This window comes from Scyliorhinus torazame, chromosome 15, assembly GCF_047496885.1.
Source record: "Scyliorhinus torazame isolate Kashiwa2021f chromosome 15, sScyTor2.1, whole genome shotgun sequence".
Lineage (NCBI taxonomy): Eukaryota > Metazoa > Chordata > Chondrichthyes > Carcharhiniformes > Scyliorhinidae > Scyliorhinus > Scyliorhinus torazame.
Genome location: NC_092721.1, coordinates 70229935 through 70302023, shown reverse-complemented (window position 1 = coordinate 70302023; position 72089 = coordinate 70229935).

Sequence of the window (72089 nt, the reverse complement as noted above, 5' to 3'; positions counted from 1 at the left end):
AAAGTGGCAATACAAGTGGATAAGGTGGTGACAAAGGCAAATGGCATGCTTGCCTTCATCGGCCAGGGCATTGAGTACAATAGTTGGCAGGTCATGCTACGGTTGTATAAAACTTTAGTTAGGCCACATTTGGAATATTGCGTGCAGTTCTGGTCGTCACACTACCAGTGGATGCTTTGGAGAGATTGCAAAGAAGGTTTACCAAGATATTGCCTGGTTTGGAGGATGTTAGCTATGAGGAGAGGTTGAATAAACTCGGATTGTTTTCGTTGGAAAGATGGAGGTTGAGGGCAGTCCTGACTGAGGTCTCCAAATTTCTGAGATATAGGCAGGGTGAATTGTCAGAAGCTTTTTCCCAGGGTGGTAGACTTGATTACAAGGGGGCACAGGTTCAAGGTGAGAGGGGGAAAGTTTAGGTAAGATGTGCGGGGAACGTTTTTCACCCAGAGAGTGGTGGGTGTCTGGAGCGCTTTGCCAGTGGAAGTGGTGGATTCAGGCACGATATCAACTTTTAAGATGAATCTTCAGAAACACATGAACGTGTGGGTAATGGATGGATACAGATCATTTGGACAATAAATGGTAGGTCTGAATAAGGAATCTGGATTGGTGCAGACTTGGTGGGCTGCAGGACCTGCTCCTGTACTGTAATGTTCTTTGTTCTTTGTATAGGTAAGGAATGATTGGATAATAAGCCACAAGTACTTTTCTTTCAAACACAAAATGTTCTAGATTCTGGATTTATGGATTAGAAACAGAAAATTACAATTATACTCAGCAGGTCAAGCATTATGGACAGAATTTTCCTTTCCCATGGGCATCACGGTGAGCGGGGCTGGACAATTCAGGATGTGGTGAAAAGTCACTTTTGTGCCAGGATGAAAATGGATTGCAATTTTCCACTCCGAGTTCCATGGCGGGTCAGGTTGCCTGCTGCACCAGATCAGGAAAGTAATTTGCATGCCTTTGCACCTCATGAAAGTTCATCCAAAACCCAACTCATTGGAAACCCAACTCATTGGAATTATGCACCCTCTGCCCCTCTACCCACAACACAAAATCAAATGGCCAGCAGCTAATTAGACTGGCATGGATTCCAAACAGACATACCAGACGTTCACTTGGCAAAATGCGTGGCTTCAATGTTTGGGAACGTAGCGCTTGTCTACCTTTCACTGTGATGCATTTGTGGCTGCTCAGGGAAGATCAATGAGAATGGAGGGAGATAGGGGCATTTTAAGGCACATGCATGACTGGGGGAGTAGTGACTGGACAACTTGCTTGAAATGGGGCAGGAGGGGGCTTAGTGTGATGAAACAGAAGGAAGGGGATGCCCTGAACTCGGGAGGGAAATGGTGGTCAGAGAGACATGAATGTGTGGGTGGTATCTGACTTGGGTGCAGGATGGAACGGGTGGTCAACCTTGTACTCCAGAAGATCTCATCACAGTTCTGATTGCTGCCTGTATCTTTTAAACCGGAGTGCCTTCACAGATCAGACTAGGAGTTTTTAAAATTGCCTGGTGGAGAGAGAGAGAGAGAGAGAGAGCAGAGATGGAGCGCCTTCCAGCTGCTTCCAGGCTGAATCTCTTCACAGAACTCAGGAAAAATGGAGCTCTTCATATGACCTGCCTTTCTTCCGGAAGATTCTGACTGGCTCCACCAATCGCAAGCAACAACAAGAGATGGCTTAGAATTGCAGATTCTACAATTGGCTGCTTGCCAAGACGACCAAACTGACGGCACGGGCTCGGCCACAGAATCTAAAGGGGAAGTCCTAGATAGTCCATTAGACCAGGGGTGCTTTTGGTTTGTCCATAGAATCATAGAATTTACAGTGCAGAAGGAGGCCATTCGGCCCATCGAAAGAGCACCCTACTTAAGCCCATGCCTCCACCCTATCCCCGTAACCCAGTAACCCCACCTAAAGTCCAAAGTCTGTAGTTTAAGCAAAAGTCTCAGTGCGGCGGCAGCCAGCAAGAACTGTGGATTAAAGGCAGTCAGCAGGACAGGGCTTAAGAAGGAAATATCAGACAACGGGTTTACAATCGTATCATAATAATTGTTAAATACGATTTCCCTTTCACCAAACCATGCTGACTTGTTCCAATTACCTAGAGTTACTCTAACTGTACAGCTATAACCTCCTAAATGATTGATTCTAATACCTTCCCCACAACGGAGTCAAGGTAACTGGTCGATAGTTTTCTGGTGTCTGCCTCCCCATTTCTTGAATAGAGCGGTTATATTTGCTACTTTCCAGTGTGATGGAACCTTACCAGAGTCATAGTCATAGAGATCTACAGTACAGAAAAGGCCATTTGGCCCAACACGTCTGCACCAATCAAAAACAACCACTTAAGTATTCTAACCCCACTTTCCAGCACTTGAGGCATCTCAAGTGTATTTCTAAATACTTCATAAATGTTATGAGGGTCTCTGCTTCCACCATCGAGTAAATTCTCTTGAATTTAGGAAAATTAAATGCTTCTACTAACCCATTAACCATCCGTTTTAAGACCCTAGGATGGAAAACATCAGAACTCAGAGAATTGTCAGCCCACATCTCCATCAGCTTGCTCAGTACAGATTGAAATTTCAACAAGTTTCTCTCTCCCTTTCATTGCTTGATTTACAGCTATTACTGGAATGTTTTTATATCCTCTATAGCGAGGACAGAAACTAAATATTTGTTCATTTCATCCGCATTTCCTTATCATCTACAATTAACTCCCCATTCTCACTTTCTGGAGGACCAATGCTCATGTTACGTTTTTCCTTTTTTAATACATGTAGAGACTCTTGCTATCCATTTTTACATTTCAAGCCAGCTTCCTCTCATACTTTTCTTTCTCCTGTTTAATCTTGTAGTCATTTTCTGCCATTCTTTATATTCTGCCAAATCATGTTTGCAGTGTTGTATGCTTTTTCCTTCAGCGTCCTTTCAGTAAACATTTAAAAGGATGCAATAAATGAAGGTTTTTTTTAAAGCCAGGAGATAAAACAATAACATTCATAAACCTTGAACTAGGTTACCAATTTTAATATGTTCATAGGACATGTAGAACAGACTTTTAGAGAAATAAGCTTTATCGACCTCAACTGGTATCAATGGGAGTCTTCACAGAATCACAGAAAAATACACTGCAGAAAAGGCCCTTCGGCCCATCGAGTCTGTACTGCCGCATGAAAGGCTCCGGATCTGTCAATCCTAATCCCATTTGCCTGCACTTGGCCCATAGCCTCGAATGTTAAGCTATGCCAAGTGCTCAGCCAGGTACCTTTTAAAGGGTGTGAGGCAACCCACCTCTACCATCCTCCCACGCAGTGTGTTCCAGGCTGCCACCACCATCTAGGTAAAAAAGGTTTTCCTCAAATCCCCCCTGAACCTCTCGCCCATCACCTTGAACTTGTGTTCCCTCGTAACTTACCCTTCAACTAAGGGGAACAGCTGTTCCCTATTCACCCTGTCTATGCCCCTCATAATCTTGTACACCTCGATCAGGTCGCCCCCTCAGCCTTCTCTGCTCCAGCAAAAACAACCCAAGCCTATCCAACCTCTCTTCATAACTAAAATGTCCCATCTCAGGCAACATCTTGCTGAAGTGCCTCTGCACCGCTCCAGTGTAATCACATCCTTCCTATAATATGGCGACCGGAACTGCAAACAGTAGTCCAACTATAGCCTTATCAATGTTCTCTATGATTCCAACATGACGTCCTTGCTTTTGTAATCTATGCCACGATTGATAAAGGCATACCATAGCATATTCCTTTTTTTTACCACCCTATTAACCTGCCGTTCTGCCTTCAGAGATCTATTTGCAAAGATATCTTTGTTCCTCAGGACTTCCCAGTGTGGGGCCATTCATTGAATATTTCCTTGTAAAACACCTCACACTTTTCAGGATTAAATTCCATCTGCCACGTTTCTGCCCATTTGATCATTGCATCTATATCTTCCTCTAACCCTCAGTCTCACTGTTAACCATCCAGCCTATCTTAAATCATAGATCATAGAATTTACAGTGCAGAAGGAGGCCATTCAGCCCATCATGTCTGCACCAGCCCTTGGAAAGAGCACCCTACCGAAGCCTATTCCTCCACCTTATCTCCGTAACCCCATCTCACCTTTTTTGGACACTCAGGGCAATTTAGCATAGTCACCTAACCTGCACATCTTTGGACTTTGGGAGGAGCACAGACAGTGACCGAAGCTGGGAATCGAATCTGGGACCCTGGAGTTGTGAAGCAACTGTGCTAACCACTATGCTACCGTGCTGCCCATGTGTCATCCGCAAACGTACTGATCCTACCCCCCATTTAATCATCTAAGTCTTTTATATAAATGACGAATAATAGGGTACCTACACAGATCTCTGTGGTACGCCACTGGGCACTGGCTTCCAGTCACTAAAGCAGCCATCTGTCATTGCCCTCTGTTTCCGACAGCTCATCTGGCTTTGAATCCACCTTATCAAGTTCCCCTGTGTCCCATGTGTATTTGTTTCTTGATATGTTTTCCATTTTGGACTTTATCAAATGCTTTGCTGAAATTCATGTAACCTACATCAACTACACTACCCTCATCTACACACTTAGTCACGTGCTCAAAAGATTCAATCAAATTTGTTAGGCATGACATCCCTCTGACAAAGCCATGCTGACTATTCCTAATCAAACCTTGCCTCTCCAAGTGTAGATAGATTCTCTCCTTCAGAATTTTCTCCATTAGTTTCCCCACCACTGACACGAGACTCGCTGTCCTGTAGTTCCCTGGGTTCCTGAAGTTCATAGAAAAAGTCATATTGGCTCTTTGATCTTTATTTCAAGGGAGGTCATATTAAGTTCAGTTTGGAAGGACAAAGGAACTTTATTTAAATATAGCCACATCATGAAATCAAGTTAAAGATCCACCATGACCTAATTGAATGGCAAAAGAGACTCAAGGGGCTGAATGTCCTATCACTGAGCCAATGCTTCAATATAAACTATGCCATTCCTGAGCGCACCTGATTCTGACATTGGAGAAACAAAGCGGAAACTATCTCAGGGTGTAGTTCAGTGGCCCCATTGTGCCCAGTGTGGATCAGGGCACAATGGATGAATCGCACTCAAGCTCCAATTCCGGCTCTGCGCTGATCGGGAGTCACCTGTCTTGCTCTGCCCGGTGTGATCTGGATCTCCACCTCACTGGGTGAGATCCAGATCTGATTTAAATGCCCAAACACCGGATTTACCCGGCGCCTGGGACTCACCAGATGCGCTGGGAGACCTTGCCAGGGCACAGTTTGGTACTGGCCTGTACAAACATGGCTATTGGAGACCCCTGGGTGGACATGGACAGGGCAGGGAGGCATCCAGGGAGTGCCCCTGGTGCCACAGTGCCAGGGTGGATGAGGGCCAAGCCAGATTGCCAGGGGCACTGCCAATGTGCCAGGCTGGCAGTGCAGGGTTGTCCAGGTGCCAGGTTGGCACTGCCAGGGGTCAGGCCCAGGGGGAGTAGCCTTGCCAGTTAGAGAGAGTGGGGGGTGTTGCTGGGGTGTCTCTCCATGGTTGTAGAGGTGAGGGGGACAACAAAGGAGCAGGGGAGGGGCTGTAACAAGAGGGGAGGGGGAAAGACTGGTGCAGCCTTCCAAATTGTCACCCCAATCTGCAAGGAGCCTTTCCAATTCGCCAGCAGGAAAAACCTCGAAGTGCCAGAAAACCCTCTGAAGAAAACGGCAAAATGCCATTGATAGCAGGCTGTTTCTCGGCACTGCAGCCACCGAGAAACCCCACTAATCATGCCATTCAGTGGGCTTTAACTTGAGTCTGCTGAATCGCGCTCTAAATTGTTCAGCCTAGCATCCTTTATGATGAAGAGTGCAGCAATTTATCACAAAAGAAAACAATAATTTCAATGCCAAGTGGACCAAAGTTAAGCAGAGATTTTCTTCACTGTAGCTGTCAAATTTACCACAGAATCCTCCTGCATAGACTGCATTGTATTGAGTGTATTTTTTTCAATAAACCCAAGGTTCAGCAAATAATTGAAATAGTAGTGAAAGCGGGCTGAGACTAGCTTTTCATGAGTATAATACAAAACCAAAATGTACTTAAGGCTGTACAAACCAACTTGTACATGAAAAGAGGCAGGGCAGGTCACAGTGGTACGATTCAACTGTGACCTTGGATTTTTTTTTATTGCAAAGGATGGTACTAACGATTTGGAATGAGGATATTTCTAAACATTCTTCTGCCAAGATGAAATAAGTTGAAGTTTGCACAGACATACACAAAAATAAATAGGGAAAATAGTTTTGTAGCAGTCCAGTCAACCTTGGCATGGCTCTTCCATAATCCCAGTCTGAATAATAATTCATGTTTGCCTCTAATCATGGCATGCTCATAGGCTTCGGATGGAATACAATGATTTTGTAAATTCGCTAAGCTGAGTTGTTCAGGTTGCACAGTTCATAGGTTTAAGGCTTTTTACTTACTTCCATTTGTGTTTTATTGTTGCTTTACTGAAAACAATTTGAGAAGTAGAAAGGGTCGAGAGCTTCAAGTTCTTAGGTGCCCAGATCACCAACAACCTGTCCTGGTGCCCCCATGTCGACACTATAGTTAAGAAAGCCCACCAATGACTCTACTTTCTCAGAAGACTAAGGAAAATTGGCATGTCACCTACGACTCTCACCAACTTCTACAGATGCACCATAGAAAGCATTCTTTCTGGTTGTGTCACAGCTTGGTATTGGTCCTGCTCTGCCCAAGACCGCAGGAAATTACAAAAGGTTGTGAATGTAGCCCAATCCATCACGCAAACCAGCCTCCCATCCATTGACTCTGTCTACAATTCCCGCTGCCTCAGAAAGGCAGCCAGCATAATTAAGGACCCCACGCACCCCGGACATAGTCTCTTAGATACCAAAAGTCTGAGGTCACGTACCAACCGACTCAAGAACAGCTTCTTCCCTACTGCCATCAGACTTTTGACTGGACCTACCTCGTATTAAGTTGATCTTTTCTCTACACCTTGCTATAACTGTAACATTATAATCTGAAGTCTCTCCTTCCTTCCCTATGTACGGTATGCATTGTTTGTACAGCATGCAAGAAACAATACTTTTCATTGTATACATGTGACAATAATAAATCAAATCAAATCAAAGTTTATGAAAACTGCCCAGTACTGAATATAATGTTGAAGGCTTACTCTAGAAATTTGAACATATAATCCAGACTGATATTTCAGTGCAAAACTGAGGGAGTGTTGCACTGTTGAAGGTGACACTTTCAGATGAATTGTTAGATTGAGGCACGACCTGCCCTCTCAGTTAGACATAAAATAGTCTGAAACAGAAAAGGGGATTTTCCGCAGTTTCCTACTTAACATTTATCTTTCAACCAATGTTAGTCAAGCAGATTATGTGAGCATTACCTCACTGCTGTGTGTGCAACCTCACTGTGAGGAAAATGGCTGCCATGTTTCCTGGCATTACAGAAGTGACTAAAGTTCAAAAGCAATTAAACTAGGAAATAAATTGCTATTCCTTCCTTGCCATTGGGTCATGCGAACATACAAACTAGGAGCAGGAGTAGACCACTGAGCCCCTCAAGCCTGCTCCACTATTCAATAAGCTCATGGCTGATCTGATTGCCACCTCCATTAACATTCCTGCCTACACCCGGTAACCTTTTGCCCTGTTGTAATTACCACGAGACCCAGAGGTGCTGTATTTCTTTACTGTGAGCTGGAAATAAACTATGTTTGACTTACCTTTTGGACACTCCTCTTTGACTACAATATTGGCGACGAGGATAAAATAGAACTAAGGTGGGGCTGCTGGGCACTCAGACCAGAGCTGCATCTCATCACAGAGGACCAAGGTTCATGCTATTTCAAAAATGTTGCTCTTTGGGAGACTGAACATTTTTGATGCAGGTATAGAAGGCTGGGCTCAGTATGTGGAGCATATGCATTATTTTTTCAGGGCGAATGCTATTACTGGGCAGGGCCACCAGAAACACGGTGACACACTGGTTAGGACTACTGCCTCACAACGCCAGAAACCTGGGTTCAATTCCAGCCATGGCAGCCTCTCTATGTCGAGTTTACACATTCACCTGTGCCTGTATGGGTTTCCTCTGGGTGCTCCAGTTTCCTCCCACATTCCAAAGATGTGTGGGCTAGGTGGATTGGCCATGCTAAATTGTCCCTTAATGTCCAAAGATGTGCAGGTTAGTTGGGGTTGTGGGGAATAGGGCGGGGGAGTGGCCCTGTGTTCGATGCTCTTTCAGAGGGTTGGTGCAGACAAATGGGTTAAATGGCCTCCTTCTGCACTGTGGAATTCTATGGTTCTATGGTAAGGTGATTCTCTTGACTGCTTGTGGGGCCCTCACTTTCAGTGTCATAAAGAGCTTAACCTAACCTGCGGCCCCAGACTCCAAGACATTTGATAAATTTGTGGCCCCCATGGCAGACCACTCTGACCCCATGCATCAGTCATTATCCAATAATATCGGTTCGATACAGTCAAGAGAACCTGGGGGAGTGGGTTACTGTGTTTCTGGCACACTTACACGAAATGGTAGAGCACTGCGACTATGCAACATCCATATCAGAGATGCTAAGGGACCGCCTTCTGTGCGGAGTTAATAACATGGTGACCCAGCGGAAATTGCTGGCTGAACCCACTTTAAACCTGAAAAGGCCATCAAGATCTCCCTCTCACGGGAAACAGAGCGGAGAAAAGAGTCCAGGAGTTTCATGGTACTTCAGAGATGAAAGTGAATCATGTAAATGTCCCCCCATTGAGGTGAGCGAAGCCTTCTAGGAACAGAATCTCTGGATCCAATCTTTGCTATCGGGGCCAGGACTGTTGGCCGAGAGACGCTGCAGCCAGGCAGGACGTCTCCCCTGAACCACTGGAGGATGGTTCACAGAGGTGCTGCGCCGGTTGCCGGAGAAGGGACCAGGAACGCTGGGTCAGCCAACAAACAAGTCGCCCCAGTCAAGGGATGCGCCTGCCTAGAGCCAGGACCTTCCACCTAGGGCAGCCTGACGAAGATGAGTGTATGCAGTTGAGTTGCATCGCAGCACCACGGGTTGCCCCCCATTAAAGTCACCATGCAGGTGAATGGTCATCCGCTTGTAATGGAACTGGACACAGAGTCTGCAGTCTCAGTGATAGGATGGCAGATGTTCGAAAAGGTCAGGAGGGGAATCTAGCATTTGAATTTGAGCGGCACTGAGGCGTGGCTTGCAATGTACACAGGATAACCGTTAGCTATCACAGGTACAATAATGGCCCCAGTTACCTACAGACAATAGTCCGTCTGGTTGCCCTTGGTATGGACAGCCTGAGCCTGTTGGGCTGTGATTGGCTGCAGAGGCTCCATTTCGACTTGCAACAGATTTTCAGGATGTGCACTGGGGTTTTGAGGAAGTACCCTGAGGTTTTCCAGGAGGCTCTGGGTAAGGTCAAAGATGCCGTGACAAAGATTCACATAATCCCGACGAGACCCACGGGCAACCCAGTCTATCTCCCCATGGGGTTGTGGAATACGAACTACTCGTTAAGGGGCAGAGGCCCAACACAGGGGTTTGATAACTCCCTGAGATAAGAGCTGGTCCAGAACGGAGCCGGCATTTCTGGATGGGCCCGACTGGGACTTGGAGAGCTGTCAGTTGTTGTAGTTCCTTACTGTGAGTAGGAAATAAACTACTTTTGGCTTAACCTTTTGGGACTCCTTTTTAACTGCAGTACACCCCCTTGTTAATCAAGAATCTATTTTGCGCTGCCTTAAAAATATTCAAAGGCCTTTGTTTCAAAATTCTAATCAAAATTCTGAAATTTCCTATCTAAAAACATTGTGGGAAATACCGAACAGACTGAAATGGTTCAAGAAGATGTTCACGAAACCAAACTACATTTGAACATCGAAAGGTTACAAAAAATGCTATATACATTGAAGTGCATTGTTTTATTTCCTTTTCCTTTATAGACACATCAGGTATTTGTACCTGAACTCTGGCAATTTTATGCAATACTTTCATTTCTTTTAAATGCTGACTAATTTTATTGCCTACGGATACTTGCCCTTGTGAAGCCACCTTTTTGAATTGCAATCCGCGTGATGAATATATTGCCACAGCGCTTTTGGGTGGGTGGGTGGGGGGGCGGGGGCGGGGGTGCTGTTGGTTGAGGATCTTGATCCAGTGATGATGAAGAAATGGTAGTATATTCCGAAGTCAGGCTTGAATCTGGTTTGAAGGGAACTTTGAGATGGTGGTGTTCCCATAGAAACAGAAAATAGGCACAAGTGGAGGCTATTTGCCCCTTCGAGCCTGCTCTGCCATTCATTACGATCATGGCTGATCATCCAACTCAATAGCCTAATCCCGCTTTCCCTCATATCCTTTGACCCCTTTCATCCTAAGTGCTAAGTGCTATATCTAACTTGCTCTCACGGGAGTCCCGGAGTCATGCTTTCCTTGTCCTTTTAGCCAGCAGAGTTCATAGATTTGGAAGGTGCTGTTGAAGAAACATTGGTGAGTTGTTACATTGCATCCTGTAGATGCTACATACTGCAGGCATGGTGAGGCAGCGGTTAAGGAAGTGAATGTTAAATGTTTGAATGGAGAATTAATCATTGTCCTGGTAGGTCCCAAACTTTTTGAATGCTTTTAGAGCTGTCGCATCCAGGCCAGTGAAGAGTATTCCATCATTTTCCTGACTTGCACCTTATAGATGGTGCAAAGTATTTGGAGAATCAGGAGTTGAGTCATTCACTACAGAATATTCAGCCTCTGACTTGATCTGATTTATGAGCTAAGAGTGCGAAAAGCTAAGAGTAAAGAAACAATTATAAAAAGAGACACCAGGCCCAACTGCAGAGTTTTTATCTGATTTGCCACAGCTGTATAAACAATCAGACTCAGTAAAGTGATTGAACAATTTGTTGCAGTTTGACACCAGGGGCTAGGGACTCATTCTCACCATGATAACAAGGTTGCTGCAAACTAAATGGCTGAGGATAAGAAACCAGCTACAAAATCAGCTTCCAAGAAGGGAGTCAAGAAAGTTGGAGGGAAGCCATCAGAAAAAGGGAGGAAGAAGCAGCAAAAGGAGAGTTAGTCCATCGACATCTACAAAGTGATGAAGTAAGTTCACCGTGACGGCGGCGTCTCCTTCTAGGCCATGGCCGGGATTCCCCGACCCCATGCCGGTTCGGAGAACCCCGGGGGGGAGGGGGCATGAGAATCGCGCCACGCCGCTCCGACACCAGCTTGCCGATTCTCCAGCACCGGTTTTCGGGCGGCTGCTGGATCGGCGCCTCGCCGGTCGGGGGCTGTTGAAAGCGTGCCCCCCCCCCCCGGTGATTCTCCGGATCTCGACGAGCCGAGTGCCCGCCGAGTTCGGCCGATTCCCGCCAGCGTGGGTTACGCATGGTCCCACACGGCGGGACCTCGGAGTTCTGTTTGCGGGGGCCGTCCTGGTGGGGGGTGCGGGGGGATCCGACCGCAGGGGGGGGCCTCCACAGTGGCCTGGCCCGCGACCGGGGTCTACCGATTGGCGGGAGGGCTATTTCCATGGGGGCCTATGGTCCTCTGCGCCGGGCCCCTGTAGAGCTCCGCCATATTGTTCGGGGGCCAGCACGGAGACATGAACCCACGCGCATGCGCGAACTGACAGCCGCCATAGCGTGCATGCGCGAACCCGCGCTGGCCGTGATGTGCATGCGCGAACTAGCGCCGGCTGTGGCCCGCTGGCTTTCAGGCGCCGGAGCTGCGGAGACCACTCCGGCGTGTACTAGGCCCCCAGGAAGGGGTGGATAGCTGCCAGGTGAGGCACGTTGATGCCGGAGTGGCTCGCGCCACTTTTCACGCCGGCGTCAGATCTTGGCTGCAGGATTGGAGAAACCTGGCCCATGAGTATCACAAACTTATTTGTGAACAATATTTTCAATTTCATTATGGGTGAGGCTTCCTGTCAGGCACATTACAGCAAGCGCAGAACTATCAGCTCCCAGGGATGCAGACCGCTTTGGGCCTGCTGCTGTCAGGGGCAATGGTCAAGCATGCCATGTTGGAAGGGCAAAGGTGGCGACTAAGTGCACCAGCTCAAAATAAAACACCACAATACTGAAAATCATGATCACGTATGCTGACTCTCCCAGAAAGTGATATGAGTTTCAAAGGGAGAGTGGGAGAGGAGGAGCTGGCAACCCACAAGTCTCCGATTGACAGATCATTGAGCTTAGTGTGGAGTTCAATAACAAACTTTGGAACAGCAGTTCGAGATTTTCAATTGTAAATCAAGAGGAGGACAGAGGGTCTGAGATGGGTTAGGGTCTGGCTGTCAGGAGTACAGCAGGGAGGCATGAGTGTTAATCAATACATTGTTCAACATTTATGAGAATGGGATTTCAACTCAGCTGCTCAAGTTGCCATGGCTGATGTTGAGAGGCTTGCATTTGTGAACGGTGAATGTTTGGACTCTTGTGAAGGGTGTGAGGCTGTTGGCATCACTTGGGCATCAGAGATGGGGAGAGGAAGCCCTGGTGAAACAACAAGTGGAAGGTGAGGTATGAGATGGGAGAAAGTACTCTGATATTGGGCAGAAAAGCTAGCAGGAGCTTTGGCTGATACATTGCCCTGGTCAGGAGCAGGCCAGAGGAGCACAACACCGGTCTGTAAGGGGAAGAAGGTGAGACATAAGACATTGGGCATATGCCCAAAAGTCTACACATGACAAAATGTCAGTGTCGGTGATGGCTGCACCCATCCCAGGCAGTTGGTCTTAGACATTTGTTTTCTGGTCCACAATAATTAGAGATTTCAGGACTGCCATAACAGTCCCTTACCTATAACCGTCAAGGTTATTGTACTGTACTGCTGATTTTCTATGTATTCTGGATCATTCCAGTTGTATATATGGGTGGCATCTCATAGATGGCAGATCATCATGGCATTAGGTTGGTCACAGATGCTCCATTCCAGACGTTGAGGGACAGCATCCATTTTGAGGCCATAGAGGGCATTGGGGTTTGCTGCCATTAATGGATTCCCATCAGTGCCAGGTAAAAGGTTGCCTTCAGGTAGGCATAAGGGCACTGACAAACCAGACAACCAGATTCTTGCAAAGAAAAAACTTTCACACAATGTATGTCCAGTTGTCTGTGACCACAAAATATGCACCTTGCATGTCTGCACTCACTTCCCGGGTAGCTGTTGTGATGCTTTTATCCTTCGAGAGTCCCAGATGCTGCATCTCTTCATACCAATATCCAGGCTCTGGGTGACTGCTGGGGAATAAGGATTGTCCCTGAAGAGCTGCCTCCTGGAACCCATCCAATACCCAGCCATGGAGGCAGAGAGGCGATACAACCAAAACCATCTGCAAACACCTACCGGCATTCAACAGAATATTGGCATCTACCTGATCTGACTCTCCATTGTCTTGACAGTTGCATGGTGCCTTCCAGCCAGGGGCATTTGGTATTGGGGACATTTGATGCAAGTTGCACTTTGTGATAATGCAAGGACTTCCGGAGCTGGATGAAGAGGAGGAAGCTACAACACCACTATTGAGTGGCACTAGCACAGTGGTTTGCACTGTTGCTTCACAGCGTCAGGGACCCAGGTTCAATTCCCAACTTGGGTCACTGTCTGTGCAGAGTCTGCACGTGTATGTGTGGGTTTCCTCTGGGTTCTCCGGTTTCCTCCCACAAGTCCCAAAAGATGTACTGTTAGGTGAATTGGACATTCTGAATTCTTCCTCTGTGTACCCTGATGTGTTGGGTGTTCTGGATCACAAACAGGTCACCAACACTGGAAGTGGTGCAACTCTATTTTATTATAAGGTTAACTATATTAACATACTTGAACTGTGGGTAAATGCAATACCAGCTTTAACTGTTGACCCTTGCCTCGTCCTAACCAGGTGATGCATTCAGCACATGGTGAATGTCTGTGTTGCAGGCTGTGAGCTCTGTGCTCCGAGCTGGCTGCTACTAGAATGAGCGGGATAACCCAGAGCCTGGATATTGGTATGAAGAGATGCAGCATCTGGGACTCTCGAAGGATAAAAGCATCACGACAGCTACCCGGGAAGTGAGTGCAGACATGCAAGGTGCACGTTTTGTGGTCACAGACAGCTGGATATACATTGTGTGAAAGTTTTTTCTTTGCAGGAATCTGGTTGTCTGGTTTGTCGGTGCCCTGATGCCTACCTGAAGGCAACCTTTTACCTGGCACTGATGGGAATCCATTAATGGCAGCAAACCCCAATGCCCTCTATGGCCTCAAAATGGATGCTGTCCCTCAACGTCTGGAATGGAGCATCTGTTACCAACCTAATGCCATGATGATCTGCCATCTATGAGATGCCACCCATATATACAACTGGAATGATCCAGAATACATAGAAAATCAGCAGTACAGTACAATAACCTTGACGGTTATAGGTAAGGGACTGTTATGGCAGTCCTGAAATCTCTAATTATTGTGGACCAGAAAACAAATGTCTAAGACCAACTGCCTGGGATGGGTGCAGCCATCACCGACACTGACATTTTGTCATTTGTAGACTTTTGGGCATATGCCCAATGTCATATGTCTCACCTTCTTCCCCTTACAGACCGGTGTTGTGCTCCTCTGGCCTGCTCCTGCTCCAAAACGCGGTTTTGTGTATGCTGATTGGTCCCACTACATGTCCATCAGTGTGTGTGTGTGTGTCTGCACCATAAAATACTGGTGTATATTATGACATCCCCCCTTTTATATAAAGAACATGTGCCTGCGTGACAATAAATATCATGTAGTGAATGTACCTGACTATGTGTGTGCGTGTTATTTACATGACTATGTACATGAGGCTAATCTATTTACACGGGAAGGTGCTTGGTGCAGAGAAATAGGGTGTCACACCAACAACGAAATGAACATTATATACAAACTACTGGAACGATGAAACAGGAAAACAGAACATATCAAAGTCCAACATTTTAAAACTCATAAGTCAAGTCTCTGAGGTGGGCGACGAATTCTGGTTGACCGCCTCAAGGGTTGGTCAGGAGCCACCGGCTGAGGAACGGGCTGGGCCACGGCAGAGTGAGGAGGATGCAGAGTATTCTGAATCTCCACATAGTCCAGGTTGGAGACAACAGGAGGGCGTGGCACCGATGGAGGATCACGTAGCGAGCGTGGAACGAGATGAAGGGCACGCCGATTGCGGCGATGAATGGAACCATCTGGCAGATGAACCAGGAACGTGTGGGGAGACACCTGCCGAAGAACCACAGCAGTTGCAAACCAGCCATCCTCCGGAAGATGGATGCGGGCGTTGTCATCCAGCGCCAGAGCAGGGAGATCAGTCGCCCGAGCGTCATGCGCCGTCTTGTGTTGTGCACGAGACTGTTGCATCCGCTGAAGGACCGGAACGTGGTCGTGGTCTGGGGCGTGAATGGACGGCACCTTGGTCCTGAGGGTGCGACCCATGAGCAGCTGGGCTGGCGACAGGCCCGTGGAGAGTGGGGCCGAACGATGGGTCAACAAGGCGCGGTAGAAGTCGGACCCTGCATCGGCAGCCTTGCAGAGGAGCCGTTTGACGATGGGGATGCCCTTTTCCGCTTTGCCATTGGATTGGGGGTGCAGGGGACTGAATGTCACATGCACAAAGTTGTACCTGCTGGCAAAGTTGGACCATTCCTGGCTCGCGAAGCAGGGGCCATTGTCCGACATCACAGTGAGTGAGATGCCGTGACGAGCAAAGGTCTCCTTGCAGGCATGGATGACCGCCGATGATGTGATGTCATGCAGGCGTACGACCTCCGGGTAGTCCGAAAAATAGTCTGCAATCAGAACATAGTCCCTGCCGAGCACATGGAACAGGTCAACACCTACCTTAGACAAAGGGGACGTGACCAATACGTGGGGCTGTAGGGTCTCACGTGGTTGGGCCAGCTGGAACCGCTGACAGGTGGGGCTGTTGAGCACTGTGTTGACGATGTCCTCATTGATGCCGGGCCAGTACACAGCCTCTCGGGCCCTCCGTCGGCACTTCTCCACACCAATATGGCCCTCGTGTAGCTGTTCCAAAACGAGCTGACACATGCTGTGCAGGATCACGTTGCGGTCCAGCTTCAGGAGGACACCATCGACTACTGCCATATCGTCTCTGATATTGTAGAACTACGGGCATTCGTCCTGGAGCCACCTGTCCGTCATGTGGCGCATGACACGCTGTAGTAGGGGGTCAGCCGCAGTCTTGTGGCGAATTTGGATAAGGCATTCATCTGTGGCCGGCTGATTGGTGGCCGTGAAGGCCACATGGGCGTCAACCTGGCAGACAAACCCCTCTGGGTCACATGGGGTGTTGACTGCCCTGGACAGAGCATCGGCTATGATCAGGTCCTTGCCCGGGGTGTATAGGAGCTGGAAACCGTACCGCCGGAGTTTGAGCAGAATGCCCTGGTTGCGAGGGGTCATATCATTCAGGTCTTTTTGTATAACGTTGACCAGCGGGCGATGGTCGGTCTCAACAGTGAATTGGGGGAGGCCGTACACGTAATCATGAAATTTGTCGACCCCAGTCAACAGGCCCAGGCACTCCTTTTCGATCTGCGCGTGGCGCTGTTCCGTGGGGGTCATGGCACGTGACGCATATGCAACGGGGGCCCATGATGAGGCCTCATCGCGTTGCAGGAGCACCGCCCCAATGCAGGATTGGCTGGCATCCGTTGACATTTTTGTTTCCTTCGTGGGATCCAAAAATGCCAATACCGGGGCCGTGGTAAGCTTGGTCTTAAGCTCCTCCCATTCGCACTCGTGGGCGGGAAGCCATTGGAAGTCTGTCGTCTTCCTGACCAGGTTCCGGAGAGCTGTGGTATGGGAGGCGAGGTTGGGGATGAACTCCCCCAGGAAGTTGACCATGCCCAAAAATCGGAGGACCGCCTTCTTATCCGCTGGCTTCTGCATGGCCGTGATGGCTGCCACCTTGTCCGCATCCGGCCGCACACCCAACCGGGAGATGTGGTCCCCTAGGAACTTGAGTTCCGTCTGGCCGAAGGAACATTTGGCTCTGTTGAGGCGAAGGCCTTGGTCCCGTATTCGTTTGAAAACGCGCTGGAGGCGACTGATATGCTCCAAATGATGATGTCGTCAACATAGACGCGCACACCCTCAATGCCCTCCATCATTTGCTCCATGATCCGGTGGAATACTTCTGATGCCGATATAATCCCAAACGGCATCCTGTTGTAGCAGTATCTGCCAAATGGGGTATTAAAGATACACAGCTTTCTGCTGGACCTGTCCAGTTGAATTTGCCAGAATCCTTTCGAGGCGTCAAGTTTGGTGAAGGTGTTGGCCCGAGCCATCTCTAATGTGATCTCCTCGCGCTTGGGGATAGGGTAATGCTCCCTTATTATGTTGCGATTCAGATCCTTTGGGTCAATGCAGATCCGGAGCTCGCCGGAAGGCTGCTTTACGCACACCATGGAATTGACCCAGTCGGTTGGTTTCATCACTCTGGAGAGCACTCCTTGGTCCTGGAGGTCCTGCAGCTGCTGCTTGAGGCGGTCCTTGAGGGGTGCTGGGACTCTGCGAGGTGCATGAACCACAGACGTGTCGTCTTGTTTTGTAGGTGTATGGAAGCGTGCCCATGCCTTCGAAAACGTCACGGTGCTTGTCGATGATGGCATTGAGTTGCGCCCTGAAGTCCGCATCCTGGAAGGCAGATGTGTCCTCTGGAGAGAGAGAGAGTGTACTCGTTGAACGAGGTCTAGGAGTTTGCACGCCTGTGCGCCTAGCAGAGAGTCCTTCGAGGAGCCCACAATCTTGAAGGGAAGGATGTCTTTTCGTGAGTTGTGCGTCACTTCGAGTCAGCATGAACCGATAGCAGGAATGACGTTGCCATTTTTGTCCACTAGTTGGCAGGTTGATGGAAGAATGGTTGGTTTAACCCCAAGGTCTGAAAGGCTGACCACGCTCGGAGATTAGCGGAAGCACCAGTGTTCAGGCAGAAACGTATCTGGGATCGGTTGACCGTCCGGGTGGCACACCACTCGTCGTCTGGATCAATGCTGTGCACCGACAGCGGTTGGTGGTTTTGAGTCGGGGACAGCATGTTCTTTGTTATAACAGTGACTCGAAAAGACTCCCTCGGGTCCTCAGTGTCACTGATCTGCGGGAAGTCGGAATCGGACTCGGTGAACGTGGGTTGAATTGCCCGAACGTTCCTGCGAGGCTGGCTGAAGTGATGCGAATTGGCAGGCTGAGCTGCTCGACAGCAAGCAGCATAGTGGCCAAGTCTGCCACATCGTAGGCATTGTCGCGATTTTGCAGGACATTGCTGCTTTAAATGTGCGGAGCCACCGTTGCCGCACGTCATGACGTCAATACGCTCGTTGCGCATGCGCGGTGCGGTCCTGCGTGGTGCGCGCCTGCGCATCACGTTCCTCCACGTCACCGTCTCCTCGTTTGGCGCGTACAAGCGCGGGAGGCCGCGAAAAGCGTGCGAAATGGCCGCCCTCATCCAGGCTGCAGCCTTGGAGGTGTTCCATTGTTTGGACCCGTTCCGCCTCGTGGGGACCTTGCCGGGTCGATTCAGCCGCCTGTATGTGGGAGTATTGGCTGGTGGCATTTTCATGCAGGTCACAGGTCTCGATGGCAGTCGCTAGGGTGAGTTACTTAATTTTGAGGAGCTGCTGACGCAGAGGGTCCGACAGAACACCAAAAACGATCTGGTCGCGTATCATGGAATCGGAGGTGGGCCCGTAGCCGCAGGGCTGCGCAAGAATGTAGAGGTGTGTTAAAAAGAATTGGAAAGGCTTCGTCCTTACCCTGCAAGCACTGCTGGAAAAGGTATCTTCCGAAGCTTTCATTGACCTCTATGCTGAAGTGGGTATCGAATTTGAGGAGAACCGTCTTGTACTTTGTCTTGTCCTCATCGTCTGCGAATGTGAGGGAGTTGAAGATGTGGATGGCGTGTTGCCCGGCAGTGGAGAGGAGCTGAGAAATCTTCCTGGTGTCCGAGGCGTTCTCCCTGTCCGTGGCTTCGAGGAAGAGCTGGAAGCGCTGTTTAAAAATCTTCCAATTGACCCCGAGATTGCCGGTGATGCAGAGCGGCGGCGGCGGGTTGATGTTCTCCATATTTCAGGATGCCGGAATGCTGATTAGTTGCAGGTGTGTCTCAGAAGTGCTGGTATGCAACCACTCCTTGTACCATGATGTGTTGGGTGTTCTGGATCACAAACAGGTCACCGACACTGGAAGTGGTGCAACTCTATTTTATTATAAGGTTAACTATATTAACATACTTGAACTGTGGGTAAATGCAATACCAGCTTTAACTGTTGACCCTTGCCTAGTCCTAACCAGGTGATGCACTCAGCACATGGTGAATGTCTGTGTTGCAGGCTGTGAGCTCTGTGCTCCGAGCTGGCTGCTACTAGAATGAGCGGGAACTCTCCTGTCCCCTGTCTTTATAGTGTGTGTGCTCTCACTGGTGATTGGCTGCGGTGTTGTGTATGCTGATTGGTCCCACTGCATATCCATCAGTGTGTGTGTGTGTGTGTGTGTGTGTCTGCACCATAATATACTGGTGTATATTATAACATACCCAAACAGGCGCCGGAATGTGGTGACCACAGGATTTTCACTGTAACTTCATTGCAGTGTTAATGTTAGCCTCCTTGTGACCCTAATAAAGATTATTATTATTATGACTTGTAGGCGAATGAGGATGAGGGCAAAGGGGAATTTCCAGAGGAGCCTTGTGTTGAAATTTCCAGAGGAGCCTGGTGTCGAAGCATTGAACAAAGATGACCGAGGCTATTTCAGGGCTCATGGTGATTGGCAGGGTGGCATGGCTGTAAGGGACGTGCTAATTCAGCAAAATTTCACTTTTCCTCTTAGCCCATATGACACGTGACTCTCCAACTTATCTTCCATCAGAGGGAAAAATTATCCAGTGAGCACATACACCTCAATAATTCCATTGCCACCTACATTGAATGAAAATGGGGTCCCAACCGCCAACATTCTCCCCAACCACAGCTCCATGTGAAACCCAGCCCACCTTGTCCCACCCGCCCCTCCCCAACCAGTTCTTCACTCTTTGGCATGTTTTGCATTAAACAATGATAACACCCAAGTCTGTTCATTGACATAATCAATATATAACAAAGGATAAGTCCATGAACATGTAAATTCAAAAAAGCATCAGCCGATTGACCCATGAAGTGCACAAAATGATGTGGCACCTTTCGTTTATGTCCACTCGTAGGGGATGCTCCCCCTATGGTTGAGGATGAGTTGGAGGCACCCTTGTCTCTGCAGAAGTCTGAGATGCTTGTGGCTTCTGTCCTCATTATGGAGGTATCTGTGGTTCTACAAACTGGTTGTGCCTGTGTCATTTTGGGAGCCTTACCGCACGGATGATCAGTGGGGCCAAAAAGGCGAAACGACACAGGTGGCCCCTGAAGGGCAGCGCTCTCATCAGCATCTTCAACAGCCTCAGCCTTTCATGCTGGATGTGGCCACCAGCTAGGATGGGGCTGGCGCCCACTCCATGCATATCTGCACCATTGGTGACACTGAATGATCATTGCTACAGAGAGTCTCAGTTTTTCTGCACATTTTGGTATGCTGGTCCTCCATTCACACATGACAGTCCAAACAGTGAGGCACCCAATGGAGGAGTTCACACGCTCAAAATCCTTTGACATTATGGAGCACATGGACTCCTCCATTATCTGCCTGTGGTTCTGCAATTTTGCAGGGATCTCCGACATGCAGGAACTCACCGGTCTCCAGAAATATCCTCTATGTGTGTGACAACTGGGGCCTAGTTGCCTCGCCCTGTGAAATATGGTTCTGACTGTCCTTTGTCCTCCAACAGGGAGTTCCTACACTGAATTTGCTTCACCCTCCTTCTCCTCCTCATTCGTGATGTCTGGTTTATTCAGTGCAAAATGCTCAAACCTAGACCAAGACCCAACTGAGGTAAGTGTGCCTGGAATAGAGGAAGATGAGGAAGATGATGTGATCGTGCAGGATCAGGGACATCTCTCCCACCCAAAGAGGCCAGTGACAACTGAGCAGTTACATCTTGCTTTCCCTCTACAACTGGTCCTATGGGAAACACAAGAAGGTGGTGATAATAACCTGGATACTCAGCAGTTGCCTCACCGCAACCAACTCCATAACAATTCTGAGCAAAGTGCTTTTTTTTCTTTGCATCTGGAACAAAACTTGCCAAACGCTGGACACTGCCTTAATTTGTGCCTTTGACTCCATCTTTTACACAGAAATACTTAATATTGATCTTTAACCTATTTGTTGGTGTGCGAGGAGCTGCAGGAACTTTCTCGCCTTGCTTTGGAAGTTTCCCACCTTTTTGGAAAAGGGCAGTAACCGGAGTGCTTTCCTCCAATTAGCTTTGGTAAATGATGTCCTGCTGGAATTACAAGAGTTTAAAACGTGCTCATCTGCTCCTGAAAACTTTGTTGAAACCTTTGATGGCCAAAGCTGCAAAGCAAGAGTCCCCGCAGGGCCCAACAAGATCCAGCAGTGTCGGATTCAGGGAAGCCATGACCCCTTTTTACTTCGGTGAACTAAATTAATCAAACTCAGGGACAAAGCAAAAGAGCTTTGATGATCGGTTCAGATGACCCCATGAATCGCCTGCTGCATGCCCCCTTTTTTATTACACTGGTTTCTGGAAAGCAGCTTCTTTAAAGGGCCCAGAGAAATTGATAGACCAAGGACAGGGAAAGTGTCATAAGTAAGTGGAAGGCATTTGGTGGTCATCAGAATGGGGAAGATGGGGGTTAGGATGCCGGATCAGGGATGGGGATTTGGGTCCGTAGGTGCGGTGAGATCAGGTGGAGTTGGGTTGGGTCTCGGGGGTTATAGCCTGGGGAGTGGAGTTGGGCGCAGGTTGTATGTCTGGGAGAGGGGAGTTTGGGTTGGGGGGGCGGGATCAGACTCGATAGGAAGGAGGTAGGCCCCCTCCAGATCGCGGCCGCCTTCCGATTGGAAGTCCCCGTTCACGGGCCTGGACTTCGTCGAGCAGCCCCCTCCCAGAGTCAGATCCCCCCCCCCCCCCACCAGGGTGCTCACAGTGGCCGCGGGTCCGAGCTCCCGCCAGATGGTTTGAACCACGACGACGGGACTCGGCGGGAGTTTGGCCCGTCGCCCGCGGAGAATCGCTGCGGGGCCCTTTTTCAGCGGCCCCCCACCAGCGCCGTGGCGGCCTGCGCGGGCTTGGAGAATCCCGACCATCATTATTTATGGGATGTGGGCATCACTGGCTGGGCTGATCGCTAATTGCCCTTGAGAGGAAATTTAAGAGTCCACCACATTGCCTTGGATCTGGAATTGCACCAAGGTCAGATCACATAAGGATGGCAGATTTCCTTTCCGAAAGGACATTAGTGAACCAGATAGATCTTTACAACAATCGTTTACTGGTCAGCATTTTAATTCCAGATCTTTATTGAATTCAAATTTCACCATCTGCCATGGTGAGATTCGAACCGGGGTACCCAGAGCATTACCCTCGGTGTCAAGATTACTAGTCCCATAACGATGCCTTTACGCCACTGCCTCCCGATAATATCTATCATGTACAAATCAGGGATGGAATACTCCCCATTTGCCGGCAGTATGGCTGACCAAGAAATAGGGTGATATTTAGTGGACCTTTAAACACTTTGGAGTTGGGATTCTTTGCTGGATAACGGAAGCGGGCCTTCTCATTGGCCCACCACTGCACTTACACTCCCCACGCGCTGTTGGCAAACTGCACCGTGAGCCCAAACTCAAGCAGCCGCAGCCACCACACAGCCAACCAGCATTCCTGTGGATTGAACCAGTGAGCTGCAGGTATCAAGTGTTTAGGTCTAAATGAGACTCTGGGTTCAGAATCAAGGGACCGCTGGATGAGAGGACAAAATGCTTCCCTAGTCAACTACCCCAATGTCAAATTTCAAACCCAAGCATCTTTCCAAGCATTCCTTCCCTTCGAAGAAATAATGGACAACTTGTTATCTCTCCTCACCTTACAATCCCCAGAGGTCTCCCGATCCCTCCAATTCTGCCCCACCCACCACAAGATCGCCATGGGCGAGATGCAGACAATGGAGAATTCCATTGACCCTGGGCAGGATTCTCCGGTCACCAGGCAGGCGCGGCCAGAGAATTCTGCCCCTGGATTCCTTCCCTATGGCTGTATGATTTTCTCACCTCTTTCAAGACACTCCTTCAAATCTTTTTTTAAAAATGTTTAGTGTACCCAATTCTTTTTTCAAATTAAGGGACAATTTAGCGTGGCCAATCTACCTACCCTGCACATCTTTGGGTTGTGGGGGTGAAACCCACGCAGACACAGGGAGAATGTGCAAACTCCACACAGCCAGTGACCCGGGGCCGAGATTGAACTTGGATCCTCGGCGCCGTGAGGCAGCAGTGCTAAGCACTGTGCCATCGTATACCCCCCGACACTCCTTTAAACCTAACGCCTTGACCAAATGTTGGTGATTTTGATCACCTGTCTTAATACCTCTTCATATGGCTTATGTTAAATTTGTTTGGTAGCGCTCCTGTGAACCACTTTGGAATATTTTTTTCTATCTTCCAAATATTTAAATGTGCTATATAAATGTAATAGGTAGACCAATAGATCAGGTTCGAAGCCAAGTTCTTCAAGAAGACTGAGGCCACCTTACTGTTCAATCCTGTGTTTTTCATGCCTTATGACATCTGAGAAAAATGTACCATTATGTTTGAATAGCAGATGACCACATGACTTAAATGCAGCTTGAAGATCCTTAACTGAATTTGATAGTGCCGTGCTCCATCAGAATGCTGTATTTCAAACACTGATTTGATTTTGATAACAAACCTTAATAATGTTTAAGAAAGAGCATACATTCTTAATCCTTCTAACTTCATATAAAATATTTTTTTTAATTGAATAAACTTTGGAATACCAAGAAATTATCATTCACTGACAATGTGAATAGATCGACATCAAGTCTCGTTGAAGTCGTCCACTCTAACTCTTTTCCAGTACCTCAAAAATATAGAACTCCTTTGTATAGATTTTCACCTTCACTGCCTCGTTGCTATTTTAATGGAATGGATCAGCCATCGATTATAAAACTTGTCCCATTTTCACTGCATTGAAAGCAATGGAATGAAAATTAAGTTTGTTCTATTATGGCTGAGTGATCTACTTTGCCTAATGGTTATTAAGAATACTAAAATCGACATCTTCAGCACTCTTGGTCTTTTTCTGGAACAAATAACAGTTGCATAGAATTACATACAAGAGAAAGACCATTTGCCTAACTAATTCATGCTGCTGTTTATGTTCCACATGAGCCTCATACCACCCTCTTCACCTAATCCTGTCAGTATAACCTTGTCATTCTTTCCCCCTCATATTGTTATCTAGCTTCCTATTATAGGAATTCAAGTTATTTGCACCACCTATTCCATGTAATTGTTATATTACAGGGGTGTAACATATATGCCACTCATTTGTCTTGCCAAGTTATACTTAACTTTGATGATAAACACTCAAAGTATTCCAGTTGATGACAAATTATTTATTGAGTAACAAAATAATATACTTGTGAGTTCTTTACTTTATTACTTTGAGTAGTAGTTGAATTAACTCAGATTGGATTAAATTAACAATGAATATAATACTCCACAGTCTAAGCTGGTCACACTTCTATCCTCACACACACGAAGAGAGCAGGTAAACTGCTTGAGCTTGCTCATATACTCCCTGTTAGTGTTGCCCTCTAGTGATCATCTGACAGTACTGACTGCAAATCAACCAATCATGTATTTACATATACAGAGGTCACTACAGTAATCAGTTCCACATTCTTACTTTTGACTGGGTAAAGAAGTCTTCGATAACTCAAGGAAGCAGTCCTTCATCAAAGACTTATGCAGTTACTATAACATGGAACACATTAGTTGGGCCAACTGATTCACATGAACAGTCACTATTGTAATGTTATTATAATGTTATAATATATTGGGCTTATTTACTGTATCAGATACAAAGAACCAATAACTCAAAATGGATTGGGTCAGCATGTTGTGGGCTCATTTATTAAGCTGAGGCACATGAGAACAGTCAGGCATGGGTATAAAAGTTGAACGCATGAAAATAAATGAGTGTGTGTGCTCTGCTCAAAGCAAATATGAAAGTAAGACTGGATCACATGACACTATGTCATGCTGATATCCCTTAAAGACATCTTTCTGTTATTTTCCAATTTACCTTGTGTTCTCTATTCTTTCTAAGTTTGGTGGTGCCGTGGTAAGATTTTCAATTTAAAAGCAAAGTCGGTCTCTTTACAACTCAGAATCATAGACTCGTAGGGTGGTAATAGCACTGAAGGAGGCCATTTGGCCCATCTTCTCCATGCTACCTCTCTTCAAGAGAAACTCAGGTGGTGCCACTTCCCCAGCCCCTTTTCTTGTAGTTCTGTAATTCTTTTCTCCTCAAGTACATGTCCAATTCCCTTTTTAAAGTCATGATTGAATCTGCCGCTGCCAGACGCCAGTTAGTGCACCCCAGACTTAGCCGCGCGCTGCATAAAAAAGCTTTTCCTCACATTGCCATTGATTCTTTGTGCCAATCACTTTAAATTAGTGTTCTCATGTTTTTGAGACTTCTGCCAATGAGAACGGTCTCTCTTTTTCTACTGTGTCTAGCCCATTCATGATTTTGAGCATTTCTCCTCTCAACATTCTCTTTGCTAAGGAGAACATGCCCAGTTTCCCAAATCTGTCTGTGTAACTGAATTCCTTCATTTCTGGAAGTATTCTCAGAAAAAAGCCTCACTAAAGACTTCACACCTTTCCCAAAGTGCAGAGCCCAGAATTGGACACAATATTCCAGTTGAGTCTGAGACAGTGTTTGATAAATGTTCATCATAACTGTCTTATTTTTGTATTTTATGTCTTTCTTTAGCAAACAGGCGCAAGAGCACTGGGAGAGGCATTGCTTGAGTGAAACACAGCCAGAGTGAGTATAATTTGGAGCAAAGTGGGAATTGAAGGGTAAGTCTTTTAAAAATTATTTTTAAGTTAAGTAGCCGAGTTAAAAGATTAAAAAGGTAGCTGACTTAGCTGACTGAATGACGGATAACTGACAATCACCTGAAACCTGAAAAGGGCCTGAATAGATGTTGGTTACTGTTGAAGTGAAACTATTGAGTGACTCATCTCAGCCCTGTATAAGAAAGGGACTGTTGGAAGTGTACAGTCCGTAAGTGGGCACACATGCATGAGGAGAGACATCACCTGAGTGAGACACAGCCAGAGTGAGTAGGTGGGATTTTCAGTTCCCCCTTGGCGTGTTTCACGGCGGAGAGGGTGGATTGCCAGCAGCAAGATCTTCAGGTCCGGCCACTTTCAACAAGGTTTTCCATTGTATGTATCCCCCTCCCCCTGATGCCAGGACACCAGCGGTAGGGGGTTGCCATCGACAAGACCAGAAATCCCACTGACGAGAACAGCCAGAACATTTGGGAATATTTGGGGCAAAGTGGGAATTTGGTGCAGAGAGGAAAGGGGTGCTCTTTTGATTTTGAACTTTATCATCTCCAGAAAGTGGTCCTGCCCAGCTACAAGGACCCAGCTGATTACACAGCCAATTATAGAAGAAAAACCAAGTTAGTCGAGCAGGCAGAATGAAGAGAGACATGTTAAGGCACAAGCAAATATGGTAAAACTGGGTGGCATTTATTTCAATACAAGGAGTCTTAACAACAGATAAGGTAGATGAACTGAAGGCACTGACTAACACATGTGAGTATGATATTGCTATCACAGAGACATGGTTGAGGGAGGGCCAGGACTGGCAATTCAATATTCCGGGGAATAGAATCTTCAGGCAAGACCTGGGGTGGGGTGTGTGTAACAGAGGAGATAGTGTTTCAATATTGACCAGGGAGTTAATTACTTCAGTGAAAAGTATTATATCTTAGCAGGCTCCTCAATTGAGGTCATATGGGTGGAACATAAAAACAAAAAGCAGGCAGTCATGTTGCTGGGAGTGTGCTATAGACCCCCAGGCTGTCGTGTGAGAGATAGAAAAGCAGATATGTAGACAAATCTCAGAGAAGCACGAAAACAATAGGGTTATAATAATAGGGGATTTTGATTTCCCCAATATTGATGGAATAGACAAAATATGAAATGCTTAGAGGGGCGGAATCCTTAAAATGCAGGAGAGTTTTTTGAGCAAGCACGCTGAAAGTCATACAAGAGAGAGGGTGGTATGTGACCTAATTTAAAGGAATGAAGCCAGGTAGAGGGAGCATTTTGGTGATAGTGACCATAACTCAGTAAGATTTAAGGTAGTTATGGAAACGGACAACAATGGATTGGAAATAAAGATTCTCAATAGCGGGAAGGTTGGTATTAATAGCATAAGACAGGATCGGGGCAAAGAGAACTGGGATAAGCTATTTGTAGGAAAATCCACATCAGCACAGTGGGAATAATTCAAAAAAAAAATAAAGAAAGTGCAAAGCCACCATGTTCCTTCAAAGGCAAAGGGTGGAACTAAAAAGTCTAGAGAGCCCTGGATGTCAAGGGATATATACAATTGATTACAGAATAAATGGAATGTCTATGGCAGATACAGGGTGCTCAAAACAAGGAATGCCTTAGAGGAATATAGAAAGTGCAGGGGGGTACTTAAAAAAGAAATTAGGAGAGCAAAGGGGGGCATGAAAATACACTGGTCGGCAAAATAAACGTCAATCCCAAAGTTCTTTTTCAGTATATTAAGGGCAAGAGAGTAACTAGGGAAAGAATAGGGGTCATTAGGGACCAAAGTGGCAATCTGCCTCTGGAGTCGGAAATGAGGTATTAAATGAATATTTTGCATCTGTATTCACTATGGAGATGGACGATGCAGGTATAGAAAGCAGGGAGAGGGATTGTAATATAATTTAGCAGATTAGCATTGAGAGGGATTAGGTGTCAGTGGTTCCAGCAGGTTTAAAAGCCCAGGCCTAAATTAGATGCACCCTAATAATAATATTCTGATTAGTGTCACAAATAGGCTTACATTAACTCTGCAATGAAGTTACTGTGAAAATCTCAATGTCGCCACACTACGGCACCTGTTCGGGTACACTGAGGGAGAATTCAGATTGTCCAGTTCACCGAACAAACATGTCTTTCAGGACTTGTGGGAGCAGACACGAGGTGAACATACAGATTACATGCAGACAGTGACCCAAGCCAGGAATCGATCCTAGGTCCCTGGTGCTGTGAAGCAAATGTGGTAACCACTGTGCAACCGTTCTACTGCATAAAGCAAGGGAGAAAATGCAAGGAGCTCTGACGTAACCTTTTAAATCCTCTCTGGCCACAGTTTCCTTTTTGAATGAAGGGGTAATTTAGTGTGGCCAATCCACCATATATTTGGGGAGAATGTGCAAACACCACATGGACAGTGACCCAGGGCCGGGATCGAACCCTGGTCCTCGGTGCCATGAGGCACCAATGCTAACCACTGTGCCACCATGTTGTAATGTACATCAATGATCGAGATGTGACTGTGGGGATATGATAAGTAAGTTTGCAGATTGCACAAAAATTGCTTGTGTAATAAATAGCGAGGAGAAAAGCTTTAGATTACAGGGCAATATAGATGAGTTGGTCAGGTGGCCAGAACAGTGGCAAACGGAATTTAACCCTGAAAAGTCTGAGGTGATGCATTTTTGGAAGACTAACAATGAAAGCACATACACAATAATGGTAGGAAGCTGGGAAGTACAGAGGACCAGAAGGACCTTGGGGTGCATGTTCAAAGACCCCAGATATTGCCTGGGCTGGAACATTTCAGCTGTGAAGAGAAATCTGGTTAGGATGGGGTTGTTCTCCTTAGAATAGAGAAGGCTGAAGGGTGATCTGATTGAGATGCACAGAATCATGAGGGACATAGGGTAAATAGGAAGAAAGTGCTGGCATAATGGCACAGGGCTGGCACGGTGGCACAGTGGTTTAGCACTGCTGCTTTTTCATCCAGAGGTTGGTGAGAATTTGGAACTCATTGCCTGAAAAGATGGTAGAGGAGGAAACTCTCTTATAATGTAAGAAGTATTTAGATGAGCACTTTAAATGCCATAGTGTACAAGGTACAGACCAAGTGTTGGTAAATGGGATAAGAATAGATAGGTGTTCAATGGCCAGCACAGGCATAATGGTCTGAATGGTCACCTGCCATGCTGTAAAACGCTATGCCTCTAGGACTAATACAAAGTCCTGGATCTCGAATGGGTTTTAACCACTTTAACTTACTCCGCCACCATCTCTATTCTTGCACTCCCTTTTGAAACATATCCTTCATTTTATATTGCCTGTACACATTCTTTCCACCAAAATATATCCCTTTACACTTTTCTGCATAAAATATCACTCACCTGATGAAGGAGCTGCGCTCCGAAAGCTAGTGATTCAAAACAAACCTGTTGGGCTTTAACCTGGTGTTGTAAGATTTCTTGTTGTGCCCACCCCAGTCCAACGCCGGCATCTCCACATCATAAAATATCATTGGCCACTTGTGCATCCATTCAACCAACTTCTCTATGCCTTCTTGTAATGTATCACAATTCTCCACCCCAATATTTCCAAATGTGATGCCATTTACAAATTTTTAAACTGTGGCCTGTTCACCCATGTCCAGATCATTAATATGGAATATCAAAAAAAAAAGTGGTCCTAGTACTGACCTTCAGATGACCCCACTGTAAACCTTCCTTCTGTCCAAAAGGTAAGAAGTCACCACAACTCTGTTTCATGTCACTCAGCCAACCTTATATCCACACTGTCGCCTACCCCTTTTATTTTGTGGGCTTCAGCTTTTCTGGCAAGCCTAATGAACTGCACTTTATCAAACACCTGTTGGAAATCTATGTACACCAACTGCATTACCCATAGCAACCCTTTCTGTTGCCTCATTAAAAAAGTAAAATTGTTTCAACACAACTTGTCTTTAACAAATCCATGCTGGCTTTCCTTAATTGATCAGAACTTCTCCAAGGACTGTTAATTGTGTCAATGGCTACAGTTTTAACATGGGTTCCCACCACTAAGGTTAAACTGGCTGTTCCACAGTTACTGTGTTTATTATTTTCATTTTTAGGTCTCAAGTGTAACATTTGCAATTTTCCTGTCCTCTGGCACCATCGACAAGAGAGATAAAAAGATTATAGCGTCTGTAATTTCCATCCATTAATCCCTCTACTTCTTCTGATGCATCCATTTGGTGACTTATTATTTTGAGTACAGTCAACCTTTCTAATAATTCCTCTTTGTTAAATTTTAGGACATTTGCTCTCTCAATTTTCATCTTTCGATATTACTTTGGCTCGTTAAAGACAATTGAAAAATATTAATTTAGTCCCTCAGTCATTGACTCTGCTTCCATGCATGGATCCACTCTTTGCTCCCTAATCATCTTCCCCCCTCCTCTCATTATCCTTTTTGTTCTTCACATGCCTATAGAAGATGTTTTCATTCCCTTTTATGTTGACTGACAGTGTCTTCTCATACATTATTTTTGACTCTCTTATTTTCTTTTTAATTTCATTTCCTGGCTGAACATTCTATATTCAGCCTGATTCTCACTTGTATGAATTAACCTGGCACCTGTCATACACCCTTTTTCTTGTCTGGTTGATGGGTACTATTTTAAAAAACAAAAGGGAAAAAAGAAATATGATTTATATAATGCCTTACAGCAACCTTTTGAGACTCTTGTGTGATTATTGTTCCTTTGAGGATAAATGCAATTGCCATGTTTCATGCCATCACATCCAACAAGCAACAATGGGAGCCGCAGTCTGTTAATTTAATCCTGGTAGTTTTGAATGAGCATGAAATGTTTGTCAAGTCAAGTCTATGATCAACTTCAAAATAAACAATGACATCTTTGCCATCCACTGGAACATACAGACAGGGCCTTGGTTTTAATGTTTCAGAATGCCAGCTCCTCTTCAAGCACTGGTCTTTGTTTAACACTACAGTGTTAGCTGTTTTTGGAATAGAAAGGCAATCTACAAGCCAAGAATGTACAATGAGGCTTGGCTGAGGGCCCAGACACCCATGAGAGCACTGGAACACCTGAGCCCGATAGGAATTATTGGTTGATTGACAGCTTTGGCTCTCTGCTCTGTGCTGTCAATTGCACCATGTTTTTTTGTTCCTATGAAATAAAGAGATTTCAAGTGTGAGCAGTTTCTGCGATTGATAATTTAAAGTGTCTTAATGATGAAAGAAAGTTGAAATATATCAATGTTTTTTAAAAGCTTTTTTACACATGCTATTGTCACTACAGGGGTCATTGGTTTTTAACAGTATATTGTGAGTGAATAGGCATGCAAATTAAGACTTGGCATAGGGGCCTGAGGGGCCATAAGGCTTAGTCATGGGGGCACAGTTTGCATGGGGACATGAGGAGTCATGGGGTGGTGGATGGGGAGGCATAGGTTAGCATGGAGGACATTACGGGCCATGGGGGATTGATGGAGACCATAGCATTGAATGCAGGACATGGGAATACATTTTGAACTTATATTTCAAAAGGTATCCCCATGAAGACATGATTCTCTGTGAATCATGGCTCTTTGAAAAGCTGGCCCAATCCCATGAAATGTGCAGAGGAATTGGACATGGCTATCCCACAATTGAACCGACAAAGTCAGGATTGCAGTGTGTGGGTCGTCGGCCCGAACCAACAAACACCTTTAAACGGCGCTCCTAAAAATTATAAACCCCGGGAATTGAGTCGGGATTCCCAAAATTGGGTCCGGGCCACCATTTTTAAAGGTCTGCAAATTTTCCCTGACTCTGTGTAAATCCAGTATAAAAATGAACCAATAGACAACATTGTACTATTGTGAGGGCCCTTCCTGTTGATTTCCTTAGTTCCTATTTATTTTATTTTGTCTTTATCCTTTTTGGTCCATGGATCATTAATGGAGACATATTTTTCAGTCGAGCAGAAGAAGTAAGCAACTCAAAGTGTCAATACAGTTCACTGTGTTATAAAGTATTGTATTTTCGGCAGATGAACCCAGACTTTATGGCACCCAGGAGGTTGGAGTGGCTTGTTTTGATTGGTTAACTGGTGGCCAATGGATTGGCCAGCGACAGTATTCGGCCAGGAAACTGACAGTGATTGATTCTTGTCACATGGGGTTTTTCGGAGAAAACCTGAGAGAAGCCATTGGGCCCTTGAGGTGGAAGCAGCTCTTATCACTTTGCTCTGCTGCCTGCCTGTCTGAACGCAGAAGCTTCTTGACCCTGAAAGAAGAAGCTGTCTCTCTCTCTCTCCCTTGAATGCTGGCTGCCTGCTATTTCTCTGAGTCTACGGTGAAAACCATTACAAGCTGAAAGAAAAGATAACACCCATCTGAAAGCCTAAAGAAGAAACTAACTGAAAGACATCCATCTGAAACAATGACTCTTATCCTTTTACTTTCATCATTATTTTACAGCCCTCTTGCCCCTCTGTGTTTGCTTGTGCATGTGTGCAGAAGGTACGGTGAGTAAAAAGGGGGGGAATTGAAATTAGATAGTAGTTTACCAGCTGTATCTGTTGCCTATTTAATTATAGTTACTGTTGATAGTAAAAAGTTAATTGTGTCTAAATTTACAAACTGGTGACTGTGGTTGTTGGGCAGCTGAAGGCCTTGGGTATTCTAAAATAAATGTTAATTTCAACCATGCTGCAACTTCGGGTCAAATGGGGCCAGGGCGGCACGGTGGCACAGTGGTTAGCCTCACATCGCCAGGGACCGAGGTTCGATTCCGATCTTAGGTGACTGCCTGCGTGGAGTTTGCACGTTCTCCCTGTTTATGCATGGGTTTCCTCCTGGTGCTCCGGTTTCCTCCGACAGTCCAAAGATGTGCAGGGTAAGTGGATTGGCCATGTTAAAGTGTCCAAAGGTTAGGCGGGGTTACAGGGATAGGATGGGGGATTGGTCCCAGGGACAGTGCTCTTTCGGAGGGTTGGTGCAGACTCAATGGGCCGAATGGCACTGTAGGGCTTCTATGTAACACTATGCTATGTTAAATATGATAAAGTTGGTTATTTGTAACATAATCAAGATACTAATTGTATTTATGTCTATAATATAGAAATACATCGATAGGTACAATGAATTTATCAGTTGATAAGTTGGATCTGTGTTTCTTAAGTGACTAATTTTAATTTCTGTTAAGTAAATATGCGGCAATGTCAGTGTGCTTTTATTTGCAAACTGGATGTTGATTATAAATATCAGGTAGGAACATGGCTAGCTTATTGCTTTGCAGATTGTTCTTGTTTTTGAAGTAGAATAGCCATCACTGGGACGTGAATTTTACATTGTCCAGTTGTGCACGCGCTTGACCCAGAAACACATTAAATCATGTGAGAGGATGTTCAGCACGCATTCTGATGTCATTATTCATTTGCTGTGATATTTCAGTTGGCGGGCACATGAGCAAGTTGGAAGTGTGCCTGCTGACAATCCATAGAATCCTTACTGTGCAGAAGAAGGCCATTTAGCCCATCGAGTTAGAGGGATTGAGTTCCGGAGTCAGGAGGTCATGTTGCAGCTGTACAGAACTCTGGTACGGCCGCATTTGGAGTATTGCGTACAGTTCTGATCACCGCATTATAGGAAGGACGTGGAGGCTTTGGAACGGGTGCAGAGGAGATTTACCAGGATGTTGCCTGGTATGGAGGGAAAATCTTATGAGGAAAGGCTGATGGACTTGAGGTTGTTTTCGTTAGAGAGAAGAAGGTTAAGAGGAGACTTAATAGAGGCATACAAAATGATCAGAGGGTTAGATAGGGTGGACAGTGAGAGCCTTCTCCCGTGGATGGAAATGGCTAGCACGAGGGGACATAGCCTTAAACTGAGGGGTAATAGATATAGGACAGAGGTCAGGGGTAGGTTCTTTCCGCAAAGAGTAGTGAGGCCGTGGAATGCCCTACCTGCTACAGTAGTGAACTCGCCAACATTGAGGGCATTTAAAAGTTTATTGGATAAACATATGGATGATAATGGTATAGTGTAGGTTAGATGGCTTTTGTTTCGGTGCAACATCGTGGGCCGAAGGGCCTGTACTGCGCTGTATTGTTCTATGTTCTATGTTCTATGAGTCTGCACCAACCCCCTTAAAGAACACTCTACCTAGACCCACTCTCCTGCCCTATCCCTGTGACCCCATTGATCATGGCTAATCCACCTAACTTGCACATCTTTGGACTCTGGGAGGAAACCGAAGTACTCGGTGTAAACCAACGCAGACACAGGGGGTTGTAACCTGCCCGGATCCTATTGGCTGGCGACAACGGTTACCCCAAGTTACAGGGGGCAGATGAGCTCCCCAATGAGAGGGTGTGTGTGGCAACCATTAGCAGTGCAGCTGCATTAATAGAGCTGGCCAGTGTGGTACCAGCTGGAGAGGGAACCAGTAGTGACTTACTGGCCCTGTGTACTTATTCTTGTAAATAAAGTTACTTTCTGTTTGACTCTACAAACTCGTGTTGGATTCTTCGTGGCCCTCGCGAAACAGGGAAAATGTGCAAACTCCACACAGCTAATTGTTATATTCATTGTCCTTTCCTCCAAGATAGCCAGATATGTACTGTTGACAAAGAATATACAAATAAGAAGATTGAATCAAAACTAATTTATTTTACACAACCAACTAAAATGAAGTTCACGCACTCTACTGAGTTACAGATAATAAACTAATGACACTGAATCTGTAGTACAGTATTCAATATTCTATCTAACTATTAAACTACATTATGACTTGACCTTGTGCTATAATTCTCTATTCAACTTTCACTCTGCTCTCTTCGTGTTCTCTTCAGCTTCTCCCAGAATTTCTAGAGATGCTGTTTTATATACATGCCATCTAGTGTTTGATTTACACATAGATTCAGATATTAACCCTTTACTATACTGACATTATATTTTTCATTACACTAATCACTCAAGGTCAGAATCGAACCCGGGTCCCTGACGCTGTGAGGCAGCAATGCATCCTGCCTTTTCTCAGTGCTTGCCCACGGCAAGGGCAGTACGACAGCACAGTGGGTAACACTGTTGCTTCACAGCTACCGGGTTCCAGGTTCGATTCCCGGCTTGGGTCACTGTCTGTGCGGAATCTGCACGTTCTCCCCGTGTCTGCGTGGGTTTCCTCCGGGTGCTCCAGTTTCCTCCCACAAGTCCCGAAAGACGTGCTGTTAGGTGAATTGGACATTCTGAATTCTCCCTCTGTGTACCCTAACAGGCGTCAGAATGTGGCGACTCGGGGATTTTCACAGTAACTTCATTGCAGTGTTAATGTAAGCCTACTTGTGACAATAAAGATTATTATTATGATTATCCTGTCAGCGTTGAGTTTTTCCCAGCATACATATCACACTGGCTGCCAGTTATTTGGTCAGCCAGTGTGAAATTGTATTCCCGCGCTGACCATGGCTCGCGCCTGGGCCCACCAATGCTCACGCCCAATAGGCAAAAAATTCAAGCCCAAGTATGGAAATATTAAAATTAGTCAAATCGCGGATTTGTACCTTGAGGACAAAATTGCATTTGGCATTTTTATAATTAGAGAATTAAAATCTTCGTTTAAGGTTTGAAGTCTGGACCTTAGCAAACATTATTTCATCTGATGGGATTGTCCCTCTGTCAATATTAAAACAGATTAGCTGACGATAATCTCAGTGATGTTGGTGCAATCTTGCTATGTTCGAAGTGGATGTCCAGTTTCCTACATTACAAAAGTGACTACACTTCTAAAGTTTTGCATTGTTTGTAAACTGCTTAAGAGTATCATGGGTCTCTGGGGAGTGTAATATAAATGCAAGCCTTCATTTCTTTTGCGCAATTCTGGAGAAATAATTTTGATAGATTCTTGGGAGTTATATTCTGTTCTGTTACCATGTGACTCCATTTACATTTGTATTCTGAGTTTCTGCCAATAGCTTAATCTGCTCCTGGAATAATACATTAATGACATGATTTTACAGGTAGACAACCATGAACAGATTATTTTTTCCTTGTTATCTTGGGCAGTAATGCATTTTCATTTGATGGTTATCTCAAAGGATTCCCTTACTGAGGTATCTGTGAGAAGTGGTCCAGAGTTGCTTCAGCACATGAACACTAAGTTGAACATAGAAATAAAGAACAGACTTATTTAATTCCACAGATAGGTAGTTGGATCAAAGATTTTCAGTTTTATTTATGCACGTTCGTCATTGTGTGTACTTATTCTACTTTGAATTGCAAGTATTTAGTAAAGTTTGCTTAAGAAAAACACTCATTGAAATCAGATCAATAGCTGCCAATAGTATGAGAATGTGATATTGCTCTAGTGCAGATAGAACTTAAATCTATATTCCATACTGCACTCAACCTGAAAGTGATGACCCTAACACGAGCAACATAACTGTAGAATCCGTTAAAGCAGCACGCATTGACCAGGCAGGTAGAAAACAAAGATAATATTTATTCACGATATTACACTCTCCACTCCCTGAAGAGTCTCCCTCCCTGAACTGCTCCCAAGTCAGGGTTTTCTACCAGTGGTCTGATTCCCCCAATTTATGGGAAACCCTGACCCTTGTTACCGGGGGCTCATACTCAGAGGATACCTGGAATCTAATTGTTCTGATACCATGACCTTCTTGAGGGTTATAGCAATGACTAATACCACAATCTTCAGAAAGAATGTCCTTCACGTTGGCCAGCTGACGAGTGTGGATATTGAAAATCAAACTGTAATTCACATTAGATTTTCCAGGGACTCGGTGGGTGATTGCATTGTGTGCTGCATATTTATCTGCATAGTAAATGTTTGCTCCCTGCTCTATAGTGATAGATCATGACCAAGGTGGATTCTTAGTGCGAAGTTCAAGGAAGCGAACAAACAAGAGCATAAAGAAACAAAAGTTTTATTGACATAGAAGGAAGACTCTATGTACCCTGGTCCCAAAAGTGACTACCCAAGCTTAGCCCATACTCTGGCTGGGCTTTTTATGTCCTGATTTGCTCCCTTGCTGATGAGGGAGCCCCACCTCTCAGTGCGGAAGCTCATACTCCATGAGACTCACGGTGTGCCTAATTGGCCTGGCCCCATGGGCCTCATGTAGGTTACAAAACAGTTTCCCTAATTTCTCCACTTTCTTCACAGAACTGAGGTCCCTCATCTCTGGTACCATTATTGCATTCCTTCTTGCTATCATCTCAAAAGCTTTGACATCCTCGCTAAAGGATGGCGCCCAGTATTGAACACAATGGGCTGGATTATCAGTGGAGGAGGCGGGACTGTTCTGCCAGTTTACTTTCTGTTCCAGCAGCCCGATCCCCTTTAAAAAGGCTGCTCCCTCCATATTTACGATCTGGGGCGGTGAGAATGGGATGGAGTCAGGTCCTCTGCCTCCAGGGGGCAGGCTCGAGATGACTGGTTGGAATCCCCGTCACAATTTACTGAGGCAATGGAAGGAATTTTCCGCTTCCCCCAGCTGCCAGAATTGTGGTGGCGGGGGTATTAATTTGGTATGAATAAAAATATCCGTGTCTTGCTGACAGAAAAATAGTTTGGAGGTTTGTTCTGCTGACTTGCAAGGTGGGTAAAAGATTGAGCTTCCCAATTGAGCAATGTTGGGAACCCTAATTGCGTTCTGTGATAGGCTATATTAGGGGTATCGCGGTACCTAGGTGGGATATACCTTATACTGTAGTATGAGTGGTAGAACCTGCCTGCTGGTTCCACCCAGCAGACGGAGTATAAGAGTCTGTGTTTCACCCACAGCAGTCAGTCTGTACTGGAGCTGCTGGGGTAACGACTTGTTCATTAAAGCCTTCAATTGGACTACAATCTTGCTTCAGTAGTGATTGATCGTGCATCAATTTAATGAACAAGAATTGAAGAATGGCTGCTCTCCGCATCAAGCCAGAGTGTCTACAAATCAACCCCCACGCGGCAAATGCAGCAGCAATTTTTAAACATTGGCTGGCATTTTTCAACGGGTACATCAGGACGGCCCCGACTACCCCCACGGAGGAACAGAAAATGCAAGACCTATACTCAAGGGAGAGCCCAGAAATCTACATGATTAGCGAAGACGCGGACAGTTTCGAGGACGCAATGACTTTGTTAAAAGGGCACTACATCCACACTGTGAATCAGTATATGCTCGGCATCTTTTAGCTACCAGACGGCAGATCCCAGGGAATCACTGGACGATTTTTACCGTGCATTGTTATTTTTAGGTAGAAACTGTAACTGTCCACAAGTCTCAGCCAATGACCACACCAAACTCTTAATCCAGGATGCTTTCGTTGCGGGCATGCTGTCCTCTAAAATCCGCCGGCGACAGCTGGAAAACGACACGCTAGGGCTTAAAGAGGCACGGAAACGTGCAAACTCCATAGATGTAGCCTCCCGCAATGCCCAGGACTATGTTCCCGACCGCGCGGTACCCGCATGGACAAAGGCCCCCTCCACTCCACCGACCGCTACACGTACTTCCTGAACGTGATTGACGAGTACTCCCGGTTCCCATTCGCCATCCCCTGCCCCGACATGACCGCAACCACCGTTATCAAGGCCCTCCATAGTATCTTTGCACTGTACGGGTTCCCCGCACACATACATAGTGATAGGGGGTCCTCCTTTATGAGCGACAAACTGCGTCAATTCCTGCTCAGCAAGGGCTTGGCCTCGAGCAGGACGATCAGTTACAACCCCCGGGGTAACGGACAGGTAGAGAGGGAGAACGGAACGGTCTGGAAGACCGTCCTACTGGCCCTACGGTCCAGGAACCTCCCAGTCTCCCGCTGGCAGGAAGTCCTCCCGGATGCCCTCCACTCCATCCGGTCACTGCTTTGCACCACAACCAACCAGACACCTCACGAACGTCTCCTTGTCTTCCCCAAGAAGTCCTCCTCTGGGACCTCGCTCCCGACCCGGCTGGCAGCACCCGGACCCATCCTGCTCCGAAAACATGTGCGGGCACACAAGTCGGACCCGTTGGTCGAGGGGGTCCATCTGCTCCATGCTAGCCCCCAGTACGCCTTGGTGGCGTAACCCGACGGCCGACAGGATACGGTCTCCCTACGGGACCTGGCGCCCGCCGGAACCCCACGCACACCCCAGCCACCAGCCCCACCCTCCCCTCCACCACAGCATCTTACAGGAGGATCGGTCCTTCCGCCGGCCCCGTCTAGGCCCCCCCACCCACCGATGCTCCCCGCAGGCACTCCCTTCCCAGGTCAACCGTTTTCCCCACCAGCGCCGTATAGAGGTGCCGAAGCTGCCATGGAGATCGAAGCCATGCTCCCAGAGTCACAGACGCCCACGCCTCCACCAGAGTCACCGCCGAAGCTCCGACGATCACAGAGGACGACCAGGGCCCCCGATCGACTACTTGCTTCATTGTAAACTGTAAACCATCAAATGTACATAGCTATCAGAATTGTAAATAGTTACAAAACACTGTACGGAGGTATTACGGTACCTCCATAACTAATTCCACCAAGTTGCCATGTTTTGTAGTTTTCAGGCCACCACCCCCGCCGGACTCTTTTTTAACAGGGGGTGAATGTGGTATTATAGGTATTACGGTACCCGATAGGCTGAAGCACCATTGGTGGAAACTGTATGCTTTCTATTGGTTAGGATGTGTGGTAGACCCCGTTAGTGACACCAAAGGGAACCCTTAAGAAGTGACAGAGCCACCCATCTGCCTCGAAGGTAGTGTATTTGCGGTCACTAGTGTGGATGGGGAGCTGGTGGTAGGCAGACTTGAGATCCACCGTGGAGAAGACCTTATAATGTGCGATCCTGTTTACCAGGTCGGATATGCGGGGGAGAGGGTACGCGTCCAGCTGCGTAAACCTGTTGATGATCTGACTGCAGTCGATGACCATCCTATGCTTCTCCCCGGTCTTTACCACCACTACTTGAGCTCTCCAGGGGCTGTTACTGGCTTCAATGACCCCTTCCCTCAGTAGCCTTTGGACCTCTGACCTAATAAAGATCCGGTCCTGGGCACTGAACTGTCTGCTCCTGGTGGCGACGGGTTTGCAATCCGGGGTGAGGTTCGCAAACAGGGAAGGCGGGTCGACCTGAAGGGTCGCGAGGCCGCAGACAGTAAGGGGGGGTATAGGGCCGCCGAATTTGAAGGTTAGACTTTGGAGGTTACACTGGAAGTCTAAACCCAGGAGTGTAGCCGCGCAGAGGTGGGGAAGGATGCAGAGACGGAAATTTTTGAACTCCCTTCCCTGGACTGTGAGGTTTGCTACACAAAACCCCTTTATCTCTACTGAGTGTGAACCGGAGGCCAGGGAGATTTTTTGATTAACGGGGTGGATGAGGAGAGAACAGCGCCTTACCGTGTCAGGATGTATGAAGCTCTCCGTGCTCCCAGAGTCGATAGGCAGGACGTCTCGTGTCCGTTGATAAATACTGTTGTTGTAGCAGTTGAGAGTGTCGAGGCCAGGACTGATCCAGGGTCACCGAGGCCAATCGCAGCAGTTAAGAGTTCTCTTCGGGCAGTGCGTGGTCAGCCGAGCTAGGTTCCTGGGGATTCATCCATGATGGCGGCTCCCATTGGTCGCACATGGCTGGGGTGCACAAAGTGGCGGCGCCCATCCCTCCAACATAGCGTCCACGGGACAAGATGGCGGCGCCCAGGGTCCGCACGTGGCCCTGGAATATGAAGATGGTGGCGACTGCTGGCCGCACGGGGACCGTGGAGAAGTTTGTGGTTGCGGTCCACATTCGCCAGAGACTGCGGCAACCGCACGGGCCTGACATACCCCCACGAAATGGCCCTTTTTGCCGCTTCCCTTGCAGGTGGATGCGTGGGCCGGGCAGTGCTGGCGGGGGTGCTTGGCCTGCCCGGGCAGCACGGTAGCATTGTGGATAGCACAATTGCTTCACAGCTCCAGGGTCCCAGGTTCGATTCCGGCCTGGGTCACTGTCTGTGCGGAGTCTGCACGTCCTCCCCGTGTGTGCGTGGGTTTCCTCCGGGCGCTCCGGTTTCCTCCCACAGTCCAAAGATGTGCGGGTTAGGTGGATTGGCCATGCTAAATTGCCCATAGTGTCCAAAGATTGCCCTTAGTGTTGGGTGGGGTTATGGGGATTAGGTGGGGTTACTGGGTTGTGGGGGTGTGGGCTTAGGTAGGGTGCTCTTTCCAAGAGCCGGTGCAGACTCGATGGGCCGAATGGCCTCCTTCTGCTCTGTAAATTCTATGAAAAAGTAGCAGCGGGGCCCCCCGGGGTTGCCAGGCTGCCTTGCAGCGCAGGCCTGTGGGGTGATGGGGGTAGTCTCGGGGTCGGCCGCGGAGGGGTTCCACGCTGCCCAGGGGGCTGCCGCGCGGTTAGGAACGTAAGCGCAGGCGTTCCTGGAGGCCACGTCCAGGGAGCCTGCAAGGGCCCGTGCCTCCCTGAGACTCAGAGTGTCTTTTCCTAACAGTCACTGGCGGATTTGTGAGGATCGCATACCTGCCACGAAAGCGTCCCGGACTAAGAGTTCCGTGTGTTCGCTCGCCGAAACTTGCGGGCAGCTGCAGCTTCTCCCCAACACCAGGAGTGCATGGTAGAATTCTTCCAGCGATTCCCCAGGAGTTTGTCACCTTGTTTCAAGCAGGTGCCGGGCGTAGACCTGGTTTACCGGGCGAATATAGTGTCCTTTTAGCAGCTCTATTGCTGCATCGAAATCTTCCGCTTCCTCGATGAGGGTGTAAATCTCCGGGCTGACCCTTGAGTGCAGGACTTGCAGTTTCTGCTCTCCCGTGGGTATGTTTCCAGCCATCCCAAGATACCCTTTAAAGCATGCCAGCAAGTGCTTGAAGATTGCCGCTGAGTTCGCCACATGGGGGCTAAGTTGCAGACACTCCGGCTTGATTCGGAGCTCCATCCTTTCTTCTTAAAAAAAACTAGCTTATTAAATTGATGCACAATTAATGACCACTAAAGCGAGGTTGTAGTCCAACTGAAGGCTTTAATAAGCTAGATGTTTCCCCCAGCAGCTCAGGTACTGAATGAAGGCTGCTGGGGCGGCCTGGGTTCTTATACCCCGCCTAGCACGGCGGAGCTACCATACATCGTAACCAATAGAAAGCATACAGTTTCCACCAATGGTGCTTCAGCCTAGCAGGTACCGTCATCACTATAATACCACACGCAGCTCGACGCATACCCTCTCTCCCGCATATCTGAAATGGTCAACCAGATAGCGCAATACAAGGGGCGCAATTCTCCCATCGGGAGACTAGGGCGGGATTCTCCGACCCCCCACCGGTTCGGAGAATCGCCAGGGGCTGGCGTGAATCCCGCCCCCGCCGGTTGCCGAATTCTCCGGCACCGGATATTCGGCAGGGGCAGGAATCGCGCCGGTTGGCGGGCCCCCCCCCCCCCGGCGATTCTCCGGCCCGGATGGGCCAAAGTCCCGCTGCAGGAATGCCTGTCCCGCTGGCGAGAATCAAACCACCTCTCTTACCGGCGGGACAAGGCGGCGCGGGCGGGCACCGGGGTCCTGGGGAGGGTGCGGGGCGATCTGGCCCCGGGGGGTGCCCCAACGGTGGCCTGGCCCGCGATCGGGGCCCACCGATCCATGGGCGGGCCTATGCCATGGGGGCACTCTTTTCCTTCCGCCTTCACCATGGTCTCTACTATGGCGGAGGCCGAAGAGACCCACTCCACTGCGCATGCGCGGGGATGCCGTGAGCGGCCGCTAACGCTCCCGCGCATGCGCCGCCCGACAAAGTCAGTTTCGCGCCAGCTGGAGGGGCACCAAAGGTCTTTCCCGCCAGCTGGCGGGGCGGAAATCATTAATTAAAGATCACTCACAGTTATTATCTGTATGTTGTCAATGTACACCGGGGTTGCTGGGGAGGCCAATCTCATCTTCTGCACAGGAATAATCCTTCTTCTCACCAGACAGCTCTGCATCCTGCTCTTCAAACCTTGACAGGGTCCCCAACTCCAGGGCTCTCCCATTGGTCATGGCTCTCTTGCTCTTGTTATGTGCGATCCTGTATTATATAAAGACAGATGGATTGACTGTGAGAACTATGGATGAAAGAACAGTTCGGAAACATGCATGACTATTTTGTTTCTGCTGAGCCCTTCCCAATAAGGGATTAAGACCTCGTTTGTACATGAATTTACATGAGATGAGGATCTTGAAGTGGCTGGCAGACTTTCAGTGCTGATGTCCCATCTGCTGCTCGTGTGTGATATCTCTGTGGGATCTAACCCTTAGATTGCCTGATTAACTATGAGAGTTTGGAGTGTGTGGAATTTTTGCTTACCCTGATGGGGCAGAGAAGATTATTAATTTTCTGCATTACAAGGCAGATCTTCTCTGTGGGGGCTGACCTCCCTGGCCACCTCCTCCCAGACCAGCATGGTTAGCTGTGAAAGCCTCCTGCTCCCTTGGAAAGCGGATCTTCTGCCTTTTCTGAACAGCCTGGACTCCCCAGGGAAGCTTCGTTGAACCGTGTTCAGAGTTTGTTTCTCTCCGATGCCATAGTTTGCCTCTTTGCCACAACACCTGGCCTGCAGTGAATAAACCTCTGTCCAGCTGCCATTTAAATATATCTCCATGAGATAACGATGGGGCAAATGACTTCCTACACGCCCTGTTACAAGATTCACCAAGCTCTTTGCTGATGCAATTATTGTAGTTAATGAACAGAAAAGTGGGAGATCTCACATGTTCAGCTGTTCTGCCGCCTGGCAGGAATCACACGACTTTCCCAACCACCATTGGACTTAGTCTCTGGAAAGGAAAATTCCAATCATTGGCCAGTTTTAATCTACAGAATTCCTACAGTGCAGAAGGAAGCCATTCGGCCCATTGAATCTGCAGCAACCCTCCGAAAGAGCACTCTACCGAGGCCCACTTCCCCATCCTATCCCTGTCATCCTGCGCATTGATCATGGCCAATCCACCTAACCTGCACATCTTTGATTCATGAGGACACCAGAACACCCAGAAGAAACCCACGAAGACATGGCGAGAACATGCAAACTCTAAAGTCACCCAAGACGGGAATCGAGCCCGGGTACCTGAAGTTGTGAGGCAGCAGTGCCACTGTGCCACCCTTTAAATATCAACTACTGTTGAAGTGGGATTCTAACCCAGGTTCCCAGTTATTAGTCCAGTGACAATATCACTGGATTTGAATCTGTGCCCCCAGAGCATTAGCCTAGACTTCTGAATTACTAGTTCAGTGACATTGCCACTAAGCAACTGTCTTCCATAACTAATGAATGCCCTCTGACGAGCTGATGAATGCCCTTCATAATAAATGCCAAGTCCTCAAATCTTCACCATTAACCACCTCATTCCCCACCCATCCCCATGTCCCCTCCATGCCTCTTCACATTTTTCATGCTTCCTCTATGCCTCCTCATTTATTCCTTACATTCCCCATGCCGGATCCATGACTTCACACCCCACATCCTTTTAATGACCCCTCATATTTCCCATGCCCCCTCCATGCTCCTATACTGCACCTCCACGCACCCTCATAGTCCCCCTAAACCCTCCATATCCCCCATATGGTCCCCTCCCCAAAGTATCCTTCATATATAGCCAATGAACCCATTATTCTCTGTGGGAAAATCTCAGGAGCCATATGGAGATGAAAATGATGAACTTCTAACAATATAATAAATTTCTCGCTCAAACACATGTAATACTGAAAATAGTTCATTCATAAAAGACATTCAAAAATATTAAATCTCATCAAGCAGTACGGTAGCATTGTGGATAGCACAATTGCTTCACAGCTCCAGGGTCCCAGGTTCGATTCCGGCTTGGTTCACTGTCTGTGCGGAGTCTGCACATCCTCCCCGTGTGTGCGTGGGTTTCCTCCGGGTGCTCCGGTTTCCTCCCACAGTCCAAAAATGTGCAGGTTAGGTGGATTGGCCATGATAAATTGCCCTTAGTGTCCAAAATTGCCCTTAGTGTTGGGTGGGGATACTGGGTAATGGGGATAGGGTGGAGGTGTTGACCTTGGGTAAGGTGCTCTTTCCAAGAGCCGGGGCAGACTCGATGGGTCGAATGGCCTCCTTCTGCACTGTAAATTCTATGATGATGATGAAATACGATCAATCCATTGTAAAAGCAAACAAACAAATATCTATTTTCACTCGCCACATCAAAGGCAAATAATACTATAAGAATGGCGCAAAACTACTAACCAAAATATGAACTCAGCCCCTTCTGACAAATGTGATTTTGAAGCATTTGAAACTCAACCAAGCATTCATAATGCACTCAGTTATTGCAATAATAACTATGAAAATTTAAACAATAGAGTCAATTGAAACTGAAAAAAAGTAGATTATATTTTCTTCTAACTTGCACCAGATGTCTTGTCCATCATAGCAGTCCAAGGGCAGACCGATATTTTCTCGAAGTGAAAGCTGCTGATGGTTTTTTGTTCAAGTTTTGAAGGACCTTGGGCAATTAAGTCACTTATAGGTTCAGAGGAGGGGTGGTGGATATAAATGGAGTTTTAGTGTTGATTTCTTGGGGTATATTTTTGTCAATTGTGCCAAGACAAATAAGGGTGCAAAGCCCATGTGTATTATGTGCAGTGAAGTACTGACAAATGAGAGGATAAGTTTCAGATTGTGAAAAAGAAGTGATGGGTGTCAAGGCCTTTTAAGGTCGAGACCCCAGAGTCAGTTACTCCAAATTAAAAGACTACACTGCTATAGCTGACCTGTAATACCACGTTAAAAATCATCTTTATACTTCTTTGTTCCTGAGTTAAATTTCTTCTTTGTAGGCTGTCAACCAGAGGCCCTGGAGCTTGTACAGAGCTAACACTAGCTCTGCTCTGTTCTGCCCTGGATTCTCCTCAGCAGTTCCCTCCAGCATATTATGTTGTGACATCCTCCGAATGGGTAAAGGGCCTGTTTGAGTCTCTGGTCATCTGTTAATTTTAAGGAAACAATTCATCTTCACAGTTCACTTGCCTTGCTTTCCAGCAGTTGGAAAATGGAAGTAGCTCTGCTCCATGATTTGGTGCCAAAAGCATGTACCCGGAGGGCGCTTGATGTCAAATGCGTATGCAGGGTGTGTGGCCTGCTCTCTGCTGTCACTTCTGGCCGGAAGACTACACACAGCCTTATTTATTTTCATTTAGAAGGAGGCAGTGGCCACTATTCTCTATGTTAAAGTTGGTCGCGGCCATTGAGCGCTCCTTGCATGATCAGACCACGGCAGGAATGGTGCAACCAGTCGCTCCGCACCCCTCCGACATCTGCCTGCGACCCGCACTTTGGAAAACCCTGTTCTTCTTTTTATAAATTTAGAATACCCAATTCATTTTTTCCAATTAAGGGGCAATATAGCATGTTCAATCCACCTACCTTGCACATCTTTGGGTTGGGGGGGTGAAACCCATGCAAACACGGGGAGAATGTGTAAACTCCACACGGACAGTGACCCAGAGCTGGGATCGAACCTGGGACCTCGACGCCGTGAGACTGCAGTGTTACCACTGCGCCACCGTTCTCCCCAGAAAACCCTGTTCTAAGTGGTTAACATTGCAGCTCTTATTAGCCTTTGTCTGTCCTTCTATCTTTAATGTATTTGTACTCCTAGATCCTTTTCCTCCTCCACTCCATTCCGATATTTTACTTTCCAAGTAGTATTCGACTTTGTTTAAACAATTATGTAATAATGTAATGTGATCTTTGTTGCAATTACTTTGTCAAATATGTTTAATAATGTCTTCATGTTTAATAATGTCTTCTTGTAATCTGTTATAGTCATGCTCAACACTGGCTTTTATAACTGCCCCAAGACCCCCCCCAACCCAACCCCTCCTGTTCAGTGCAATCTGTAAATTGAAAAACTCAATTTTTAATTCCAAATTCTAAATTATTAATATCAATTGTGAACAATGGTGGGCCCAGATCCCGTCCTTGTATACACTATACCTCAGGGGTGTCAACAAAAAGAGGAATTATTGAAGATCTGACAGGCCCTCCAAGTACATTAACCATGAATACAAAAGGAATGTAGGAGTCTACCCTGAGAATGAAATTGGTGATGTTACACGGCATTGCGAGGTGTATTCTTCCGTGGATAGGATTGTCAACTCCATGGAACATTCAATGCTCCAATGAAATACGTCCTTACATGCCTTAGAGTCATAGTGCCATAGTGGTTTACAGAATGGAAAGAGGCTCTTCAGCCCATTGAATCTGTGCCAGCATTAGTACCAGATTCAGCTATGAAGAGAGCCTGTTTAAGCTGGGGTTATTTTCCTTCGAGCAGAGAAGGCTAAGGGGGAGACTTTATTGCGGTGCATAAAATTATGAGAGACATAGATAGGGCAGAAGGGAAGAAGTCTTTTTCCTTAGCAGAGGGATCAATACCAGCGGGCATGGATTTAAAATAAGGGGCAGGCAATTTAGAGGGGATTTGAGGAAAACCTCTTCACCCAGTGGGTGTTGCAAGTCTGAGACTCACTGCTTAAAATAGTGGTAGAGGTGCTAACCCTCACAACATTTAAGAAGAATTTAGATGAACACTTGACGTGCCATAGCATACAAGGCGATGGAACAAGTGCTGGAAAATGGGATCAGAATAGAGAGGTGCTTGATGGCTGATGCAGACACGATGGCCTCTTTCTGTGCTGAAAGGGTCAATGACTCTATGACAAGCTGAGAGGGAAAGCTGCCAGCACTTACAATTGGAATCTGGAAGCAGCTTTGAGAAGCAAAGAGAATTTTTCAGGAGTTATAGACCAGGAGTCAAGGGCCATTTTGGAGTCACTGAGAAAGAAAGCATTGAGGCCCAGGTCTGAACTGGGGTGTTCACAATCATGAAGTGCTGAAAGAGAGACGGAGGGACCCCTAGTTAAATTCTAGTTGGAGAACCCTGAAAATTCTCATGCTTTTTATCTTGTTCCAATATTGCTGTGCAACACAGCACAATCATTCTGGAGGACCTAGCTTGTAGATACTGAAGGGAGCCTTCAAATCCGAAAAGACATTTGAAACACTTCTCCGGCTTGGCCGATAGCTTGATCAATCACATACCTGGATGCCATTTGCTATTGGGCAGTTCTCCACAGATGCCATCTGCCAAATTTGAAGTGTATATCTCTCGGGGTAGGGGGGGTGGAGGGAATCTTCCCATAAATTGCCAGAGTAACAACTGCAGTGAGAAAACCAGTCTGTATCTTTCTAGCTGCACAACCAAGTTTTCACTCCAGACGCTGTGGCATCCAGATGCCCTGTGCACAGAGAATCTGGGGCATGGTATGCACCATCACTTTGGGGGCCTGAGCCTGATAGAGCTGACGAGGATAGCTGCAGTGAGATTATGGCACCACCTTTAAAGGGCAGACCTATTTGGGCTAAAATCTACACCTCCATCTACACCTCCCGCTGCCTGGGGAAAGCGGGCAGTATAATCAAAGACCCCTCCCACCCGGCTTACTCACTCTTCCAACTTCTTCCATCAGGCAGGAGATACGGAAGTCTGAGAACACGCATGAACAGACTCAAAAACAGCTTCTTCCCCACTGTCACCAAACTCCTAAATGACCCTCTTACGGACTGACCTCATTAACACTACACCCTGTATGCTTCATCCGATGCCAGTGCTTATGTAGTTACATTGTATATGTTGTGTTGCCCTATTATGTATTTTCTTTTATTCCCTTTTCTTCTCATGTACTTAATGATCTGTTGAGCTGCTTGCAGAAAAATACTTTTCACTGTACCTCGGTACACGTGACAATAAACAAATCCAATCCAATCCAATCCAAATCAACTCCCCCCTACCCATCCCTCCATGGATACAGGCAACCCACCACAAGCACCAGGGCAATCCCCCACAAGCATAGGGGCAATCCCCCCACCATCAAAGAGGCACCAGGGTGCCCCCCCACCCCCCCACACATATAAGGGAAACACCCCTATGAGGCATCCAGGGGGATCAGTCCTGACACTGCCAACTTGGCAGTGCTGAAACTGGCACTGCCAGGATGCCATGGGGCAGTGCAATGATGGATTCCTCTCAAGTGCTTCAAGATTTTAAAAACTGTTCTAAACCTCGTCAACGTGATATCACGTCGGCGAGGTATGAATATTCAGTGAAGTGGGGAACATAATGGGCTGGATTCTACACACGTTCGTGCTGAAATCGCGGTTGGCACAGGGGCAGAGAATCCATTTTCCCACAAGGAATCGGGACCGGCGCCGGTTCCCCGGTTCTACGGGTCCCGAAAAGCAGCGTACACGGGGAGTACACCGCGCCACCTGGGGCCATTGGCAGAGGCCCGCTCCGCCATTCTCCGCCCCTGACCAGCTGAAGTCCTGACAGGGTGGAACTAATGTGCTCCAGCCGGTCGGGATACTCGCGTGGCGGCTGCGGGCTCAATTCGCGGCCGCCCTGGTTGGGAGCGGGCCGATTGGAAGGCGGGGGGGGGCCTTATAGGCGGCTGGGAAATGTTTGTGCGGGCGTTGAGGTTCAGGTCCGCGGCCAATCGAGGGCTTTCTTTTTTGGGTCCAGCTCCGTGGTACGGGGACGCCATGGAGCATGGCGCGGCCGCTGGAGGCCGCCACCGCGCGCATGTGCGTCTCCCTGGCGGGTCCCTGCTAGCCCGCTGCAGGGTGAGGAATATGTGGCCCTTTCACACCAGTTTTTCTGGTGTGAAACTCCACCATTTTTATGCCGGTGTAGGGACATAGTCCAAATCATGGAGAATCCAGCCCATTATGAGGAAGTCCTTGAATTATTTTTAAATTTATTAAAGGCGGCATGGTGGTGCAGTGGTTAGCACTAATGCCTCATAGCGCCGAGGACCCGGGTTCGATCCCGGTCACTGTCCATGTGGAGTTTGCACATTATCCCTGTGTCTACGTGGGTCTTACCCACCAAACCAAAGATATGCAGTGTAGGTGGATTGGCCACGCTAAATTGCCCCTTAAATGGAAAAATAAAAACTTTAAAAATTATTAAAATGTATGTAAATGAAGTTCCCACCCTTTCTGGACTGGAACCTCATTACATCACCGGTGAGGGTGGGAGAAAATCAGAAAACAATATTTTGAGGCTCTCAAGTGATTATGGGGTGTTTACGCTCACGGCTAAATGCTAGCTCAATGTCGCTGCCTTGTCCCCTAGCAACCACCCTTTAATTCTGCTTGCAAGTCTGAACACATCAGGAAAGTTGGACTGCTGCAGGATGATTAAATTCTGATAGCTCGCTGGGGACTTCCTCACACCTGCATAGATATCATATTGAGGTTGCACATCAGCCATTGATTGCCCTTGTAGTTGTCACACACACTCTTGGTTAATCTGAGGGTGTCTGGATTTTCACATGGTTGCAGTCAATTATGTGCATTTGGGAAGTCAGGTAGAGCTACAAACCAGAGAGCTCGCACAGCCTGACTTGTGCCATCTGTAGAATCCAAGAAGAGATACACAGAAACATATGGTAGGATGTAAAATGAACACAGGTTTATTTGGCATACACCACAAACCCTCCTCACCCCAAAGGGTCACTCTCCCTGATCTGCACCCAGGCCGGAGTTTTTATACAATGGGATCCCTCCTTGTTAAGGGGAAGCCCACCCCATTTTACCAGGGGTTTCCTTACTCCTTGGTGGACACAGGGAAACAGATCGTGCATATTCCGTGACCTCAGAGGGGATCATATCAGCCCCCCTCCCCCCGCCATGTCCAGAGAGACATCCACATCCATCAGCTGTAGAAGAGGTCCCTACATCTGTTTGTAGAGGGGCGGTATTCTGGTGTCTGCAGAGCACGATCAGGAGATGTGTATCGTACCGGCGATTGTCATTACGTGCGGAGTGTCGAGACTGCACCGGTGAGGTCGGCGTGGCTGTTGGGGCGACTGGCATCAGCACAACATCTTCCAGCAGGCAAACATCCACGTCAGAGTCTGAGTCATCCGGGTTGGTATCAGGCATTTACAGCCTCCGGGACATCGAAATTGCTGAGACACGGACTGAGGCCATTAACGTTCCGGGGCCTGATCATCATGGGCCAGCTCTGGTGATTCTGGAGTGCGGCTGCAGATGTTGAACACGTAGCGGCTGGCCTCCATCTCCTGCACCCAGACAGCACGGCAGACTAACCTTGTCGGCTGAAGCAGCACGCCTGGTAACCATGAGGCGCCGATGCCGAAATCCCAGACATAGGCAGCGTCTCCGGGCTTGGGGGGTTGCAGGGGGAGGGGGCAGGGGGAGTGGGGGTGTGGGGGGGGGGGGGGTGGAATGGGGCGGTGTGTGGAGTCCGGGGGTGTGTGTGGAGTGGGGGTGGTGTAGAGTGGGGGGGGGGGGAGGGTGGAGTGGAGGGGGGAGGTGGAGAGGGGAGGGCACGTGCCTGGGTGGGAGGTCGAGTGCTTGGGAGGTGAGGGCACGTGCCGGGGAGAGGGGCCGGGGAGGTGAGAGCACGTGCCGGGGAGGAGAGGGCGAGTGCCGGGGAGGAGAGGGCACGTGCCGGGGAGAGAGGGGCCGGGGAGGTGATGGCACGTGCGGGGAGGAGAGGGCGCATGCCGGGGAGGGAGATCGAGTGCCGGGGAGGAGAGGACGAGTGCCGGGGAGGTGAGGGCGCGTGCCGCGGAGGGAGGTCGAGTGCCAGGGAGAGGGGGGAGCCGGGGACGTGATGGCACGTGCCGGGGAGGAGAGGGCGAGTGCCGGGGAGGAGTGGGCGAGTGCCGGGGAGGAGAGGGCGAGTGCCGGGGAGGAGAGGGCGAGTGCTGCGGAGGAGAGGGCGAGTGCCGGGGAGGGAGCTCGGGTGTTGGGGAGGAAAGGGCGAATGCCGGGGAGGGAGGTCGGGTGCCGGGGACGAGAGGGCGAGTGCCGGGGAAGAGAGGGCGAGTGCCGGGGAGAAGAGGTCGGGTGCCGGGGAGGAGAGGGCGAGTGCTGGGGAGGAGAGGGCAAGTGCCGGGGAGGGAGGTCGGGTGCCGGGGAGGAGAGGTCGGGTGCCGGGGAGGAGAGGGCAAGTGCCGGGGAGGAGAGGGCGAGTTCCGGGAAGGAGAGGGCGAGTGCCGGGGAGGAGAGGTCGGGTGCCGGGGAGGAGAGGGCGAGTTCCGGGAAGGAGAGGGCGAGTGCCGGGGAGGGGTGGGTTTGGGGAGATTGTCCGCCTGCCCAGCTGCAAGCTTCCAACAGTCGCAACCATGTAGCCCATGGCACCTGGCTGCGGGGGGAGGAGGGGTACGGGCAATGATGACATGTCGTCTATCCCCCCCGTCCCCTGCAGGCCGATATGTTTTGTCATCACGCAGCGATGTTGACCGCCGTGGCGGGAGCCGCACTTTACATGTGGGAAGCTTGGGGGAACTGGAGCAGAGCGTGCCAGGGAGGCAGGTGGCAGCCGTCCAGGCTGGAGGGCCGCCCGCACGACAGGACAAGGAGGAGGAGCACGAGGATGAGGAGGAGGTGGTGCCAGGTCGACGGAGACGCCCTATGAGGCCCCGTGTGTACCGGCCCCGCTTGTCGTACCAGGACCTCACGGACCAGGCATGCAGGAGGAGACTCCGGATGAGCCAGGAAACCGTTGCCCATATCTGCCACCTGATGGCACAACTGGCACCTCGTGGGACTGGGGGAGGACACCCTCTCCCCGTGGCTGTCAAGGTTATGGTGGCCCTGATCCTTTATGCCACGGCGTCATTCCAGGCGCCGAGTGGGGACCTGTCCGGCATCTCGCAGGCATCGGTGCACCGGTGCACCCGTGCAGTGACAGGCGCTCTATATGCCATTGCGGACCGCTACATCCAGTTCCCTGTGCACCGGGCCAGCCAGTATGCCCGGGCAGCGGGCTTTGCTGCGGTGGCCAGGATGCCCATGGTCCAGGGAGCGATCGATGGGATGCACGTCGCCCCACCATGGCGTGCGGCCACCTGTGGATAACAGGGCCATGTTCACAAATAGGAAGGGGACCTAATCCATGAACATTCAGGTGGTCTGTGACCACCGCATGATGATCGTGCATGTCTGAGCCCGGTACCCAGGCAGTGTACGTGACTCATTTGTGTTGGTGCAATCTTTCATCCCCACCATGTTTGAGGGACGCTCCCCCCGGCTGAGGGGCTGGTTGCTGGGCGACAGGGGTTACCCGTTGTGGTCGTGGCTGATGACGCCTATACGGAGGCCACAGACTTATGCAGAGAACCGCTACAACGATGCCCTGAGTGCTGCTAAAGATGCGCTTCAGGTGCCTGGACCGTTCTGGAGGGGCCCTCCAGTACCCGTCAGACAGGGTCGGCTGCCTTATTGTGGTCTGCTGCGTCCTGCACAACAGAGCCCAGCGAGGGGCGATGTGCTGCAGGCAGAGGAGGGGGAAAGGGAGGAGCAGCAAGACGAGGCGCAGAGCTCCCCAGATGAGGAGGATGGGGGCAATGGTTAGGACAGATGGGCTGGACATGGACGGGAGGCTGCCCACCATTACCGGCTGGGCCAGCGGGGGCACGGGACAGGCTGATAGCCGCCCGGTTCATGGACTAGGGGGGCGTGTGAATCGCCGAGTATGGGCACAGACTGCACACTACGGCACCAGCCGACAACCCTCACCCCACCAACCTATAAGCCTACCACCCTCACCCCACCCACCCACCACCAACCACCCTCACCCCAGCCAGCCACCACCAATCACCGTCACCACACCCGCCCACCACCAACCACCCTCACCCCACCCACCCACCACCAACCACCCTCACCCCAGCCAGCCACCATCAACCATCCTCACCCCATCCACCCACCACCAACCACCCTCACCCGCATGCACACCATCCCTCCATTGCAGATCCACCTGCGGCATAACGGGCCGGGCTCACACGGTCGCTGGTGGAAGCATGTCTATTGCAGGCCATGGAGGATGATGACAACCCGCTCTGTGATGAGCTCTGGGCTCTACATCGTTGGACAATGTCTGACCCATGGCCACAGTACCACCCTCCATCCAGACCGTCCCTGCATGCGGCCGTGACACTGCAGTGCACGGTCCTGCGTTTTCCCGGGGGGATGGCGAAGGCTAGCCCCTATAATTAATCTGTGCCCTGCACCCATGCCAACTTACTCAGTGTCTAATTGTTTGGCCTTACGGGCCCTTTGACTACATTTAGGTGGTTCCCCAGACGGTACAGCAGAACTGGAGGTGGACTCCTGTGATTCTTGCCCTGTGACTCGGGACCCCTTTGGTGGCCGTTTCCTGGGGCGAACGCCCTAGATAGGCCAGGCTGTGGCTCGGGCGACTGGCATGGCGAGCTGCCAGCCTGTCCTGCCCGTTGCCCACCAGATGCACCTGGGACGGAAAGTGGGGGGGAGTCCGAGGTGTTGCAGTCTTCCGGGGCCTCCCCTACAGGGGGACCCGGGACGAGCCCCAGCACTCCTCCTCCCTCGGGGTGCCTGATGGCCCCCGGGCCTCTCAATGAGTCGGGGATGGGAACGGACCGAGCATCCAATGCCACCCCGACACCTGACGCTGCCAGTCCTGGAGGCCCGCCCTGGTATCAATAATGGTCTGCAAGTTTGCAGCCATGGAGCTCAGGGAGTTGGCCATCCCTGTCTGTCTGGGCGACGCCGGCCAACACCTGGGCAATGGTGCCGATGCCCTCAGCGATGGTCTGCTGAGACTGGGCCACGGCCTACAGCAACTGGCCCATGGCCTGCTGGGACTGGGCCACGGCGTTGAGCGCCTCTGCGATCTGCTGCTAGCTCTGGCTCATGGCTTCCTGTGAGAGTGTAACCATGGCCTGGGCGACGGATGCTGCCAGCACGGAACACCCTAGGCCTTGCATACTGCTCCCCATGTCTGACACCGTTGCATCCATTGCCTCCACCACAGACGCCACCGTGCGGCCTGGGTGGCACGCATTCGTCCTGGGGGTGACATATGCCTGATGGGCCGGGTCTGTCCCTGGCTCGTGGCTGCCCTGGATCGTCCTCGGGGCGGTCGGCATTCGTGGGGACAATATAGCATGCATGGTTAGACATGCAGACGGGGATAGGGGGCAAGGGGGATATGGGGAAAGGGGGATATGGGGAAAGGGGGATATGGGTGAAGGGGATATGGGGGGTATGGGAAAGGGGGATATGGGGGAAGTGGGAATGGGGGGGCAGGCAGTGGGGGGTCTCACTTGGTGGTGCGCCCCCGATCTCTGCACCCGCAACCTCCCGGTCCTCGAGTCTGCCTGCAAGTTCCAGGGCCCTCTCCTCATGGATGGTAAGTGGTCACAGTTCAGGTCCTCTCACACTCCCAATTGTTGTGAGCGCGTTTCTCCTGTGGAGGGCAGGTGGGTGGCAGGGATAAAGAGCAACAATGTTAGGCAGACATATACATGCGGACCAGCGGTTGTGTGTATGTTGGCAGAGGTTCACAACCCAACCTGACACTGCAGCCTGCATGGGTGGGGGGGGGGGGGGGGGCGGGTGGGGGTGCCGTCTTTTGTGCTGCGATGCTGCGCGGCGTCACTGATGGCGCACGTGTCCGTGACGGGTGATGCCATCGCGAATGGCGTCACACCGCTCCTAGCCCATTCCGGGCTGGGGAATTTGCAACGTTTTTGGAGGCCCGACGCCGGAGTGATTCGTGCCGTTTTTGGTGCCGGGTTCGGGCCGTCGTGCCGATTATCAGAGAATCCCGCCCCAGATCATTTCATTTCCTCCATCACCCCAGTTGCTCTCTTATGCATTCTTTCAATATCTACAATATCCTTTTTTTCAACTGAGGTGACCAGAACATAGATTTGGCCAGGATTCTCCGATCTGTGTTCGCCCCGCCACCGGTAACAGCAAGAATGCAGAATGTGGCGCTCAGCCAAACCTTCACTGAAGTGGGACTGGAGAATCCCATTGCATGAACAGACGGAGAATTCCGGCCAGTATTTGAGTCATGAATATCAATGTGTGGTAGCATGGCCCTTTAATGGAGCAGACTTCATGAACCATGTGACCGGTTCGGGGCTGATCGCACGGGAGCGTGCGAACCCCGGCCATTGGGAGTTTGTGCGGGGTCCTGGAGCAGGACCTCGGGAAGTATGGACCAGGAAGCTGAAGTGTTAAGATCTATTGTATAATGTTCTGTGCCTTTTACCTAAGTGCCTTTACCTTCCAACAATAAACCCCTTTGTTTATTACTGGAAACCTCCAGTGTATGTCTCGAGCCACCACACAATGGTTCACAGTCTCCCTTATTATTTTGTCTCAGTATTGAACTTTCAATAAATCCTTTATGACTATTTGGACAATAGGCAAGGATCTACAATCCTCACCCTTAATGTTCTTTGATAGCCATTTGATGGATTTGTTTCTCTGAAGCCAGAACAGTCTTCAGCAGAAAACTGAAGGGAGAACGCTCAAAACAGAAGTACCCCATTTTATTTGTAACCACAATTCAAAGACAAATTTTGAACAGTCTCTCGTTAGCTAAAGAATTGTGGAACAGGTGGTGTCTCAGGCAGACTTGTCAAGAAGCAGCTTGCAAAAGCAGTTTAATTTTTAGCTTCTCACCACAGTCCTCATTTTTGTGCTGTTTTTAATTTTTGGGTACTGTAGTTGAACAAACCATATGGCTGAATCCAGGAGGGCTGCCTGGAAATGTGGTACTAATGTTGTAGTGTGATAAATAGAAGCAACAGAGGCCATCTCAGCTGATAACCCCTGAAAGGTGGTTAATTAACAGCATATGTGTTACTGACATGCACATGTCCTGTTAATTGCAGGATGCTGACTATTTCAGTTAAATGTACACTCAACTAGTTGGGCCTTGTTTGGTGGAATTTTAGCTCAATCTACAAAAAAGAGGTGCTGTATTTTTACAAAAGTAAATGCAACTCTGTGGGATGGGGTAAGTTGGTATAGGGGACGCCAGCTCAGGAGGAAATAAATGTGACATTTAGAACCAGTTCCTTCAAGAGCAAAATTAGGACATGTTTTTTCACACAGAGGGTCATGGGAATCTGGAACTCTGACCCCTAATCGACAATGGGAGTCAGGAGAATTATCATAGAATTTACAGTGCCGAAGGGGGCCATTCAGTTCATCGAATTTGCACCAGCCCTTGGAAAGAGCACCGTACCCAATCCCACACCATCACTCTATCACCGTAACCCACTAACCCCACCCAACCTTTTTGGACACTGGGGCAATTTAGCATGGCCAATCCACCTAACCTGCATATCTTTGGACTGTGGGAGGAAACCGGAGCACCCGGAGGAAACTCACGCAGACACGGGGAGAACGTGCAGACTCCGCACAGACAGTGACCCATGCTGGGAATCGAACTTGGGACCCTGGAGCTGTGAAACAACTGTGCTAACCACTACGCTACCGTGCTGCCCGCTTGAAATATACAAGACAGAGATTTTTAGTGAAGGAATTAATTATTAATATTGAGGAGATTTTAATCAAAGGAAATGGTCCTGAGGATTGCAAACCTTACCAGACCGCACCTTGAATTTGTGTCCGCTCGTGACTGACCCTTCAACTAAGAGGAACAGCTGCTCCCTAACCACCCTGTCCATGCCCCTCATAATCTTGTACACCTCAATAAGGTCACTCCTCAATCTTTTTGGCTCCAAAAAAATAAACCCAAGCCTATTTAACCTCTCTTCATAACTTAAATGTTCCATCCCAGGCAACATCCTGGTGAATCTCCTCTGCACCACCTCCAGTGCAATCACATCCTTCCTATAATGCGGCGACCAGAATTGCACACAGTATTCCAGCTGTGGCTGCACCAAAGTTCTATACAGCTCCAAAATGACCTCCCTGCTTTTCTAATCTATGCCTCGATTGATTACGGCAAGTGTCCCACATACCTTTTTCACCGCCCTAGTAATGTACCCTTCCGCCTTCAGAGATCTATGGACAAACATGCCATCGTCCCTTTGTTCCTCAGACCTTCCCAGTGCAATGCCATTCATCGAATACTTCCTTGTCAAATTACTCTTTCCAAAGTGTATCACCTCACACATTTTAGAGTTAAATTCCATCTGCCACTTCTCTGCCCATTTGGCCATCCCATCTGTATCTTCCTGTAACCCAAGACACTCAACTTCACTGTTCACCACCTGGCCAATCTTTGTGACATCCGCAAATTTATTGAACCCATGTAGTTTATATAAATGATGAATAATAGGGGACCCACCACAGATCCATATGTACGCCACTGGACATTGGCTTCCAGTCACTAAAGCAGCCTTCTGTCATCACCATCTGTCTCCTGCAACTAAGCCAATTTTGAATCCACCTCTAGGATCTCTTATCCTACTCTTCAAATAAGAGTCAAAGGTTTGGTTGATTGGAGGTGACTGATACCTCATTTACTCTCATTGGTTTCTAATTCTCAGCTGAGGCTTCCTGATTTATTCAAATAACTGGCTGTCACTTCGAAAATTATTTGTTATTCGGACAAATATCATTACATAAGATTTACTAATGTCCTTCAAATTAATTAAATATCTGAGTGCGCCCACCATGTGCGCCTAGGTGCTTGCATTAACCTAAGGCTTTGATACATTTTCATTACTAAATGTCGTTGCTAAGGCTTTGATACATTTTCATTACTAAATGTATTGAAGTACAATGGTTTATTTATTACAAGAGACTTTTATGCAACATTTCATGAAACAACGTTAGATTCCTGCAAACATAGCAGTTCTTATTCATTATGTGAAACAATGACTATCTTTCCACATTTCTTGGCCTTGTGGATATTCCATTCTCTGTCTATGCACTGAATTAAGAAATGTACTGAATCAATTTTTAAAGGCACCAAATAAATCAGTGAATCAATAAACCAGTGAATCAATAAATCAGTAATCTATCGCCACCTTATCAAATTACCCTGCATCCCTATGCATTTGCCATCTTTATTAATATCCCATGTGGGACCTTGTCAACAGCTTTGCTGAAATCCATATAACCTCCATCAACTGCACAACCCTTATCTGCACACCTGGTCACCTCCTCAAAAAAATCAATCAAGTGTGTTAGGCATGATCCAGCAGCGGGCAGTAGAGCGGAGCTGCTGATTGGCTGTTGCGAGGGAAATTTGCATACCTCCATTGTGGTCACCCTAACTTGAAGGTGTACCTGAGTTGGAGACCCTAGCTGTTCAAGTGAAGACAAGCATCCAGCAGAGGGCAGTAGAGCAGAGCTGCTGATTGGCTGTTGTGAGGGAAATTTACATACCTCCGTTGTGGTCACCCTAACTTGAAGGTGTACCTGAGCTAGAGACCCTAGCTGTTCAAGTGAAGACAAGCATCCAGCAGAGGGCAGTAGAGCAGAGCTGCAGATTGGCTGTTGCGAGGGAAATTTACATACCTCTGTTGTTGTCACCCTAACTTAAAGGTAGTTTGTGGAGGAGCTGTTGTCAAGTGACACTCAAACCCGAAACACTTCTTCAGTGTTTCCCTCCCTACCACCTCCACTAATCCAAAAAAAAACCAACCACTGTAAAGATCAAGAGGAAGGCTCGAGGGCAGGTAGAAGTAGAAAAAAGTTGAACCATGACATCACAGCCTGCAGGTAAGGGATTGGCTGTTAACTGGTAAGTAGTTTTTCTTTTATTTTCCCTCAGGTGTTATCGTGCAGGGCGCCGTGCTTGCTGAGAAGGGGAGTGAATAACAGGTAAGCTCTTTCTTTCTTTTTTTTTAATCTACAGGGGATGGCAGGGAAGGTAGTGCAATGTTCCTCCTGCAGAATGTTTGTGGTGAGGGACGCCGTCAGTGTCCCTGCTGATTTCATCTGTGGGAAGTGCACCCTTCTCCAGCTCCTCAGAAACCGCGTTAGGGAACTGGAGCTGGATGAACTTCGGATCATTCGGGAGGCAGAGGTGGTCATAGATAGAAGCTTCAGGGATGTAGTTACTCCGAAGAATAAAGATAGATCGGTGACGGTGAGAGGGGCTGGGAGGAAGCAGTCAGTACAGGGATCCCCTGTGGTCATTCCCCTTAGTAACAAGTATACCGCTATGGATACTGTTGGGGGGCGGACTTACCAGGGGTAAGCCATGGGGTGCAGGTCTCTGGCACAGAGTCTGTCCCTGTTGCTCAGAAGGGAAGGGGGGAGAGGAGTAGAGCATGAGTCATTGGAGACTCCATAGTTAGGGGGATAGATAGGAGATTCTGTGGGAACGAGAGAGACTCGCGGTTGGTGTGTTGCCTCCCAGGTGTCAGGGTGCGTGATGTCTCGGATCGTGTTTTGGGGATCCTTAAGGGGGAGGGGGAGCAGCCCCAAGTCGTGGTCCACATAAGTACCAATGACATAGGTAGGAAAAGGGATAGGGATGTAAGGCAGGAATCCAGGGAGCTAGGGTGGAAACTTAGATCTAGGACAAACAGAGTTATTATCTCTGGATTGTTACCCGTGCCACGTGATAGCGAGACGAGGAATAGGGAAAGAGTGGAGTTGAGCACGTGGCTACTGGGATGGTGCAGGAGGGAGGGTTTCAGATTTCTGGATAATTGGGGCTCATTCTGAGGTCGGTGGGACCTCTACAAACGGGATGGTCTACACCTGGACCAGAGGGGTACCAGTATCCTGGGGGGGGGGGGGGGGGAAATTTGCTAATGCTCTTCAGGAGGGTTTAAACTAGTTCAGCAGGGGCTTGGGAACCTGAATTGTAGCACCAGTATACAGGAGGTTGAGAGTAGTGAGGTCATGAGTAAGGTTTCAAAGTTGCAGGTGTGTACCGGCAGGCAGGAAGGTGGTTTAAAGTGTGTCTTCTTCAATGCCAGGAGCATCCGGAATAAGGTGGGTGAACCTGCGGCATGGGTTGGTACCTGGGACTTCGATGCTGTGGCCATTTCGGAGACATGGAGAGAGCAGGGACAGGAATGGTTGTTGCAGGTGCCGGGGTTTAGATATTTCAGTAAGCTCAGGGAAGGTGGTAGAAGAGGGGGAGGGATGGCATTGTTATTCAAGGACAGTATTACGGGGGCAGAAAGGACGTTTGATGAGGACCCGTCTACTAATTGTGGCGCACAAAGACTTCGTGAGACGAATAGAGTGAAGTCGATGAGGCTTTATTAAACGTGTCTGTTCCCCAGCAGCCCAATAGTAAACTGGCCTGCGGGGGAAGGCACCAGCTTCTTATACTTCGCCTTCAGGGCGGAGTATGAGGTCAACGGCCAACCAGGACCCGGGATCTGTCAGCCAATGACATTAGGGCTTCCAGTCCCACATGACCCCCAATACATACTACCACACTGAGGAAGGATGGGCTGAGGTTAGAAACAGGAAAGGAGAGGTCACCCTGTTAGGGGTTTTCTATTGGCCTCTGAAAAGTTCCAGAGATGTAGAGGAAAGGATTGCAAAGATGATTCTGGATAGGAGCGAAAACAACAGGGTGGTTGTTATGGTGGACTTTAACTTTCCAAATATTGACTGGAAACGCTATAGTTCGAGTACTTTAGATGGGTCCGTTTTTGTCCAATGTGTGCAGGAGGGTTTCCTGACACAGTATGTAGATAGGCCAACGAGAGGCGAGGCCATATTGAATTTGGTACTGGGTAATGAACCAGGACAGGTGTTAGATTTGGAGGTAGGTGAGCACTTTGGTGATAGTGACCACAATTCTATTACGTTTACTTTAGTGATGGAAAGGGATAGATATATACCGCAGGGCAAGAGTTATATCTGGGGGAAAGGCAATTATGATGCGATGAGGCCAGACTTAGGATGCATCGGATGGAGAGGAAAACTGCAGGGGATGAGCACAATGGAATTGTGGAGCTTGTTCAAGGAACAGCTACTGCGTGTCCTTGATAAGTATGTACCTGTCAGGCAGGGAGGAAATGGTCGAGCAAGGGAACCGTGGTTTATTCAGGCAGTCGAAGCACTTGTCAAGAGGAAGAAGGAGGCTTATGTAAAGATGAGACATGAAGGTTCAGTTAGGGCGCTCGAGAGTTACAAGTTAGCTACGAAGAACCTAAAGAGAGAGCTAAGAAGAGCCAGGAGGTGACATGAGAAGTCTTTGGCAGGTAGGATCAAGGATAACCCTAAAGCTTTCTATAGATATGTCAGGAATAAAAGAATGACTCGGGTAAGAGTAGGGCCAATCATGACAGTAGTGGGAAGTTGTGCTTGGATTCCGGATAGGAGAGGTGCTAAATGAATATTTTTCGTCAGTATTCACGCAGGAAAAAGACATTGTTGTTGAGGAGAATACTGAGATTCAGGCTACTAGAATAGAAGGGCTTGAGGTTCATAAGGAGGAGGTGTTAACAATTCTGGAAAGTGTGAAAATAGATAAGTCCCCTGGGCCGGATGGGATTTATCCTAGGATTCTCTGGGAAGCGAGGGAGGAGATTGCTGAGCCTTTGGCTTTGATCTTTAAGTCATCTTTGTCTACAGGAATAGTGCCAGAAGACTGGAGGATAGCAAATGTTGTCCCCTTGTTCAAGAAGGGGGAGTAGAGACAACCCCGGTAACTATAAACCAGTGAGCCTTACTTCTGTTGTGGGCAAAATCTTGGAAAGGTTTATAAGAGATAGGGTGTATAATCATCTGGAAAGGAATAATTTGATTAGACATAGTCAACACGGTTTTATGAAGGGTAGGTCGTGCCTCACAAACCTTATTGAGTTCTTTGAGAAGGTGACCAAACAGGTGGATGAGGTTAAAGCAGTTGATGTGGTGTATATGGATTTCAGTAAAGCGTTTGATAAGGTTCCCCACGGTAAGCTACTGCAGAATATACGGAAGCATGGGATTCAGGGAGATTTAGCAGTTTGGATCAGAAATTGGCTAGCTGGAAGAAGACAAAGGGTGGTGGTTGATGGGAAGTGTTCAGACTGGAGTCCAGTTACTAGTGGTGTACCACAAGGATCTGTTTTGGGGCCACTGCTGTTTGTCATTTTTATCAATGACCTGGAGGAGGGCCTAGAAGGATGGGTGAGTAAATTTGCAGATGACACGAAAGTCGGTGGAGTTGTGGACAGTGCGGAAGGATGTTACAAGTTACAGAGGAACATAGATAAGCTGCAGCGCTGGGCTGAGAGGTGGCAAATGGAGTTTAATGCAGAAAAGTGTGAGGTGATTCATTTTGGAAGGAATAACAGGAAGACAGAGTACTGGGCTAATGGTAAGATTCTAGGCAGTGTGGATGAGCAGAGAGATCTCGGTGTTCATGTACATAGATCCCTGAAAGTTGCCACTCAGGTTGAGAGGGTTGTTAAGAAGGCGTACGGTGTGTTAGCCTTTATTGGTAGAGGGGTTGAGTTTCGGAGCCATGAGGTCATGTTGCAGCTGTACAAAACTTTGGTGCGGCAGCATTTGGAGTATTGCGTGCAATTCTGATCGCCGCATTATAGGAAGGATGTGGAAGCATTGGAAAGGGTGCCTTTTTTCACCTTTTCACCATTCTTTCAGAAATGCACGCAGTAAATATACTTTTTTGTTTCAAAAAACTACACATGAAAACAGAGATAATAATATAGTCCAGTTTTTTTTTTGTTCTTCTTCCTCCAACTGAAATCCATCTCGATTGACAGTCTCTTTGAACAAGAAGGTCTCTGCACGATCCATCCATTCCTCTCTGCCTCGGCATTTCTCTTTAAAGTCAGATACTTTAGTTTAATCTGTTCACAGAGTCCCTTGCAATTCTCCAACACAGGAGCACTGGTTACCACAGCTTTCAGGCAGTCAAATGCCTGTTGAAAGTCCGCTGTCCACTGACATTTTCGACGTGTCCTCAGCAAGTCTATCACTGGAGCAATCACACTGCAAAACCTTTTCACAAATGTTCGATCAAATCCACTCATGCCAAGAAATCGCATTATATCCCTTCGTCTTGAGGGTATCGGAAACTCCTCAATAACTGTTGGTTTCACATCTCGTGTGACCATTCAACCCTGTCCGATTGTATAGCCAAGGAAAGTGACCTGGGCTTTTCCAAATTCATTTTTGGCTAGGTTTACCACCAAACCCGCCTCCTGAAGTCGATCGAATAACTCCATCAGATGTTTTAAATGTTCTTTCCATGTCTGACTGAAAATTACCAAATCGTCGATCTATACCACACAATTGGGTAGTCCTGAAATGACTTTGTTAGCTCACCGTTGAAATGTGGCTGGTGCATTTTTCATGCCAAATGGCATAACTTTGAATTGGTATATACCATCTGGAGTCACAAAAGCTGAAATCTCCTTCACCCTTTCGGATAAAGGTACCTGCCAGTAACTTTAAGTAAATCCAATTTGGAAATAAAAGCTGATTGGCACACTTTCTCAATGCAATCCTCCAAACGTGGGATAGGATAAGAGTCTGTTCTTGTAACTGCATTAACTTTTCTATAGTCCACACACAATTGTTGGGTCCCGTCTGGTTTAGGTACCATCACTATGGGTGAGCTCCATTGGCTGCAACCCACTTCAATTATGCCATTTTTAAGCATACTCTCAATCTCTTTGTTAACCTGTGCCAATTTTAAAGGGTTAAGTCTGGTTGGATGTTGTTTGATCGGAACAGCATTCCCCACATCTACATCATGTATAGCCATTTTAGTACTTTCCAATTTATCTCCACAAACTGGCCCATGTGATATCAATAACTCTTTCAGGTCAGTTCATTTTTCCTCTGGAAGGTAACTCAACAATTTATCCCAATTTTTAAGAACATCCTCGTTTTCCAATTTAATTTGAGGTATGTCAAATTCACAGTCATCTGGATTTGGTTTGTCACTTTGAGTTAGAATCATTAAAACCTCCTCCTTTTTCTCCTCTTCCCTTTCAAAGTACCTTTTAAGAATATTCACATGACACACTCGGTGAGTCTTCCTTCTATCTGGTGTTTATACCACATAATTCACCTCACTTAATTTCCTTGCAATCTGATAAGGTCCACAAAACCTTGCTTTTAAAGGTTCACCTACCACTGGTAACAATACTAAAGTTTTATCTCCAATGGCAAAACTACGAACTTTGGATTTCTTGTCCCCTCCCCGTTTCATCACATTTTGTGCAACTTTTAAATGTTGACTAGCCAATTCACCTGCTCTATTTAATCGTTCCCTAAAATTTCACATGTAATCCAACATTGTAATTTCTGATTTCTCACTCGCCAATTTTTCCTTAATCAATTTAAGTGGTCCTCTTACCTCATGACCAAAAATTAGTTCAAAAGGACTAAATTTGGTTGACTCATTAGGTGCATCCCTAATTGCAAACAGTACGAATGGAATTCCTTTATCCCAATCCTCTGGATAATCTTGACAATAAGCCCTCAACAGTGTCTTTAATGTCTGATGCCACCTTTCTAACGCTCCTTGCGATTCTGGATGGTACGCAGTTGATTTAAATTGTTTTATTCCTAAGCTATCCATAACTTCTTTGAATAACCTCGAGGTAAAATTTGATCCTTGATCCGATTGTATTTCTGTGGGTAGTCCATATCTCGTAAAGAATTTAAGTAACTGCTCCACAACCTTTTTAGCTGTAATATTACGTACTGGAATGGCTTCTGGAAACCTAGTAGACACATCCATTATCGTCAAAAGATATTGATTCCCGCTTTTCGTTTTAGGAAGTGGTCCCACACAATCAATTAGGACCCTTGTAAAAGGCTCCACAAATGCTGGAATGGGTATTAAGGGCGTTGTTTTTACCACTGCTATCACTTGACATGTGTGACATGATTGATAAAATTTAACTACATCTTTATCCCTCCTCCTCTAACCTAACAAAAAGACTCAGTGCTGTGAGCAGGGAAGCTATTTACTTTTTTTCTTTCTTTTTTACTGGGAGACTAAGTAGAGGTGATGGCAGCTAGGGCAATAGAATGTTCCTCCTGCAGAATGTTCGAGGTAAGGGAGACCACCGGTGTCCTTGCTGACTTCATTTGCAGGAAGTGCAGCCATCTCCAGTTCCTCACAGACTGTGTTAGGGAACTGGAGCTGGAGCTGGATGAACTGAAGATCATTCGGGAAGCTGAGGGGGTGATAGATAGAAGCTACAGGGACATAGTTACACCTGAGAACAAAGATAGCTGGGTAATAATTAGAGGTGGGAAGAGGAGGAAGCAGTCAGTGCAGGGATCCCCTGTGTCGTTCCTCTCAACAATAAGTATACCGCTTTGGATACTGTTAGGGGGATTACCTAGCAGGGGTAGGCTGCAGTGACCAGGTCTCTGGCACAAGATCCGGCTCTGGGGCTTAGAAGGGAGGGGGGAGATTAGGAGAGCACTAGTTATAGTGGATAATTGGAGCACATTCTGGGGAAGGTGGGACCTGTGCAAGCAGGACGGGTTGCATCTGAACCAGAGGGGCACCAATATCCTGGGAGGGAGGTTTTCTAGTACTCTTCGGGAGGGTTTAAACTAATTTGGCTGGGGAATGGGAACCAGATTTGTAGTCCAGGAACTAAGGTAGCTGATGTTCAGGACGTCAAAGCGTGTAATGAGGCAGTGGGGAAGGTAACACTGACAAAGGGGAGTACTTGCAGGCACGGAGATTTTTTGAAATGTGTACACTTCAACGCAAGAAGCATCGGGAATAAGGTGGGTGAACTTAAGGCATGGGTCGGTACTTGGGATTACGATGTTGTGGCCATCACGGAAACTTGGATAGAAGAGGGGCAGAAATGGTTGTTGGAGGTTCCTGGTTATAGATGTTTCAATAAGATTAGTGCGGGTGGTAAAAGAGGTGGGGGGTGGCAGTGTTAATTAGAGATAGTATAACAGCTGCAGAAAGGCAGTTCGAGGAGTATCTGCCTACTGAGGTACTATGGGTTGAAGTCAGAAATAGGAAAGGAGCAGTCATCTTTTTGGGAGTTTTCTATAGGCCCCCCAATAGCAGCAGAGATGTGGAGGAACAGATTGGGAAACAGATTTTGGATAGGTGCAGATGTCACAGGGTAGTAGTCATGGGTGACGTCAACTTCCCAAATATTGAGTGGAAACTCTTTAGATCAAATCGTTTGGATGGGGTGATGTTCGTGCAGTGTGTCCAGGAAGCTTTTCTAACACAGTATGTAGATTTTCTGACCAGAGGGGAGGCCATATTGGATTTGGTACTTGGTAATGAACCAGGACAAGTGATAGATTTGTTAGTGAGGGAGCATTTTGGAGATAGTGACCACAATTCTGTGACTTTCACTTTAGTAATGGAGAGGGATAGGTGCATGCAACAGGGCAAGGTTTACAATTGGTGGAAGGGTAAATACAATGCTTTCAGACAAGAACTGAAGTTGGGAACATAGGCTGTCAGGGAAGGACACAATTGAAATGTGGAACTTGTTCAAGGAACAGATACTACATTTCCTTGATTTGTATGTCCCTGTCAGGCAGGGAAGAGATGGTCGAGTGAGGGAACTATGGTTGACAAGAGAGGTTGAATGTCTTGTTAAGAGGAAGAAGGAGACTTATGTAAGGCTGTGGAAACAAGGTCGCTGGAGGGATACAAGATAGCCAGGAGGGAATTGAAGAAAGGGATAAGGAGAACTAAGAAAGGGCATGAAAAATCTTTGGCGGCCTTTTACACATATGTGCGAAATATGAGAATGACTCGAGCGAGGGCAGGTCCGATCAAGGACAGTAGCAGGAGATTGTGTATTGCGTCAGAAGAGATAGGAGAGATCTTGAACGAGTACATTTCTTCAGTGTTTACGAATGAGAGGGGCCATATTGTTGGAGAAGACAGTGTGAAACAGACTGTGAAACAGATGTGTTGGGCATTTTGAAAAACTTGAGGATAGACAGGTCCCACGGGCCTGACGTGATATATCCAAGGATTCTATGGGAAGCAAGAGATGAAATTGCAGCGCCGTTGGCAATGATCTTTTCGTCCTCACTGTCAACAGGGGTGGTACCAGGGGATTGGAGAGTGGCTAATGTCGTGCCCCTGTTCAAAAAAGGGAATAAGGATAACCCTGGGAATAACAGGCCAGTTAGTCTTACTTCGGTGGTAGGCAAAGTAATGGAAAGGGTACTGAGGGATAGGGTTTCTGACCAACTGGAAAGACACTGCTTGATTAGGGATAGTCAGCATGGATTTGTGAGGGGTAGGTCTTGCCTCACAAGTCTTATTGAATTCTTTGAGGAGGTGACCAAGCACGTGAATGAAGGTAAAGCAGTAGATGTAGTGTACATGGATTTTAGCAAGGCATTTGATCAGGTTCCCCATGGTAGGCTTATGCAGAAAGTAAGGAGGCATGGGATAGTGGGAAATTTGGCCAGTTAGATAATGAACTGGCTAACCGATAGAAGTCAGAGAGTGGTGGTGGATGGCAAATATTCAGCCTGGAGCCTAGTTATCAGTGGCGTACCACAGGGATCAGTTTTGGGTCCTCTGCTGTTCGTGATTTTCATTAATGACTTGGATGAGGGAGTTGAAGGGTGGGTCAGTAAATTTGCAGATGATACGAAGATTGGTGGAGTTGTGAATAGTGAGGAGGGCTGTTGTCGGCTGCAAAGAGACAAAGATAGGATGCAGAGCTGGGCTGAGAAGTGGCAGATGGAGTCTAACCCTGAAAAGTGTGAGGTTGTCCATTTCGGATGGACAAATATGAATGCGGAATACAGGGTTAACGGTAGGATTCTTGGCAATGTGAAGGAGCAGAGGGATCTTGGGGTCTACGTTCATAGATCTTTGAATGTTGCGACTCAAGTGGATAGAGCTGTGAAGAAGGCTTATGGTGTGCTAGCGTTCATTAGCAGAGGGATTGAATTTAAGAGCCGTGAGATGATGATGCAGCTGTACAAAACCTTGGTAAGGCCACATTTGGAGTACTGTGTGCAGTTCTGTTCGTTTCATTTTAGGAAGAGTGTGGAAGCTTTGGAAAAGGTACATAGGAGATTTACCAGTATGTTGCCTGGAATGGAGAGTAGGTCTATGAGGAAAGGTTGAGAGTGCTAGGCCTTTTCTCATTAGAACGGATAAGAATGAGGGGAGACTTGATAGAGGTTTATAAGATGATCAGGGGAGTAGATAGAGTAGACAGTCAGAGACTTTTTTCCACGGGTAGAACAAACCATTACAAGGGGACATAAATTTAAGTTGAATGGTGGAAGATATAGGGGGGATGTCAGAGGTATGTGCTTTCCCCAGAGAGTAGTGGGGGCATGGAATGCATTGCCTGTGCAAGTAGTTGAGTCGGAAACATTAGGGACCTTCAAGCGGTTATTGGATAGATACATGGATTACGGTAGAATGATGGGGTGTGGATTAATTTGTTCTTCATCTGGGACAAAAGTTCAGCACAACATCGTGGGCTGAAGGGCCTGTTCTGTGCTGTATTTTCTATGTTCTATGTTCCATGTTCTTTATGTAGTCCAGGCCAAATTAAATGTTTTTGGATTTTAGCTTTAGTTTTCCTTCTTCCCAAATGACCTCCCACTGATACCTCATGTGCAATTCGCAACACCTCCTTTCTATACCCTACCGGCAATACTACTTGATGAACTTCTGCCCACTTTTCATCCGCCTGCATATGTAAAGGTCTCCATTTTCTCATCGAGACATCACTTTTACGGTAATAACATTCTGGTCTACACTCAGATTCCTCTTCCGTATATGCTTTCTGATACATCCGTTTTATTTCTATATCTTTCTGTTGTAACTCCGCCAATTTTCCTGAACTAAGAATATCCGCCTCATCCTCCACCTGTTCTTGTTCTTTTTCAACCATATGATCAAAAATCGTTTCTGATAATTGCACTTCCAGTCCATCTTCACTCTTTCATTTCTCCTCGTCTTAACCTGTGACTTTGCGACCTTGTTACTACACAATCCGGAAAAATCCCAGGATATTCGTCCTTTAACACTTCAGTTGTCTGATTTTCCATTGGCTTATCAACCACAGTAGGCATCACTCCCACCTGCGATCCAGCTATATCATTACCCAAGACAAACTGTATTCCTGGACAAGATACTTTCTCTATTACTCCTACTACCACTTCACCACTCTTCACTGGACTTTCCAACCTTACCTTATATAATGGAACACTACTCCTCTCACCCTGAATTCCACATATTACCATCTTTTCTGGCAACATTCTTGCCAAACTACATAACTCCTCATCTCTTACCATTAAAGTTTGACTAGCTCCCGTATCTCTTAAAATTGTGATTTCTTTACTTGCTCCTCCTGATACACATGAGTAAACTTTACCCACACAAGTAAATTCTTCAAAGAGATCTGGCACCTTTTTATCAATCACCTCTTGATCAGGTTGTACAATCTTTTGCACCTCCTTGGCTTCACTTGGGCTTTCCTTTTCCACTTTAACAAACCCCACTGTCTTATCCTGTTTTACCACATCAGCCTTCCCAGTGCTTTTCTTCAACCACCAACACTGTGACTTTACATGGCCTAGTTTATTACAGTGAAACATTTGAAACTTTTCATTTCTCTTCCACCCTCCTGGATTTCTTTTATAATCTGAGGTACACTCTCCTTATTATCTCCCATCAGATCACCTTTACTTTTACCACTTGAGTATTTCTCATGTCCCCAGCTTCTATCCCTCACAGGGTGAAACTGATGTCGGAAACCAAGCTTTGATTTATGAACTAATTCATAACCATCTGCTATTTCTGCTGCTAATCTCGCAGTTTTAACCCTCTGCTCTTCCACATGAGTTCTCTCTACATCAGGAATTGAATTTTTAAACTCCTCCAAAAGTATAATTCTCTGAGAGCTTCATACGTTTGGTCTATTTTCAAAGCCCTTATCCACCTATGAAAATTATTCTTGATCCTTTCAAACTGCATGAATGTTTGACCAAATTCTTTCCTTAAATTTCTAAATCTTTGTCTGTAGGCTTCAGGCACTAGTTCATATGCACCTGAGATGGATTTTTTCACCTCCTCATACGTCCCAGATACCTTCTCCGGTAGTGATGCAAACACTTCACTAGCCCTACCTACCAGCTTTGTTTGAATCAGTAAAACCCACATGTCCTGTGGCCATTTCATTTGTTAAGCCACCTTCTCAAATGAAATGAAAAAGGCTTCTACCTCCTTCTCGTCAAACCTTGGCAATGCTTGGACATATTTAAAAACATCCCCACTAAGCTTTTGACTATGACACTCTTTCTCACTATCCTGATCATTATCATCCAACTGTACGTTTCCCTTTATGTTTGCCAATTTTAACTGACTGTCATGATTCATGGCCATTTGCTGAAGTTCAAACTCTCTCTTTTTATCTTTTTCCCTGATCTGTATCTCCCTTTCTCTTCCTTTTTGTTCTGCTCGGGCTATTCTTTCTTTTCTCCTTTCTTCTCTCTCCGTTTCTTTTTCCTCTCTCTCACTTTCTTTTTCCTCTCTCTCTCTTTCTTTTTCCTCTCTCTCTCTTTCTCTCTCTCTTTTTCCTCTTTCTCGTATTCAAGCTGCGTAAAATTCTTTCTCATGTTCCATTGGTTTAATTTGTAACTGAATTTTTGCCATGTCCAATGAGTCAAACTGTATCTCAGGCAACTTTAAATGCTTAGCCACTGCCATAATTACCTCACCTTTTCCCATTTTGTCAGGTAATGTTAACTGCAATGATTTTGCCAAATGTAACAGTCTGCTTTTAGTCTTTGTCCTTAAGGTACTGCGTGTGACCGTCTCCATCTCGAAAAACTTCAGAGCCTCTGAAAGAACTATTGTCCCCACTTGAACTAGAATACCACACCTGAAAAGCAACCACAATATGCTCACCCCTCACTGTCTTTAAGTTGACTAAGCCAATCGAATAGATAGACTTTTATCACGGACGAGCCCCCAATTTGTTATGGGCCAGGGTTTAGAGAACCCCAAAGTGTATCATGGAGTTCATCTGACCCACAATTTTTAATAGATTGTGGTATGGGGAGCATACAGCCCACTCTATAGGTGTGGTAGGGCAGAAGTGGAAAAGTATTTTTTTAGGCAAAACAATATTTATTCTATGAACTCAAGTTAACCTTTTTAGAACATACAGTGAACACCCTAGCAACCATCAATTCAAATACAACACCCAAAGAATACAACACTAAGTAATCCTTAATAACTTCCCAAACAACATCCAGAAGACAAAAGAAAC